The sequence below is a fragment of the Aphelocoma coerulescens genome, chromosome 1 (assembly GCF_041296385.1).
Source record: "Aphelocoma coerulescens isolate FSJ_1873_10779 chromosome 1, UR_Acoe_1.0, whole genome shotgun sequence".
In the NCBI taxonomy this organism is placed as follows: domain Eukaryota; kingdom Metazoa; phylum Chordata; class Aves; order Passeriformes; family Corvidae; genus Aphelocoma; species Aphelocoma coerulescens.
Window position 1 is genome coordinate 77,186,353 of NC_091013.1, and position 72,089 is coordinate 77,258,441.

A 72,089-nucleotide genomic window follows, 5' to 3' on the forward strand; every position below is an offset into this window, starting at 1 on the left:
ATTCCTGAAATTGGTAAAACATAAAATAAAATCCAGGTTTGTGCATGCCTGAAAGTTTTGTAGAGGTGGATGAAACCCAAAAATTCCTTCTCACAGGCAACCTGGCCAGACCCCAATTCAATTTTCCCCCTTTCAGGCCACTTCCCAAGGGTTGGAATGTTGGGTCACCCAAACCAGCACTGCAGCTCTGGTTCCAGGGGGCAATCGGGGATCTCTGTAAGATGAGCCTGGCTGCCATAAGGAACGGGCCTGGAGAGCATTGCCAGCTCCTTATCCCCCACAGTCCTCTTGCTTACACTTCACCCAGCTCATGTAAATTAATATCAGCGTTGAATTTCCGTCATACCTACCTGCTGCTCTTGGCAGTTCAGCTGGGAAAGAAAAAGCCCGACTGTTGCTATAGAGACCATCAGATGGAGCGGCACCAGAACATCTTCCCCACCACTGCCACCGAGTGCTCGCGTGTGTCCCAGCACCCTGCTGGCGGCCACGGTGGGACTGGGACACCCCTGCTCCTTGAGCCACCCCTGTCCTGCCCTGTGTGACTCCAGGGATGACTGAGCTCCTGGGTCTCCTACGAGCTGGATTTACGCAGGTCTTCCTCAGCCTGAAGCGTCTCCAGGCTCTGTGGGTTGGACACGCCCCCAGGGATGGGCAGGGAAACGCAGGGCAGCAGCTCCTTCCTGGTGCTTGTGGGACTCCGGGAGCCTGGTGGGAAGGCTCAGTGAAACAGGGTGCGTGACAAAGCCGGTCGGTGGAAGCAGTTTAAACCATTTTCAACACTTCTGCTGCTGGCTCTGCCACGCCAGGTGTGTCTCAGGAGCAGGTCCTGAGGTTGCTGAACACAGGTCCTCTCCTGTGACCCTGAAGAGCAGGATGATGGTGGCATTCAATGCATGTGCTCACAGTGTGCCCAATTCCATGCCAGATATTTGTCTACAGTCAGCAAAGGGGCAGTTTATGCACCAGGACACAAAATCTCTAAATGTCCCTTCATTTTGTCAGCATGGAATGATCTCAAAGATTCTGTGAGGCTGGAGGACGCTGCCCAGAGCAGCCCAAGTGACATTTTGTGCTGCTTGGAAACGGTCTCATAAGGAGCATCCCTGTGTGTTCATACAGCAGCCTCTCCTTAGCTTCTCCAAACAAGGTCATGCAGGTTGTCAAGTTCAGGTTTCAGCTCCAGGGTGAGTGACAGAGCCCTTTCATCTCCAGTGTCACAACACTTCAACCTGCATCAGAGGCTGCTGTGATGCCTGTCAGGCTCACAGGCATTTTGTTAAGGCTTATGCAAGAGAAATTTGTAAACAGGTGACAGGCTCTCCAGGCTTGCCCTGCAGGTGATGCAGGCAGATCTCATGGGATTTAGAGAATTGACTGAATTGGGGAAACTCACGGTGCTTGATCAGCCTAAGGGAGAAACCAGAACTATGGAGGAGAAGCCTCAGGTGCTGGTATGACCACTATCCAAAGAGACCAAACCAGATTATACAAACAGATACAAACACCAGCGGCTTGATGTTTTGAGAAAAAAAGAATGGCTGTATTTGGCATTCTTGAAGCAAGCTAAAAACTGAGATCCAACCTGTGCCAGCAACTCACCTATGAAGAAACCAGCATGTTTAGGGACATGGCAAATCACACTTACGGCTTTATAACTCTGAATGATCCAGCACACCAGTTTCTTCAAAGAAAGGACACTAGGTTCACTGGCACAATGTCTAAATCCAAAATTTGCTACTATAAATGACTGATGTGTCCTCTTAATCCCAGAGGCTTTTTTCTTGGTAAGCAAAATGAAGGGAAAGAGCCTATTAAATACAAATTACTACATTAAAAATGAACTGATAATCTATAATCATACATGCTTATGTATGGTCCCACATGATACCCTTCTCTCTCAACTAGAGAGATGTGTATTTGATGGCTGGATTATACAGTAGATAAGGAACTGGCTGGCTGGATGCAGACAGTGGTTTGTGGTCAATGCCTTAATGTCCAGGTGGAGGCAGGTGGTGTCCCTCATGGCTCTGTCCTGGGACTGGTGCTCTTTAACATCTTCATCAGTGACACAGAGGGACTGACAGCACCCTCAGAAAGTTTGTGTGCGGCACCATGTTGGGTGGTGCAGGTGCCATACTTGGAGGATGTCAGCCAGAGGGAAGTTCAACAAGTCCAGGTGCACAGTGCTGCACCTGGCTCAGGGCAATCCTAGACATGAGTACAGACCAGGAGAAGTTATTGAAAGAAGCCCTGTGGAAATCTGGGGATTCTAGTGGATGAAAAGCTGGACATGAGTCAACAGTGTGTGCTCACAGCCCATAAAGCCACTTGTATCCTGCTTGTGGCCAGCAGGGCAAGGTAGAGGATCCTGCCCTTGGTGAGACCCCACCTGGAATGCTGCTGCGTCCAGCTCCGGGATCCTCAGCTCAAGGAAGATGTTGACCTGTATGAGCAGGTCCAGAGGGTCACAGAGATGATCAGGGGGCTGGAGCACCTCCCCTATGAAGACAGGCTGAGAGAGTGGGGGTTGTTCAGCCTGGAGAAGGCTCCCAGGAGGCCTTCCAGCACCTTCCAGTACCTTAAGGGAGATTAGAAAAAGGAGGGAGAGGGACTCTTTCTATGGGCAGATAGGACAAGGGGCAATGGTTTTAAACTAAAATAGGTTTAGATTAGATGTTAGGAAGAAATTCTTCACTGTGACAGTGGTGAGGCACTGGAACAGGTTGCGCAGGGAAGCTGTGGATGCTCCATCCCTGGAGGTGTCCAAGGCCAGGCTGACCATGTCCAGTGAAAGGCGTCTCTGCCCATGCCAAGGGCATTGGGACTAGATATCTTTGAGGTCTCTTCTAAACCAAACCTTTCTATGATTCTATGTTTGAAACTGTTCCGATTTACTCAAAGTGAGCAGTTTTGTTATTCAGGTAGGAACACAAAGCTGTCTATAACTCACTAACTGCTCTAGAGATTTTTTTTTTTATGAAACAAAACCAGCCCATCAATGAGGAAAATGAATCTTTATTTTTTTTTCTCTAAAAGCAGAATCCATGTACATGTTCTTTTGTACGATTTAAAGGTAGTTTTAAGATGTGAATAGTCACATCACAGAAATAATACAGAACAACCAGTGAAGGAATGAAGAGCCAGTTTGACAACTGCTTTATCAAGTATCCCAAACATTATGTTTAACTAATGGTTTTCCCAGAGTGGACTTCTGGACAATATTAAAATCTCACCTACTCAACACAAATACAGAGATAATGACTGGGAAAATAACTACAAAATACAATTATTGCTGCTGTATCTGCATTGCTTCCTTGGAGGATACTCTACTGGATGCTGGGAGATCAGTTTTTAAATTTCAGCTTCATTAAGAATGTCATTTAGATAAATAAGAAGTAACCAACTAGCCGATCTCACATGGTTAATTTATCTGAGACCAGAATAAAATGGGTTGTTCTACAACAAAAGCAGAGAGGTTTTGTTTTAAAAGGTGAAGAGTAGATTGTTATACTTTGAAACACAGACGATGGCTGTGCTTAAGCATCTAAGAAAATTTGGTCTGTAGGTGTTCCCAATACCCGCAAAGGGCAATCCTGGCTGAATGACCTGTCAGCACCAGTGAGATCTCCCCTTTGTTTGGGAGGAGGTGGCTCTCCAGCTGTGCTCCTCAAGGCTTCAGCCCTGCTGCACTCACATACACGCCAGTCTGACTCAGGGCTTCTCTAACACCGGCCCATGCCTCTACTTCTGCTGATGTCAGGCGTACGTGTTGGTGTCTGGGAGACTGGGCCCTCCCAGGGCTACTGAGTGTGAGACAGAACGAGAACTATTGCAGTCATTTAGGTTAAAGGGTAGACAGAGTAATAAACACTGCAAGCACAAGTTATGACAACCCTTTAAGACCTGAAAATGGAAGCTGGAAAATGATTTCAAGCACTCTGGTAACTACGAACCGCACACGCTGTTCGGTAGTGCCTTTATAAACATCTCTGACAGAGCTGATGTGCACCAGCATGGCAAGGAAAACCCAGCAGGCTGCAGGGTGCTTCCCACGCAAATGCACATCTCCCGTGTGATTGGGTGCTTAGGTCACCAGCTTCTGCTGAAACCTTGAGAAATGTATTCTAGAACACCTAAAGGTGACATTTGAACATCTCTCACATTACCGAGCAAAAGGTAGATGGAAAAACCACTCAATACAGATGATTCCAGGTTTAGTTACATGATTAGCCTAAACAATGTGCCCAAACATACTTAATTGGAACAAGATTCTTAAACTATGCCTCTCTAAAATTTACAAAGTATATAAAATGTGATTTGACATTTATAAAACCTCAGCCCTTTTACAGAAAACAAAACAAGGCCATAGAATTTTGTTTTAAGTTTAAATCTATTGGTTTTCTTCTAAGCAGTCTTAGTTCCTGTGATAAAAAAACTTAAATGGCACTCCACCATGGCCTTATAATGCAAGGAATAAATTAGCAAGTCACACTGTAAATAAAAATAAATAATTTCTAAGTTATTTTTATTTTTTTTAAAATGGTCTCTTTAATTGCACAGTATTTTAAATTTTCAGTAGCAATGAAAAGTCAGCTGGGTATTTTTCTAAATGCTCCAGAGAGCAGGAAAGCATTGTGTCTCATTTTTCAAGCTTTACACACTGAAAATACCTTGGTCAAACCACCGACTGATGAAACTGATAAATGTTTTGGTAGTCTCTTACTGTGTCAAGATGCTGCAGTATCTCTCACCCAACGCATTTAGTCCTCTGGCGCTGACCCTGCTGGAGCAAACCTCTGCAGCGTCCCCTTCCAAGCGAGGTACTCTGGTTTACACCGACAGCTTTGATATTTTTGGAAAGGTGTTCACCCTTAGCTAAAACTTTCACAGCAGAAGTTCCTCAACAGCTCAGCACCAGTCCACATCTGCCAAGGCTGCAGGGGTCTCCTTCGAAGGCTTCCCCAGCCCGGCACGCCTTCTCTTTTTGGGGCATCACTTGAACACATCAGGCTTTTGGCCCTCCCCAGAGCTATTCTGCAGTGGAGGACCAAGCCAGAATTCAGACATATCAAAGAAAATGGGACACCTGGAAAAGTATGATCTTACCTCAGACCATTAGCAGTATCTTAAACCCACTTGCCAAATATATGTGTGTATATATACACAAATATATATATATATATTACACATATTTTAAGAAATAAAAGACAACGAAGTGATTAATACTGTCATACCCTGGGTATATTTAACTCGAAGTTAGTTATCTACAGGACATACTTAAAAACTCTAAATATGGTTGTTGCATTGAAAACAGTTGTGGGCAGATGCCTAATGTATGTGCATTAAAAATACTGTATATCTATATACTATTACTGATGCACTTATAACAGCTTGGGATTTTATCTAAAAATGCAGAGTTTCTGCTAGGTATCGAAACAACTCTCAAGTACTGAAGACAAAGGAAAAGTGTTGCCCTCTTCTTAGCTGAGGGACACCTCTAACTTGAAGGTACTAAATCGTTCATTGCATCTCTGGCACTCAGCTGGAGCCAAGACAGTATCACTGAATTACCTCTGCTATTTAAGTAACACGGGAGGTTACAGTTCAGTTATTTGCATCAATGCAATTACACAGACAAAGGTAGTATTTGACCAGAATCATTGCATCCACGTTTGTTACTGGTGTCCTCTTTAGAAGTTGTTAAATATACACACTGATCTCCTCATCATGGAGGAGTTCACACACAATTCCTCAATCTGTTAACACAGCAAAACAAAAGGAAGTATCAAGGCAAATGTTTTGTCCACAGTAAATTTCCTTTACCCAAAATAAGCGAGTCTAAGGGGAACTAGCACATCATTGCACAACATTGAAATCCACCAAGTTACTCCTGCTCTTGTATTTTTAAAGCATTTTCAGTGCTGGGGTGCAAAGCACAGAACCTATTACAAGAATCACCACCCTTCTGGGGATTCAATACTGCCCTGGATATGTGCAGAGGCAATGGACTGTGGGATCTCAGGCCTGAGCAGTGCAGCTCGCAGTCCCACACACCTCCTCGCACCGATATCCCAATGGCTGAGCCTGCTGAGCCCCTGCTCTAGGCCAGGCTGTGGCATGTGCATGGCAGGAGCATCCTGGTGCTCACATCACAGGGAAAAACACAAACCGCTTCTTTTACATATGCACGTTTCAGTTCATGCTTAAAGGAATTGAACTTTCGGCAGAAGTAAATACCTACATAAAAAATAAATGTAGAAACCCATTAAAAACACCAACATAATAATTGCATTATTAAAACAGCTGCATCTACACTATGGTGTAGTACTTCAGTGTAATTCAATTTAACCAAATCTTAGCATACAACTAAGATGAGACCCATTTCCCAGTCCAAACCTCAGCGTCAGCGCTGCATCATTCTCTACATTAAAACATGCTCTACGGATGGCCACCAACCAAATCCAGGGAAAAGCTGTTGCCACAGGTGAAGAGGTCTTCTCCCTAAACAGACAACACAGGACAGATGGTGTAGAGCCCCTCCGGCCTTGCCACGGGGACAGGCAGTGGCAGAACCTGCAGCGCTCCGGCAGTGGAAGCTGCAGGAGCACCACGTCCTGAGTTGGTTTGCTGAACATGGTTCAGATTATTGGATATGTCTATAGCACAATGCTCTTTAGAAGCATTTACTGTATACCCAAACCCTACTTGCTGCAACACATGGTGTCACACAAGTAGTGAAAACGTCTTCGTATTCAAAGGTGCTTGGACATCATTTTCAGGCAGCATTTTACCTTTATTTTAGTGAGTTCCCACTACAAAGATTTTAGAAGGAAGAAGATGCCAATAGTTTATTTTTTCCTTTTAGTATGTGAAATTGAGACAGACACCTAAATAAATACCTACTTTCACTTGCCTAAATCTATTCTATGTCTGAAATCTCTAATTTTTAAATAAGGGATAAAATGTTGCCCAAAAGACTAGTTATACATTTGTGTTTCTAATCTACAAATCAAAATAGTTCTCAGTTAAAAAGATACAATTTGTATCAACAGTAAAAGGTACTTTCTGGTTCTTCAGGGCCTTACTTAAAATTCCAGCAAGTGTACCAAAATTATCAGCTGTATTAGTGTAAACTAGTGACACTTTTTTAACACTGAACATTGTTACAATGGATGGAAACCTAAAACTGTCGGCAACTGATCACGTCATGGAAGTACATCTGACATCAATTGCAAAAACTATTTATATTTTTCATATATATATATAAAAGCTTATGAGGTGCTAGTAAAACCCATGACTTTAAACCAGAAATATCCCTTACTAATGCTAAAACAGACTTGGTTTGTCTGTTTCTAAAACTACACTATTTGTGGCAAGAATCAGGCCTACACAATGCAAAAAGCGAAAAACTAACTCCAGGACCACATATGGTATCTTCTCTCCCCACAACTCTCCCCTCCCCAGCCAAAAAAGAAAAAAAAGTTTAAGTTATTATTTTGAGCTACAATATCATTACCATAGTGCAGTTAATAAATGTTGCATATCCTGAACACACAAAAACCTTTTCAGGCCAGCCTTGATAAATAGCAAGAAAAATCAAACAGTATCTTAAATACAAAACTTGCATTGAGATAATTAAATTCATTTAAAAACAGGTAAATATTTTATGAAAAGCATATTTTATCCAGTACAGTTGTGCAGCAATACAAAGAAAAAACATATAAAACAACTAAACAGGGCCCTACGATTTCAGGTTCCCATCTACTGACCAGAAATACACAGAGCTGGGTAACAACACATGGGAACTGAAACAGGGTTTGGGGTGATCCTGAGCATTTGCAGCTTCTCTTAGCTTCCAAGGGGGCTGCAAATTCTCAGTACCTTTGAAAATCAGGCAATAAGGCTTTTACCATATCCATAGATTAGTAAAAAAAAAAAAAATTTTCCTCCTCTGTTTGCATCTGATCTTACTAATTGACTGCATCAACAAAAACATGTAACTATTTAAGCAAAACAAAGAAAGCAACGAAAAGTGCCATACTATAAATTACCAATACATTACCCATTTCACTGTTAACTGGTAACTTAATTACTTGTTTCAAAAAATGGTCAGTGCTGTAGTAAATCTTTGTTTTCTACAAACAGGTGATTACAGCACAAAAAGCTCACAAAAACAAACAAACATACATCAGACATACTTATGGTGTTGTAAAAAGTTCAGAAACTTGGCTTGAAAATTGGCTTGAAAATTGCCTGCCAGAAGTAGCAAAATCCTCTTTCTGCAGGTTAATATCTCACAGCCCAAGGATAAGCATCCAGCAAGTTAAAAAATGAAACAAAAAATTCCCAACAAAATGTAACAATGGTAAGAAAGTGCTGCATATAAACCCCTGATGCACCAAAGATTATAACCAGAGACCACAGATTATTTTTATATATATATATATATTAATTTAAACTGGAACATATTCCAGATGTGAAAATAGCCATTTAAAAATTTTCAAACTAGAACACAAAACATATCTGGTACTTCCAATGCATGGGGCTATACATACAGACTCCATGATACAGTATTTCACATAAATGGATTACTCTATAACCTCCTTGCTGAGAAGGAGATCCCAAATGCTATTGTAGCAAACCTCCCTCAGCGTTAGCGCTGAGCTGAAAACTACGAGACACCACAAAGATGCATCATGTCTCAATAACCTAGCTGAGATTTCTCCACTAAGATGGCTGCAGCGAGCTGCTGAGCGTCCGTCACGTGAGGGTTCTTCTTCATCACCATCCTCACGAGATCGGGGGGGAAGATGTTGCAGAGGTTAATGTAAACCTTCTCCCGGGTGTCTTGGTGCCTTGGGGGGTCTTGCGGGATTCCACAGTAAGGTACGCGCCAGGGCTGGTCCTGCTGCTCGGGAAGGCTTTGGAAGGCAAACTGCTCGTAGCACGGCTGCGTGGGGTTGCTGGGCAAGGAGTATGTCTGGCGGTAGCCGTAGGCATCCATCCCGTAACTCTGCCTGTCCCAACCTCCCAGACCTTCCTGGGCAGCGTAAGGCTTTCTGTGTCTTAACGGAGAGTTTTCATACAAACGGGAGTCCGAAATGCTGTCGATTCTCGTGGACACCAGCGCTCTCCCCAGATGCAGCGCCTTTGAATGGGACGAGCTCTGAGATGCGGAGTAGTCGTTCGGACAACTGGAACGAGCCCCGACTGCTGGGTGCTGCAGATGCACAGCCATGTATGGAATGGGAGATTTGTGGTGATGCTTTGGTTCTTCGTGACTGTAGCTCTGCACTCGGGTGAGAGGCTCGTGGTAGCTCTGCAGGAAGGGCTGGGTGTTAAGGCGGCCGTGGGGGTGCATATGTTGGCACTTCAAGTTCTCCTCTAGCTGTGGGTCAGGCGAGCTCATGTACGAGCGATCGCTGTAACCCACGTAGGAATCGCTACTGCCACAGCTGACGCTCCCCTCGCTGCTGCAGTCGGAAGCTACAGAGCTAATCCTATAATCCGTGTCCAAGGAGAAGCGCCTTTCTGGACTACGTGGGCCAGATACGCTGAGATTTGAATATGCACTCAGCATGGAGTAATAGCCTATATCCACCGGAGACTCACATTTTGGATACTGGTCATAAGGCATTGGTGTTCCATGATTTTTGGTTGCCATCATCACTGTAGGATACTGTCCCTGTGGTCTTTGATCCTGAGGTGGGAAGTGAACTCCGGATGGAAGGCCGTTAGTTAAAGGTGCAGTACTTTGGGGTTTTCCAGCAGAGGAACTTGGTATACTAACTAAAGAAGGTACAGACCTGGTTTCCAATTTGTTTTTGGTGGGAAGCTTTTCCTCCAAGTCTTGATAGACTTGAGTCCTTATACTAGGATCGGATTGCCTCTTTGGAGCAGCACGCTTCAGCTCTGAAGTGCCATCACTTTTAGTGCTACAGGGAACACTATTGCTTTTTACCAGTCCTCCTTCACTTGTAGTTTTGGCAGCTGTGCTTCTAGACATGGCACGAAGTTCATCAGCTACAGATCGCTGAGGCTGATTTCCTCTTTCTGGATGGTAGTATTTGCATTTGTGTCCATAGGTACATTTCTTCCCTGTTAATACAGACATAAGCAGATTTAAAAAACTTCAAACAAGATCTGTTAGCCATCAAATAACAGAAATGCCCCTCATTTAAAGTTTTACTGTTGATTTGAAAGATCTTGCAAACGAGATAGGTTTGGTGCAACACAGGGTATGCTCTAAGAGCTCCTCTCCTGTTTTGTGGGGAAAAAAGAGGCAGTGGTAGCGTTCTGCAGGTGATGCCCTGGGAATGCAGACCAACACTACCAGCCACATTTTGAACTGAATGTGGCACTGCCAGGGAGTCTACACACCTTGCTGTGTCGGGCCAAGGCAATATACAAGCAGAAAACTTAACAGGGAAGTCCTACAGCCATAAGGCCAGCAGGTTTCAGCTCAGTCAAGATGCCTGTAGGAATGCTCAGTAGCTAACCTTCAGACAGCTCAATTAATTTTCTGGAAGAAAAGCTCAATATCTCATGACATTAGAAAAGGGCTTCTGGAACCTGCAGAATGTAGGTGTTGATTTGGATCTATTCCAATGAATGATTAGTTAAATTGTTCTATTAGTTCAACTAGTAGACAGAAATGTTTTCTAAGTAGCACATGAAAAAATCTCTTATGGTTTCCACCATCAGCTCAGCATTTCAACCCATCTCAGGCTAAAAAAACAATGTTAAAACCAATGTTAAAGAGTTTTTAACAGTTCTGGCAATGTTAAAGTAAAGCAGGAGCTTGGTCCCCAGTCCCAGTACAAAAAAAATTGATGGGTTAAATCAAATTACCATACGGACACGGTTGCTTCTTATGTTCTGGCACAATAGGCTTCTTCCTAAGAAAATTGTCCAGACTTGGACCATGGCGACCAAGAGGATCATCAGGAGGCATAAATCTATAAAGAAAGAAAAAAGTATTATGGAAACAAACAAGCCTTTTCGCACTCCTCAAGCAATGACCAAGAACCTCATGACTATGCTACACCCTAACCTGCCATCCTGTCGTTTTTAAATCCGGGTACCCCGAGAGCAGTTTTGGAAGGTCAAATTGCAGGTACTGCAATTTGCAGGTACTGCCTGACAGGTAGGTCACAGGAACAGACTGTATGGACACCTCCAGGCTGCTACAGACATCTTTGGTCCAGCTCAGCTGATGCTTTGTAGCAAAGCAGGGCTGGAAATAACCCATCCCAAAATCAGAAGTAAGGGCAGCAATACAAGCAGCCATTTCTTAAAACACCCCTATTAGCTTTGCAAAACTGTGCTGACTGCCTAGGACCCTTGCATCAGCATTCAGGCACCTCAGTACAAGAGCCTGCTTGGTGGGGTACTGAGTCCCTCCCAGTACCAGAAGCCACTAGCTGCAACTGCAGTTGATCTGTAGGCTGGGGTACAGAGTTACTATAGATGGATCTAACCAGACAGTTGAACCACAGACCCTGTGAGGTTCATTCCAACATGGGTTTTTCTGTGACTCTAGGACTTAGGAGTCTAACCACAGGCACAGTATATCAACAGTTGGAATATGCTGGCTCAGTGTATCAACAGAGCTGGAATATTATACCATAGCATACACTGAATATACATTGGCATACACCAAAGAGGAAAAAACAGCATAAAAAGACACAAAAATGTTGCTAGAAAAACAGTTTTGAGTACTTTTAATCAGAAGACCAAATCTATGATTGGCTACTCCTCCTGTTTTCCTACATGTACCTAATAATTTGGGTGCAAACTAAAAAGTTCATACAAATCTTCAAACTGTCCTTTCTTCAATTATTTTAGTGGTACATATAAAGACAGAATGACTTACTTGTCATTAACAAATGAATACATCAACAAGCGTTCATCTATGAACTTCTTCCATTCTGGCTTTTCATTAGCTAGATCCCTGTAGTTATCATTAGAGACAATGATGCCATCTGACTCGAAGGCCAACTTCACTATAAATCGGTCATCGTAGCACACCACCCTTCTCCCTTGCACGCGCCGGGATGGTGTGAACACAAGAATCTTCTCCTTTTCTAATTTACGTAAGATTTCTTGATCTACAAGGAATAAGAATCAAAAATCAAACAATAAAGAAAAGAAAAAAAATTGTTTAATCTCTAAAAACATTAGACTTGAGGAAGAAAATCCAAGCACTTAGGACTAAAAATGTCTTAGGTGGTTATAGTCCAGCAGAAGGTGTCCCATATATGATATCTGAACTTACAGTCAGCAGTCAGCTGGCAATACTTTCAAAAAACCCTACAAACAAATCAAAACCTCCTGCTCCACACCATTTCTCTAAGACTAACACAAGGGATCTTGTTCATGTTCCTGTGGTTCAAAAAAACCCCATTTTATCAAAACATCTGTGCAGAACTCCTCTGGTTGAAGGGGTCATTTTAAACACCACTGAATAGGAGCACTATACCCAAGAACAGCCACGGCTTTCCCATAACTGAGCTCCTTGGTAAGGACAGACTTCATTTCTTTGTGGAACCCAGCAAGAAGCATCTTTTGAAAGAATTCCAGTAGGGGAATGGGACTTTCTCATCCAGTAGGGGAATGGGACTGTCTCACTGAATCCCTGCCCATCAAGAGAAGGGGTACCCAAAGGACTAGAAAACCCACATTCGGTACAAGCACTCAGGTTCTCCACAAATATTAACAGCATTCCCCAGAAAGACCTCTGCTGTCATCTTGTAACCAACAGCAAAAATGGTGGTGGTTTGTTTTGTTTGGTTTTTTTTGTTCACACCAGTAACAGTTTAGATTGTATCTTTCCTTGAATGGTTTACACGTTTATACGCAAGCTCTTATCAAAGCCAGATTTCTCTTCAGTCCTTCTAAATAATCATATTTAGCATTTCATGTACTTCCTTCTTGTTCTACACAATCTGTCACTCACATATCCCAAAAGTATTTTCCCTTTTCCTGTGCAGAACCCAGAGATCCCAAGGAGGTTTGAAAGATGGACCTCAGGCTACTAAGGACGTTGTACCTAGTACTGGGGCACCTACCCCTTCTGTTGATTCTCCTACCTATCACTCTCCTCAGAACAGATAAGCTATGAAAGAAAAATACACAAAAAAACTAGGCAACATCTAAAACAGCAGAAGATGCTTGCATAGTGAATATGAATCATGGCTCTTAGTAATGGGTAATAAATAACTCAACTGTTTTGTAGCATAAGAAACTTGACAGGGGACATATTCCATCTGGGAAAAAGAAATATTCCAACAGGAAGAAATACAGCATTAATATTACATATAAACAATATATTTGATACAAGCATTTGTCTGCTTAGTAGAAAAAGCACAAGATTTTAAATGAAATACAACCTTTTTGTATTCAATGCCCCACAATGTGGTAAATGATGAGTGAGAGTGTGATGGGAGGTGATTTTTTTTCCCTGCTAAGAAAGAATAAAAAGATCTGCCATGTGATGACTGGCAGGTACTGGTAAGAAAGATGTGGCTGTTGTTTAGTCCAAGAGACTCTCATGAATGCTGACAGTATAGAACCATCCCCATGTTACTCATCTAGGGCTTTTTCCAAACTCCAGCTGGCCGCGTATTTCAGGTGCTTATCTCTGGCAACAGAGTGCCAGCACCATGTATTTTACATGCCTGGTAGCACACAGGCTTTCTGCATCCTTAGAAGAAAACAGAAGATGCAGTACTTTCACAGAAGATACAACAACCTGCTCTGATGTTCCTCCCATTTTCAGGGTACATGATGACACATGGAAAACTGATTTCTCATTGCTAGACAATTGATCATTGCAAGGTCGATTCTAGCCTTGCTGCTTTCTTGAAATGCCTTTTGGGGCATTTAGCCCTACATACACTTCAAGCAGATGTCACTATTTATTTCTAAGTGGCCAAATGTTTATTACTTAGCCAATGCTCTTCTCATACCCCAAACACAGTACAGTGAAAGGGAAAGGCTTCAAGAGAAAGGCTCCACACTGCCAGTGCTGACAGGGTAACTGCGGCTTTCCAAATGTTTCCATGTGTTAACATGCTATATTCTAGTAGCAATCAAGCAAATGGGATGAAGTGCTGAGGGGATCTTTCCAGATATTTGAAAATGCTCATGGCAATCAAAACATGCTTCTGTATTCTTTTAGAAGCTACAGCTATTAGTCTCAAAAGCCTCCCCTTCTTTAATGGCAGTCATGTTGGGCCCCCCCCTCAGAAAACCCCCTTCCTCCTCTCTAAGTTCTAGGGTTTTTTTAACCCCTAATTCCTTTCTGTTTCAACTTTAGGGCAGTTGGAGGATGTCTCTCCAGCCTTCACACAGAACCTGTTAGTTTGATGAAGGAATCAATACTTCTACACCATATTTTTTTCTATATAAACGCATTCAAAATTAAAATTTTCAAAAGTTGTCTATTTGCTAATAGTAATGACAAAGAGGGGAACCAGTCCCTTTCTGTCTGGATAATTCCCATAACCCAGAGCATGGCCAGTGACAGGCCATCCTGGCAGAATCTGCTCACCACAAGAAATAATACCCACCAAATGACTGACTTCAAGCCTCTTTGGTACTAATGCTGCACAGACAGCATATTTTAACAAAGGCAATTACATCCTTCAAGAAGTAAGTAGCAATGTTAAGGGAAACTTGAGCAGATGAGCAGAACAGAACAGGAGGACGTGGAGAGGGCATTGCTTTGTCTTTTTCCATCCTGTAGGTCGCAAGGAAGTCACTACAGCAGAGATACTTTTTGTTACAGCCTTTCATTGCTAAAGGTTTGCTCATTTAAGCAGTAGCACTGTTCATTTGAGCAGCAGCACTCGTGCTGTGCAAAGCACTGAACAAACAAGCAAAGATGGAGCTTACCTGTTATAAGAGCATCTGGTCTCGACTGTTCTTTCCTCCACGCTGGCACAAACACAGTAACATCCTTGTGGCCTCTTTCCAAAAACCAGTCTACTGCCAATTTGATTCCTCGACAAGAAAATACTTCTTTGTTCCCGTGGCTGAAACACATATTATAATTCTTTATTAGATGACTTTGTTTTTCTATGACCATAAACGGAGCTCACTAAAATGCAGATGTCAAAGCCATGCTCTTCACTTGCTCCATGGTCTCTAAAGGCAGCTGGGAGTCTGTCTGAGCCTAGCCCAAACACAGCCATCATTTCCAAAACAGCGTGGGAGAGGTCTACTGAATCTGCCAAACACATTTATCACCTGTACAAAGATTTGACAAGTAAAGAAAAATATAAGTGTACTTTTAAAAATCCTCATAGCCCAACCAAAAGTATGGGGTATAACAGGCAGCTCAAAGACTTGAGGGAAAGCAGAAGGCCCGAAATACCAACATGAGAGTGAACTGTGTTTAGGAAATGTTAGCAGATGAGCACAGGTGCGCATGGAAGCAGGGGAAGGGACACCAGAACCTGCTACAGGAGCTCTGTGAGGTCCTGTGTGAACAGGGAGAGAGTAGAAGGCTCCAAGCCCAAGGGGATGGCAGGCACTCAGCAGGACAAATTAGGCAAACTGGGGAGACTGTCCAAAATCAACATGGCAACACTAAGAATGTGCTTAGTACATACTTCAGAAGGAGAAATTAATGTTATTTAAAAAGCTGTGAAGAGACAATTAAGCAGAAACTGATCAGACACAAGCAAAACAAAACGTGTGTCTGTTGTGCAATAACTGTCTGGGGTAAGGCAAGAGACTCAATTATGTCATTTTCTAAAGGCAGACAAGTCTTTGCCCAACTTCTACATCCAGTTTTAGGCATGACATTATAAAAGACATAGATGAAATGGAAGGAATCCAAAAGAAAGTGAAAGGAGACCTATGGGGAAAGGCTGAAGGAAGCACATTTAGATAATCTGGGAAAAAAAAGCAGCTTGTGAAAGAACAAACCAATCTTCCACGTATAGGAAGTAACTGAAATGGAGGACAGCAATCAACCAATGGGTGTCCACAGAGAGGTTCTGGGAGCAGGGAGCTGCTGTGAGAGGAGTGTGGGATTTCCCCATGATGGGCACACCCAGCTCTAGCCAGCTCCACAGCAGAGAAGGGAATGAGGGAACACCAAGGTTTGAGGAGGAGGAGGTGCTTCATGAGGAGCAGGTACACCCCCAGAGGGACTTGCACTCTTGAGAACAGGAAAAGGGCAAGAAGGAAGGAGCAGCAGAGAAAAACTGTGACACTCTGACCTCAGCCCCCTGCACTGCTCACAGCTGCTCTGGGAGGACTGACTGCCACCTGCAGCTATGACAAGGTGTAAGAGTGAGGCTGTGGGGAGGTAGTGGGGAGGACACAGATTTGGAATGAAGCAAGCCTGGAAAAGGAGAGACAGTCTTCCCCCTAAATATTTTAATGTTTTTCTTTTTTGTTTCCCAATATTTAATTTGGAATTAAATATTTGTATTAACTGGCTATAAATGAAATTGAATTCCCCAAGCTGAGTCTGCCTGACATAAAAAAATCACTTGATGAGTGATCTCCCTGTCATTCTTTTGAGCCATGGGTTTTCTTGCTTCTGTTCCTCCTGTTTTCTCCCCCGTTCTGTTGGGAGGGGGCAAGCCACAGCCAATCCACGATAGTCCCACTGGGTAAGGACAGAAAAGTCCTTAACTAGCGTAAGGAACAGTTAAGCACTGTGCTAGTAAAAGCTTTCTCCCTAGTCTGTGGGACCAGTCTGGCCATGGATTTTGGGATCTCCTCACTGGAGGCTTTGCAGAACAAGTTAGACAGCTCCTCTGAGGCCAGTCTGGGCTCTCCATGCACAAGAGGAGACAAGCAACTTTTGTGAGGTCTGTCCCAAACCTGCAGCTCTGTGTAGCAGAAGAAACTCAGGGGCATGGAAACAAGCCATCACCTTTCACTTGGCTTGTCATAGCAGGTATGCCACAATCTGCTTTCCAGAAGCGTAAAAGACTAGTCTTTGTCCATGATTTGTGAAGAGGACAACAGCAGGATAGATAGCCACAGGAATTTTAAAAGTTCCTTCTCCTTGCATGTTTTGAGGTAAACAGAACACCAGAAAGTTATTTAAAAACTTTTGTCCCCCTCAGTAGGGAAATTTTAAGTACCTACTATTTCCACCTTTCTAAAACACAGCACTGCTGGTTTATTTCTTGACACTGAGGGAGCTTGAGTAATTGTGCAATGGACAAGGTGCCAAAGTGAGAAAAAGTTTGCAAAAAGGATCCGATTTCAGAAGTCTGTGAAGGAGGTGGTGTACACTTCCACCTGTGTCAAGGGAGAATGAGTCATGGCTAACACCTCTTACAAAGCATCATTCTCAGCAGAGGCTGTGTTGAAGGCCACACATCCCAAACACAAGGGAAAAAAAAAAATAAAAGAAAAGGAAAAAGGCAAAGAAGAGCCCACTACCATTAACAGGATTTAAGTGAGGAAGTGTCCTACTTCCTCTTCTAATGATACTGGAGCCAGTACCTGCAGACATAAGCATTTACTCTGATACTGCAACTGTTGCCAAGCATAACAATCAAAGTTTGTAAATTTCAGCTGGCATGGGGTACTCGAAGGATAGTTTAAGCCCATCTTCTGTGCCTACAGGGCTATACTAGGAACGCTGTCAGGAACAATAGCTCTACTTAAATATCCTTTTTAGCTATGGTTATAGGCCTCTGCAGTAACGCATTCCCTGTTTTCTATGATCATATCACACGATATAGTATTACATCATAATAACACCGTAATTATAAAACACAGACCAGTATTTTTTCTAGGCATTGTTTTATACTATACAACTACTCTTGTGCTTGTTTGGCTGAAAGAGTAGTATCTTTGTGTATTTCAAAACTTACCAGGAATGGGAAAGCAAACCACACACAGATGTGACATACTTAAAGTGCACATGCACACAGTGCAGAGCAAAAATGGCCAACAGTACTTCATCCATGGTCTAACTCCATCTTCCCTCAATGACACAAGACTGGGACACTTGGTACACTTTCAGCACCCAGGGGGAAGCCATAAGGCCTCCTTTGCAAACGCTGAGAAAAGAGGTTACTGCTCATGCTATCAGCAGGCCGTGTACAACCATAAACATATTGTAACCCATTTTAAAACAGTCAGGAAGGGCTTGTTCCAGCTACTAAATTCCAGTGGAATCACTGTACTGTGACTGCTCTATACAATCTCCACGGTTTCAAGTGGATAAACCCACTTTTCACTCCTTACAGTGAACAAGTGGTGTGTTAAGACTACGTTTTAGCAACACTATGTTTCCTTCTGCAAGTCTGAGAAACAACTTCAGGAAAAAAAAAATGGACATTCTTGCCTATTGGTTGTAGTTCAGGCCACACCTTTAGAGGCACAGGGAGGACCAGGCAGTTCAGCTCCTTAGTTTTCTCTTGCCTAATACAGACTATTAAAATTCTTTCATCCAGAACAGAAATTTTAAATAAACTGCATGAAACAGAAGTGGGGAATGCATTACAATGCATACCAGCTACTCTGCACTGTGGAGCAAGTGAATTTATAACTGGTATAAATCTTCACTTTTTTCCACTCCTTTTCAGATACATGCCTAAGCTGGGATCTGAGTGGATACAAATTCCAAGGAATTTAAATCATTAGTGAGAAAGTCTGTGAAAGAGATGTGCAATTAAGATTTGTTCGTTTTGTTGTTATGCAGATTTGATGGTTTTCATTTTCTGATCTTTGCACTTCATCAGCTTTATGATACGTCATATGGTGAAAAGACTGAAATCGTGTTACTGCTTCTGACTTCTTTTCCTTCTTCTTAGTTGTAAAAAAGATGAGAAATGTTTGTACTTCTTTGTCAAGAAACTTTCTTTTAAAAATATCTTTCCAGTTATTAGGAATACGAGAAAGCTCAGAGCAGTCAGGTTGACAGCTGTAGCCCTGGGTGAGATACTGGTGTATAGTACACTGGTTCTGCTTGCTGACTATGTTTCATCTACCACTCTCAATAGCAAGATAAAGTATATTCCTTTAGAAGTTCCTATTTCTTTTTCATATCATGTGTGAATGATTCTTTTTACCACCACTTTTATATTTGGTCTGTTGATAGCTGTAGTTTTATTTTTAAATGAAAGAAAATAAAGTAGTATAATGTTTCCTAAGCAAAAAATCAATAAAGCATTTTCAAGGCTAGGAGAATTAGTAGAAAGTGTAAACTTCTGATAAGAACACTTTTCATTTTCTCCATTACCTTCCTAGACCCCAAATTAGATTTTCTAATGATTGTCTTGGAAAGACTTCTGGTACACACTCTTAAAAGACTGACTACTTAGAATATCTGCAAGATTTCTAGTGTTCTCTAATACAACATTCAAAGCAACACTCATATTCTAAGAGCTACAGAAAACACACACATTGATGACAAGAGGTCTAAAATAGTGTCTGTTGCATACAGGTTTTTATACAACTGAAGTCTGGACACATACACACACTTAGCATGTACAAGCATATTGACTAAAAGCAAGAACCAAACTAAAACACATACCTGCCCAGTACGAGTTATTACCGAGTTACCAAACTATTTTCTTCTATCATATCATGGGAGGAGAAAAGGGTTCAGTCCATAGCACAGAGAGAGAATAATTTCCACCCTGTATCATATCAGTGATTCATAACCCTGGCAGCCTGGTTTTGTAACTAGCCATCCCTTTTTAATTACCTTTTTTTTTAAGCTCTACTAATTCCCTGATCATAGAAATCATTTGTCCCAAAGCATTTCTCAGTAACCTGAGCCTTCTATCAGTCCTGCATATATTTTGGTGCCAACACAAAGCAGATAGAACAGTTGCCAAATGTTTTTTTTCCATCAGCCCAAATTACTTCAATGCTTTGAAGAGTTTCAAGGAAAAAAAGCCTTGGAAGCTGTCACGTATTTCAAAATACCTTTTGCCTGTAGGGCTTCCAATGCTGGAGCACTCTGCGAGTACAGCAGGTGCTGTCTCCAGCCAGAATTTCACGCAGGTCTCTGACCGAACAAGAGCCACACACTCAGCACTCAGAGGTCAAAACAGGCAAAAAGAAGCTACACTCAAACCTGCCAGTGACGAGCTCCTATCCATGTGATTGTTACTTGCTGGAAAAATACTTTTATCTATTCTTTAAACTGAATTCTCAAAATAACCTAAAAAACCAGACAGTGCTACTGAAAGATGAATGTCTGAATCAAGGTACCAAGACACAACCATGTCTATTAAACTCAGCAACACAATGTGAGGAGAAGCCAATGCAGCTAAACTGTTAGTTTGTTAAAATAAATTGCCACACAAAAACTTCATAAGGCATGGATAAGACAACTGAGCCATCCTTTGGCTGACACAATTTGCAGTTGTGGAGAAACTTCTGTGTAGGCAGGATATGAGTGAACCTTTTACTACAGCCAAATGACCTGCCTCAGGGTTAACACATGGACCAAGGCTCAGCTGCCCGAACAGAGATGTCTTAACTCTGGTTAGGCACCTCAGTGACACTTCCTCCAGCTGAATGCCACTCCTGAATGGCACTGGGGGCTCTGCCCATGATTTGTCAGGCCTGGGAGTATGTTTCTGGTGCCACCAAGCACCTACAGCATACACAGCTGGTGGGATGGCTGGGCATGAAAGCTGGAAGAAAATGGTAAAATACCTGTCTTAAATTGGAAATGTATTTAACTAAAAATCAACTCCCCAAATCAGCGTCTTCCTCTTCCCAAACAAAAATTAAGTACACTATTTATCTCATGGTGTGTTTTCCCTTGTGCAGTGATGTACAATCAAGGACCATTTAAATATACAGGCCAAGGTTTTCCAGAAAGGGAAGCTGAAATGCATCACCTCCATGGCCTGGGAAACCCAAGGGTGAAGTTTTCATAGGAATCTAATTGCCCAAAACAAGATCAATTGATTTTAATCTGCAAATCAAGGTGGCCCATGATCAAAATACTTCAGTTCCTTTGCCCATAAACTTCTTAAAGTTGTAGTCTAAAAATAATAATAAAGCAAGTAAAATAGTAACATAATTTTACATCAGTGTTATCTTCATGTTGTACTCTCTGTAGGCACAGCAGACTTCTGCCAGTATGTTTTCAGCATAAAGTTTTATATATATTTGAAACATTCTTTCCACAGTCAGTAAAGAAAAGTCTGAAGGCACCCAGGGTACCCAGGGAAAACTTACATGGAACAGAAGCAAATGAATAAAATGGTTATAATTTTCTCACTTTGTAACTAACAACTTTGTTTTTTACTCCTTACTTCTTGGTAGCAAAACCCTTACTTTGATTCCAGCAAAGGAAAGTATCACAGCAATAACCAACTTTAGTCCATTTTCAACATCCCAACCTTATCCGTGAAATTACAAGCGAGGGCAAAGGACTGTGCAAATTTGCTGCCATATATTTCTCTCTTCAGAAGGAACTCCTTTGTTCTCAACCCTAGCAGTAAAGGGAAGTCTTAAAGAGTCAAAAGAGAACCTTAAAACCTTGCCTCTGTTGCCTCATGGAGAAACAGGACCTTCCCCCCTTGATCCCAAACTAGGGCGCCTCAGCTGAGGAAACTGGGGATGCATGAAGAGCAGGTCCAAGAACTCACTGGAGAAGAGACAGATGTAGGGGTGACAGTGATGACAAAGAGCTGACAATATGCTGTTGTTAGATGGATGGAGATCACCTTCTTTTGCTTACCTCAATTATGTAAAAGGAAAACTTAGGGTAGCTAAAATCTTACCACACAGGGAGGGATACAGAACTAGTAGTGACTGAAATGTGTTACCAGGCTAGTATCAATGCTGTGCAACTTACACTAAATAAGGTCCTGAGTGCATTTTCATGGAGGAAAAGTGCCTCTCTCACTCACGTGGACCAAAGTTCTAAATGAATATTTTGCATTATAGTATTATCATCTACATGCAAAACACCCAACTCACCTTATGAAGCAGGGTTAGAACTACACAGCTCTCTGGAAACTGACATAGGTCACTGCTCAGGTATGGCACAACTGAATTCTGGGTCCTATCCCTTAGTTCAGCCTCACTCCCTGCTGTACGAAGGGTCTATAAGAAGGTCCACGATAGCTCCAGGGGATTATCTAATCTTCTGTTCAGCTCTCATTTTAAATTTATACACACAGAAAAATCATTCTCATCTCTAAGAGCATTCTAACAAAAAACAGGGTGTGTGTTTAAGGCCTAAACGCTGGGCATCTTTCCTCTTCTGGAAAAGGATTAAGTCAACGTCAAGAAAGGCAGAATAACAAAACAAGACCATATTTGATGTATCCTATAGAAGCTAAATAGCAATTCTTCAAGTCATAGCCTGCAAAAGCCTCCTTTCTGCTATTCAGCTGAAAGAGGGCGTTTTCTTTGTTTTTAAAACTTCAACCAATTCATATTCTTTACACCATACTGGATTTTTAAACTTGATATTCGTAAGATGCATTTGATCACTTATTTTCAGTTTAAGGCACTAATGACAAGCAATGCCATACGAAAGGTTATGGAAAGCTTTCCAAGTGTTACCAAAATGCAGAAAAATTGAGTGTTGGGTTTTTCTTAATCTACAGTTTGCTAAAGTAGTTTGTCTGTAACAGGAGTAGTCACCAGACTAGACTGGCATACATGGTGGCTCTGGCTTGCCAGAGCAAGCTGTTCTGACCCAAGCCTTTTTCTGCACTGCTCTTAAGGAATTCATGAATCCACCAGTTCATTAGATACAACCAGTAACACAAATATGAACATTCAGTCACATAATCAGACATATCCTTCCTCCTTTGTGTTGGACCGAGTTGTTCTCCCAATGACAAAAACATCAGGTTATATTTACATGTCTAATTGGAAAAGTAATCCTTTCTGATTACCCCCACTCTGAATCAGGAAGCTGAATGAACTCATTTTGCAGCCACCCAGTCACTAGATGAGATGCAGATAAGAAGGCATCCCTGGCAGTGGGATAGAAGCAAGCCTTAAAGGAAATCACTCTGTGTCACTCACTGGATGTTTTGTGAAACTACATCCTTAATTAGTCATGGAATGGAGACACAGGGCAGCACAGTCTTTGATCCTTTGACATCAGTCACCTCAGCCTTCTCCACAACACTTTCCCTCCCCATCAAATACATCCTTTAAAGGAAAATTAGTAGCTCTTATATAGAATAATTCTTACAGTAAATGGTATCATCAAGTATGTTCATTACAACAACACGGGAGTAAGAATATAGATCACAGTCTAACCATTCCTGTGATAGCATATGAGAAAGCTTCCAAGAACACCTCTCAAAAGACTATCTACAGTCTTGCTTAGGGCACAGGCCCATTTCCCTTTAGCAACTCCAGAGTGAACACATCAGCCACAGCTTGGAATAGCAAGGAGGAAAGACAAAACTGTGACAATTTGTAGTTACCCATAAGAGGATCCTGGACATTTAGATACAGAAGTCTGAAGAAGACTAACTGCAAGTGAACTCCTGTCCCTCCTGCATGTAAAAGCCAAAATCTTTCCAGTGTTTGAAGTGCTTAGTTACCAGTACCTATTTTCTTGAAGGGGGAAGGACAGATCCTGTCTGGTTGCACAACTGGTGTCAGCAGCTGAGACTCATCTTTTACATCATGGGACTGGCTTTCCTAACCAAGGACTGATTTCTGGAAAAAGGTGAGTGCACTGGACCAACCAGCCAATTGGCAAAGATGCTTTTGTTCTGACCTACACAGCACGGTGTCACCAATTCAGGAAGCTTCTGGAGTGCTTTTGTAGTAACTTCTTAAAATGTGTGACTGAGGACCTAACAAGTGAACCAGCTGGGCCTCATACTTAGAAACAAGGGAGAACAAGACTTGAGATAGGAAGGTCATGGGCCACCTTTGCTGCAGTGACCATGAGAGGCATACCCTGTGAAGAAGAGCAAGGCAAAAAGCATGATTACAAGACCAGAATTCAGGAGAGCAGTTTTGGCCTACTCAGGAGAATCCCATGCAGAGAAGAGTACACAGGACAGATGGCAGATTTTTAAAGGATCACCCGTGCCAAGCTCAAGACTGGCCCACAGCAATGTACGGGAAGTTGGGCAAAGGTAACAGGACAAGACTTTCCCTCAGCTGACTTTTGGGAACTCTGAAATGGGATATTGGCGAGGCTGCTGGGCCCTGATGGGTATTGAGGGAGCTGGCTAATGACATTGTAAGGCCTCTCTTGGCAATTTTTGAAAGGTTGTGGTGATAGGGGATATTCCTAAGGTCTAGAAAAGCGCAAATATACCTTCCATTTTAAAGGGGGGCAAGAAAGCAATCCAGGGACCTACAAAGCTGGTCAGCCTCACCTTGATCCCTACAAAAGTGATGGAGCAAATCATCCTGCAAACCCTTTCTGTATGTAGATTGGATGAAGGTGACTGGGAACAGTCAGCATGGATTTATGAAGGAGAAATATGCTTAACCAGCCTCATAGCCTTTTATGGTGAGATGACTTGTTCAGTGGATGAAGAGAGCAGTGGACACTTTATTGTGGCTTTAACAAAGCTTCTGACAGCTTTGTTCTTGTAACAGCCTTCTCTTATCACAACCTCACTGACAAACTAAGGAAGCTGGGGCAAGGTAAGAGGATAGAGAGCTGGACTGAAATCTGACTTGAACAGCTGCACTCAAAGGGTTATACTTAGTGGCATCAAGTCCAGTTGAAGGTAAGTCAGGATCTGTGTACTCCAGGGACTGAAATAGGGGAATGCACTGCTTAACATCTGCATAATGACCTGGATGACAGAACAGAGTCCATCCACCCTCAGCAAGTTTGTGGCGGATGCTCAGCTGGGAGGAAAACACCACATGGGTATACTCTCATTCTGAGGGATCCTGGTCAGGGTAGAGCAAGGGGCTAACAGGTACCTCAGCAAGTTCAACAGAGGGAAATGCCAATCCTGCAGCTGGGGAGGACTAACTCTAATCATCAGTACAGGCTGGGGGCTGACCATCTGGAAAGCAACTCTGAAGTGAGGAACACTGGGGTTCTGGTGAACACCAAGCTGATCAAGAGACACCAATCTGCATTTGCAGCAGAGAACACCAACAGCCTCCTGAGCTGCACTAGGAAAAGTGCTGCCAGCAGGTTTTGGGAGGGGATCCTTCTCTACGCACACATCTGGAGTGCTGGGTTCAGTTCTGGGCTCCCCCATTAAGACAGACATAGACAATACTGGAGAAAGGCCAGTGAAGCACAACAAAATTAATCAAGAGACTGGTGCTTTCAAAGAAAGAGGAAAGGCTGAGAGATCTGGGACTGTGTAGCCTAGAGAAGAGAAGGCTTGGGAAGATCTTATCCATGTGTCTAAATACCCAACGGGAAGAAATAAAGGCAACAGAAACCAACTTCTCACTGGTGTTCAGTGACAGAACAAGAGGCAATGGACACAAAACAGAATACAAGAAATGCTGCTTAAACATAAAATAAGGAAATTTTCTTACAATGAGGTCATTCAAACACTGGCCAAGGGAATATGTTGAGTCTCCATCTCCTTAGAGACATTTAAAACCCAACTTGATGTGGCCTTGAACTGACACGGCTCTGTGTAGGAATCTCCAAAGACCCCTTCCAAATGGAATGATTCTATGGTTACATTTGGTAGAAAACAAGTAAAGACCTGTTAATTTGATTATGGGATACAGAACAACCATTGTATTAATAGATTTTATCTGTTCTAAGGCCCTGCAGCATGCATCACATACATTCATATTTGGTTCATTTGATGCAGGTGGTCAAGAAAGTAAATTGAACATAGGAAGGCAGATCCTAAATATTTACGCTAATAGCTGAATAAACATTAAGGAAAACTGACAGATCTGGAGCTAATTCTGGAATGCATTCAGTTCAGTTTGTAGGAGAAGCTGAACCTAAGTCCACCCACCAAGTCTGAGCCATGCTAACTAGCTAACACACAACTGTTTTGGCTTTATGTGAAGTACAGTAAAAACCCATTTTAGAAGTCTCTGGATAACTTCTTGGTTAAGTGCCACAATTGTTTTTATTCAACTGGACATGCCTTCTCTACAGCTCAAGTTAACCCAAGAGATAAGGAATGATACATCCAGCAGAAAGAACTCACAGGAATACACCATATCAAAAAAGTAATATCCTTGCCTTATGGGCTAACTCCTCTACTTAAAAAAACAAAACCCATCATACTGGCATAAATAAGTGGTATATTTAAATTTTAATTTTAAAAGCTTCATTTAAAGGGAGCTGACTTGATTACAAGCTAAAAAAAATCCCCTGGAAATGCCAGGGTATTTTTTTAGGCCAGGAAAGTCTTGCACTAACTTTTATTCCTAAGATAATGAAAACCGTATTACGTTGTCAGAAAACTAAAACTGGCCTCCTAAACCTTGCTGTTAGTAATCAGATAATCCTTATGACTTACTGAAACAGTTACTAATCAATTTATCATTTAATGATTTATATTGCCATAAAACCCTAATCTCTCAGCATGTCTCTCTGCCATTTCCTTCTCTCTTTAATCATTGATGAAGCACGAGCCTCTCGCCTTCACAGGCAAGTTTGTTGTCATGCAACCAGATGACTGGGTCAGGATCAGCGAATGCTGAAGGTAAGTGTGCTATCTGTGGGCATATAAGTGAAAGTCATCTTTCACACACTAATTCCAACAATTAATGTCAATAAAACCTAACTCCAAAACTGATAACCAAGACCAGTGTTATGGGTAGATCAGTTCTCACAGATTAGCCGACCAAGAAGTATCCCTTAAGCTGCTTAATTTTACATCACTATTTTATAGTCTTGAGGAATCTTACATTTGCTGTAACTTTCGGTATGTAACTATCCAGCAATTCCCTGTAGCAATGGTGACTACCAAAAATTAAGGACTAGACTGGTAGTGAGAAGGAGAGATTTGATATCTGCCTACAAAGAGAGATTGGCACTAACCTCTGGTTTTTCTACCAGTGAGTAGTACACCACTGAAGTCTTTCAGACCTGTAGCCTGGTTACAAGATGGGCACACTGTGTGGTTAACAAAGACACTTACAAGAGACTCTGCATACAGTTTTAGGCACACCAAACAATAGTGCTTGAAAGGGGCAAGACCCTTCAGTTTCCATTTAAATAGAAAAGCAAAACCTTCATGGTCACATACCTCATTGCAACATTGCTGCCATCAATAACTATTGGCCTCAGGTTGTCTCCATCCTCTGTCACATCCTCCTGCAGTGGAGACTCTGACCTCTGAGACTCTATGGAAGATGCTTCACGCATTACACTAGTGTTAGCATTACTTACAGTCTGATCAGTCTCAGTTTTATTCCCAAGTTTGACAAGTTCTCCCAAAATATCATTTATTAAAGCATCAGTACCAAGTTTATTTAGTACAAGTTGAACCTGCTCTTCAGAGTAACCCAACTTAAGTGCAAACTCCAGTTTGGTTTGATATTCTTTCACCACATCAGGAGGCTTTTTGACTTCCTTAGGTACTATCTGAGCCTCTTCTATCCTAAAGTCTTGTAAGATTTCATTTCTTTTTAGTATATGAGGCTCTAAGCAAGGAGATCGGCACAGCTGTCGGTGAGTCTTAGGCAATAAATGTGACTCCGATGCAGAATTATTCAGTCTCTCTGAATCATTATCAGAATTTGTGCTTTCTTCAGAGTCACAGCTGGAGCTTCCAGAAGTCTCTTCAGACGCCTCCTTTTCTACGTCTTCTTTCCTAGAATTAACCTTATCCATCGTTGGCTTCTCTGCCATCGACCAAGGTACAATTGCATTTATTTGTGTGCCAGTGCTCCCCACATAAAGGTGGCCTAAGTCATGCCCCAGATGATCCTTCAAGCCCATGAAGCTGCTGCATGTACTTGACTCCACTTTGCTGTTTTTCTTGTATTCCTGAATATAAAGTGTTCCGTATTCCTAAAGAGAAAACAAAAACGTTGCAACTGGTTACATGCATTACTTGTTTTCTGTTCTCTTGCTGCTTCCTCAGAACTGCATTTATTCTCTTGCAGCAGAGAAATAGGACTTCTTTCTTTGTTTAAACATGGAGGGCTTTCTGTGGGAAAAACTCTTCCTAAGGAACATCTATAGCTAAGTGGATAAATACCTAATCATCTGTCTTTTGAATGTATCAAATGTTTTTACTTACACATTTCTAGAAATGGATTTATGAAAGAATATGAAACCAAAGACTCCAAGTTTACCTACTGTAATGCAGAAGCAGGAGTAGAGTCATTATTTAAAAACAATGAGATATTTCTTCTAGCATAAGATTGTGTTGTAACAACGAAAAAAAAAGTGACTATAAAATACAAACACTAGAAAAGGTTTTCAAACTAAATACCTTAGACTATGTTGAACAGAAGGAAATTAAGAGTAGTGCTAGATTCTCTGGCTTATTAGTAACAGAAAACACAACTAAATAAAAACTTATTGGCCCTGAAAGACACCATCAGTTCAACTGAATACACTCAAACTATTTCTGAATTCCCTTATAAAGTGATAATTAAGTCAAGAAAGACTAATTGCTCTCAACAGAGTGTTGTATTACTAACACATAGAGCATTTAGGGACATGGATTGATCTAATGGCCAATAAAGCCAATGGAAGTCTTTGCACTAATTCCAACAGACCATTCATCAAGCCAACAAGGCAACAAAATTAAAAGCTGATTTCAGCTCCTGCACTAGACTTGTGCAAGCCTTTTGATAAATCAAAACTATACATGTATAGATAGGAGCCACTTAGGAAGAATGGAAGAAAAAAAGTTGCAGTTTTCTGGACTTCATACACTTGCCATGCTGGATTTCCCGGAGGAATTTTGTGTAACAGCAGTTATACAAAAGTTTCATCGCAAATATTACTTCAACAACCTACATTTATAGGCAGATTGCTACCTCTTTCCCTTACTTTGTTCTTTTCAACAGGAATCTTTGCTAACTGATTCAATAAAGAAAATAAAACATAAATTATTTCTCATAAATAAAAATGGACCATATGGACCAATTGTACTGCAAGGTTACCATGAAAAAGAAGAATTTAAATTAAGGAAAGACTATGAAACAAAGAGTTCTTTCACACTTCCATCTTGTAAGGCAGAATATAAAGCAAGATATAGAGACAAAGGACTTCACTTGAACTTGACAGATACATTACAGACACAAATTTCATCAAGGAGGATATACTGAGAAAAAAACACTGTGTCAAACAGTCTCTTGATCTATACTAATAGAAATTACAGGTATGTTTCATGAACAGTTAAAATTTCTGTCAGCAAATACATTAACTCTCCCATCCCCTTACAGGTGAGCATTTAAGATTGACCCAGTATCTTTAAAATACAGTGTATTTTCCTCTTCTTGGGATAAAGATTTGAGAGTGTGCACCAGAGAAATTCATCCAGGCTTAAGATTAGAGAGAATCAAACAAACAATCCAATCCACGGTTCAGTAAAAGTAGATTCTATAGGCAGGGAGTGCCAAGACATCACCATTGTGGTGGAGCGTCCCGGTTATGGGGCACATAAACTTAATTTACCTAAACATGTCTAGTTAAAATAAATAAATCTTATCGATCATCAGTGCTTTCATCTCCAACACCTTAATCCAGGCAATACTGATAGGGAAGAAAACAAAGTTTTATTTAGATATTATATTGTTAGAAGGCAATAGGGCTGTAATTCTCAGGCAGTGTATTAATGAATGTTACCTTCTCTTAACTCAAAGCTTTAGGATTTCAAGCAACCCACAGATTAAACACAACAAGAATTTAGGAAATGGACCTTTTCACATGGTGATTTATTAACTAAGATAATACACTTGATAGCACAGAGCTAGTAACAAATCACAGTATTCCAATAAAAGGATACAGTTAAAAAACCAACACTGTGGCCTTCACAGAACTGACACACACACACACACACACACACACACACACACACACACACACAAATTAAAACAAATCGCAAACAAGCAGCCCCTATTGGAAGCCAGGCTGCTTAGCAACCGGCCTCTAGTTGCTAGGATGCACTCCTTTAACATACCATCATGAATACTAGCACAGCCAAAGAATAATTTGGTATGAACAAAAGCCCATGAAAGAGAGCGGGACTTAAGTGCGTCTGGTTTCCCCTCAGAGAACAATGCAGCTGCCAAACCAATCTGGAAGCCCCGACATCATTGTTCCACCAACCCCACAATCTGCTCTGACTCGAGGAAGTCTAGTTAATGGGCAACACTTTTAAGCTGGACTGAAAAGTTGAGCTGGCTCATGTACCGCTGCTGCAGAATACAGAGAGATAATGGGTCACTGCCTAAATCCGTGTACTGTGAAATGTCATTTTAGTATTGAACTAAAAGTGAAGGGAGGGGTTTTTTTGGAAATGGGGGGGGTGGGGGAGGAAGAAGAGGTTGCATATTAACAGCATCAAATACTAAAAGCCTGCAGTGCATAGATTAGAAAGAGAATTTTTTTTTTTTTTTAGTGTTAGTTAAAATAATACTTAAGTCATTCTCCAATCACTTCTTTCTTGAGGTTTAAGTGATTTACAGCAACTAGAATCATAACACCCTCCACTGGGATTCAAAGAAGTCACTAGCATATGAATGTGTCTGAAGACCAGGCATTATATGAAACGTACTTCAGATGATTTGCACATCAACTGCATATGAAAAATGACCATAGCCTGAGCTTGGTCCATTGTTAGGAATATATACATAGTCAGCCTCACATCTATCTGCTTTAATTCTCCTGTCAATCTCCATCGTGCTCCAATATATAACTACTTGTTTTGCAAAGAACTCTACTGTTTTTCAGAAACTATTTGAAGAATAGAATAATAAAAGCAGCAGCTTTAACATCTCCCACAGATAATATGCAGTCATTATACTACGGCTTTAAAAGGATTGTTAAAATTGTATTTGTACTGTAAATCCAAAGTTAAATATTTCTGAAATAGTTTTGCATAAGCAGTACACTATTCTTGGCATTTGGCCTAAACCCTGCATGCAAACTGCATTTATTTTCAGACAACTTTTTACAGTGCCTGTGAACTTTGTACATCGTATTTGTGGTCAGTAGCATGTCTTAGAAACACTACACTTTGGAGCTCCCATCATTATGTCCTTTATGAGATTCATTGACTAGAACCATGAAAATCAGATGTCACTGTTGAATGCTGCTGATTATTTTGTCTTGGTTTGGTTAGTGAAGAGCAACATGCCAGGCAATCAATTTGAATGAATCTGTATTCCAAATAAACCCTAGTGTACCTATATACAGGACAATGAAGCTCATGAAAACCAGAAAAGGTCACATTTATCTAAGGAGTAACATCAGCTAAGAACTCCTTTATTTACAAGGAGCTTTTATTACACACATATTGTTCGAAAGTATGCTGACTGACACAAATGCAATACAGCTAAGAAAAGTATCTATTAAAAATTCTGTCTCAAATGAGAGATGAACAAAAATCATCCAAAAAATTCCAGTCAAGAAAGTCTTCACCTTTTGGTTATGCTCACCACAGCTCAGTAAAAGAATTTGTATTTATGAAAAAGTTACTAAAATGGCTAACTCCCAATTTAGACATACTTATGGATAAGTTTTAAACTGTAGCCTGTTCGAAACTACAGCATCTCACACCGTGATCACTCTTAAAGGCTTAAAATACTGTATGTACATTTATCAAATATAAATGTAATAATCCAGATGAGCACTTAATTGCAGAAGTATAATCTTTTCCCATTTTTTAGAAGTTGCCACTATTTCACACTAACCATTAACAACAATCAACCCATTGATTCACCTCCACACAAAACAGAAATATTTTTCAAAGGGATGTGGGCAAGTAGATCACCTAATCTTTTACTGTGTATTCAGAATATTTTCCACTTACAGTTGAGCATAAAAGAAGTAATTTAATGCAAATTTAGTTCACAGAGAAAAATAGTAAAGTAGTGTCATGTGGCACAGTGTAACAGAAAAATGTGTATTCTCAAAAGACCATCAATAAGATTCTGAAGATACACTCTACAAGGAAATAGTTCAACATGTTTTCACACAGGTAGACTTTTTCTTAAGTCTTCTAAACACAAAATGGAAAGTATTTAAATCAGTTTGTTGAAACACTCATTACTTGTCACAAACAGAAGTGCAGAGCTGATCAGAAAAGCAAAAAAAGATAATGTATCCGTTACCCAAATGATAAAGATACTGCAACAATGCAAATAAAATAATGAATATGTAATAAATACCTACTGCTGTAGTTTCTATGTATTTAATTACCATTGTATTTCAGTGAGTGCTGTTGTCTGCATCATTCTATCCAACAAAGGAGGGATGTCCCATTGAACAGATTGGTTAATGCTCTAGGGCAACAGATGTCTACTGGAACTGCAGGAGACCAGCAACTGGTGGCCTGCCCATCTTCTGAAAACTTTCAATAGACTCATGCATATGTTCACACAATAGGGCATGTGGTAGAAATGCAAACCTCTTTTTAACCCTTTTATATGCTCTCTTTCCCTCTCAACTGATATATGAAGGTCTTTGTTTTGGACTTTTTTTTTTACAGGATCCTTGGAACACAGGCTCATGGAGTACACAGTGTTTGTTCTTCAGCCTAACATCCGAACTCAAAACATACAACAAAATAGATTAGAAGCTTTATAAAAACAGACGGGCTAGATCTGACACACTGATAACTGGTTTTCAAAGCTCAAAACCTTTGACTGTAACACATTCCTATTTGAGAGCACCCTAATGCTCAATCTTACACTATGGGTATCTTCAGATAGCCCATAATGGAGCTCCTCCTATTTCTACAAACACGGGAAATTTCACCCATTGTATGGTATAATGGGAAGGTGTCTAATTTTGTTTTTCCTTGAAAGCTTTTTCTACTAGTCACAATGATAGCTTATTTGCAAAAAAAAGGTAAATACCTGTAACTTAAAAGTTGAAACCTCTCCTTCTAGCCAGCGGGCTAGAGAGAATTTGTTCTGTTGATGGCTACTGCCTACCATTTTCAAATTGAAAGCACCATTACTGATGCTTTCAAAAGTTCCTTAGTAGAACGCACTGTGTGAGATCAATGCTCTTTAATATACTTAGTCTTAGCACATAACTGTTTTTCTTTCCCTCTTTTTCCAAGAGACACCCAAAGTGTGCAAATCTCAGCCGACACACAGGCCAGCTCGTTGTCCAAACGCAAGCTGACAACGCTGCAAACACCAGAAAGGTGAACCATCCCGTTTGTGCAGAGAGAAGCCCCTATACTTACGTTGGCTGGAAAACACACAGACATTGGTTTCTCGTAGCTGTTCCAGAAGCAACTCCTTAACACGATTTCAGCTGCAGACTTCAGGCAAGCAAGCAGAACAATGAATGGACGAACAGATGGACCCGCGATGTCTTTGCTTAACCTATTACTGAGCGGCCGCGGAGCCAATCACGGCCCGCAGAGCTCACAATTAGTTGGCTGGGCAGATGCAAGGCAACCTCCCCACCCTGCACCAGGTTCGGAGGTTTCTAAGATAAGCAAGTTGATGTCATTCTCAGGGTCTGCCCCGGGCAGCATGTGTATTAACGAGGGGTGTGCAGCAACAATAGGCCATACAAAAGAGACTAGCAGGCAGCTGCTGTATGAGAGCCAGAGTCATTAGGGAGCAGGCTGCCAACAAGAAACACCTGGCTTGGGCAGACTTCAGCTTCTCCTCATTGTTTCTAATTCATGAAACAAAGAAAAGAATTATTTTTTAAGTAGTAAAAATTGTGAGTTTATACTAAAATGTATCAGTCTGAAGGAATATAACCCCTTCTATTACAGAAACAGAAAGTTCTTTGTCAGGAAAAATATTAAAGAGAAATAAATCTATGAGTAGCTATTGTAGTCCTCTTTTCTTGTTAGCAAAATTAATCATAGTGGTATGAAGCACAAGGAGGTATGAAAGGAGCCCACACTAAACACTGAAATGTATTCAGGAACTGCTTTCTGAATTTTCTGACAGTTTTCTACATTAGTCAATAATTGCAACAAACTTGCATTTACACACAACTCGAAGAGTACTTGGGGGTAATTTCAAAGGAGGGGGTGAAAGTGTTTAAAACGACATAATATTAATATATGGAATAATGGATATTTTTAAGCGGTTGAAACATTAGAGCACTTGATAGAAAGGAACTAAGAACCACTCTTTTGTTCTGGAGTCACTTATATTTCTTTGCAACAGAACATCTTTCCTTTTTTTTTTTTTTTTTTTCATAGATCTGTTCTAGATGCCAAGATCTTTCCATCTCTTCTCAATGACAGAATATTTGAACAGAAGTCTGGAGCTAGGTTATAGCTAACTCTTTATTGTTTTATTTTCAATTGAAGTAATCCACATAGAAACACAAACTCCAGTCCACATCTCCCCTCACTGCCCAACATTTCCAGTGCACAACACAGACATTTAGCAACATAACCCTAGCAAGGTTTGATGCTTGATAAAAAAAGGTGGTGTCCTGTGGACTTTCAAATAAGAATTTGCCACTGCTGATAACTTCAATGAAGATAGGTCAACACACAGAGGGAAGGGATTCTGCATTTGCAAATGTTCATCTGAATGACTACTAGAAAAGCGTATTTACTGAACTTCAGCATCATTACATGACTAAAAGCAATAATGAGAGCCACAGAGGCAGCTGTCCTCTTCTGCTTGTGAGGACAGGCAAACTGCTGGGAAATATCTACTGTGATTAAACAGAAGAATGAGAATAGGTTTGTTAGAACTGTTTCTAGAAACTTCTCAAGCTTTATATGGATATTAAAGCAATTCAACACAGTAAATGAAATCACATACCATCATGCTATTACACTGATGCATTTATCAGGTGCCCAGATATTAAACTTCAAAGAAGAAACCCCAACTATAGTTTCTCTGCGCTGTCCATTAAACACTCCCAAAACCAACTACTAACACCACAATTTTGGATCTTTTAAGTCAGAGGCAGGAGGAGACTCCACACTAATTTCTGCCACTGTGAATACAAAGACTGAGAGAAAGCTACCCACGAGCACAGTGGGATGCCTGATCCCCAGCACTGGATTAAGCCTCTTTGCAAACAGCGAATAAAAGCAGTGATCTGAAAAAGCTAATCAGTCCCTGCTGTGGTATTTAGACTACCTCAGTTGCCGGTATTGGATAATGTTAAGCATATTAAAACTTCTGTAGGCAAAATTGGAAGCCAGTCCAGTTCATCTATGTCCAAGAACTGCACTTAAATGCAAGCAGGATCACTTGGCTAGTCATTTGTTATCTCCCTGATTAGAGCCAGGCATTTCTTTTGCAATAGCAGAGATGCTTGCTTTGCAGAGACACATATGATACCCTTTATATACATCTGTAACAGAGAACTCTGTGGCAGAGAAGGGCTGTACTTAGGGCTCTACAAGCACATCTAGTAAAAGTGTATGAACTGGCTTAGAAATCTGCCTTAAAAATAATGTTGTAAGAAGTTCACTTGCAAATATCTGCCCCCTCTATATCTTCTACAGTAACAACAAGAATACCATCCTGTTCTGTGTACCACTCCAACTCTCCCCATACCAAGTACATGTCTTCAGGGAACCAGGGATAAACTTTAGTTGCAGATTAATGTTCATGCAAACACCATGCTGCAGCACTACGAGCAAAGTGAGAATGGATGCAATCTGAAGACTTACATTATATTGTCAAATTTACAGTATTTTAGCAAGCTAAAGTTGTGTGAATTAAGAAGACATTTTCTAATTATCTTGTGCACAATATCGGTTACTTAAACCAGCTGCCTCCTCTGGAAGCATCTTCTCAGCTCCTCCCTAAAAGAAGTTGGGTTGTTGAAGGTTTACAAGGTGTCAGATTGTCCTATTAAATCATGCCTGTGATGACAGAAAAGCATTCATATCAAGGTTTAACCAGTACATGAGGCTTCCTTGTGGGAATGATGAGCTCACCAAAGACACTTTAGTATGAAACACTGTGGCTCTGTCATCATATCCGTGAAAGGCTGTAAGAACAGAACCAGAAGGTACACAGCACAAAAGGACAAAGCAAGTTCTACTTCTTGAGCTAAAAGCTCCAAATCCAAAAACTAGTTCAACAGCTTCCTATTACACAAAACACAAAGAGGAAGTAAATTAAAGCCAAACACAGCAAATGTAATAGCTCCTTCAAATTTCTGGTCTTGCAAGATGAGTAAACTATAAAAACCTCTTTTTGTGGCTGCTAGGTATGGGACATTTTGCACAGTGCTTGTCAGGTCCCTAGTGCCACTTTAGATTAAATGGCAGGCCAGCACAAAATCCTGAATTGCCTGGAGGTCATAGGCTCGGAGACTCCATGGGGGAAGGAGATTTCAGAATGGCACAGAGGAAGGGGATGAGATGCTGCAGAGAGACACAGACCAGGGTGTTTCTTGGTTTGGTTGAGGGGTGGGAAGGAGAGCATCCCCTTTACCCCCCCACACTGCCCAGTTTGGTGTGAAAAGCATGCATGGAAGGATCAGAGAGACCAAAGGGGGGAGAGCTGGAGCAGCTGGGAAATTCAGACAGCAGAAGCTGAAGATACTAGGGAAGCACTGCTATAAGGCAGAAAAAAAAAACCTAAAAAAACTAAAAAACCTCAAAACCCCAAAAAACTAAAAAAAAAAAAAAAAGCTGCTAGTTCCAGCCAAATCTTGCTGTTTCAAGTATATTGAAAACAAAACCTTATTTAAAAAGAAATTATTTTATGCAAGCATATGAAGTGGTCATTCTGTCATTCTGTAACTCCAGTGGTATTACTGCAGCAATTAGAAAGACAATTTGTCCCATTAAAGTATTTAATTATCTTTTATTGTAGAACTTTATGCTAAGCCTCCTCTAATAAATGATGCCTTTGTAAGAACACACTGCAAAAGTTAAATCAACCATGTACCATTGCATTTATGAAATAGAAATTAAGGTTATAGGCTACAGACAAAACTCAGCCAAAAAAATATAAAAAATGTACATTTACTGTTGTACTTGGGAGCTGCAAAGGAAATGCTTATCTCTAAACTTACAAGGGGACAATACAAAAAGAATATTCCTTTCAAGTTATGTGAAGAGATGTAAACTTAAGTATCTTAAGTAGAACGCTTGAAAGAAGTTCACCTAGTTTTGAGGAGTGGTAAGCGGTGCTCTAGACTGGATCTACACACAGTCAAAACCAGACAAAAACCTACCACCACTCCACAGCCATACAAAGGAGTGAATTAAATGACCCATAAAGAGTGCCCAGAATTCAGAAAAAGAACTGATATTATGATAAAGATGACCTAGAGAATAACTAAGCTTTAAAAACCCCCATATTTTAAAATAAGGTTCAACTGTATTTTCAAATGCAGTGCAATTGCTCTGTAGAAAAATACACACTTTCAAATGCATTAAAACAAAGTGGGGAAGAGTTCTTTCACTCTTAGAAAAAAGACTATCTCTCTCTAGTTATACTTAAAATTTAAAAAAGCAGAGATGCATTTTCCAGCATGGCATTATTTAAAAGAAGGTCAGAATGTCTAGAGTTTCTGGAATAATCCCGTTAGATCATCAGTACATTGGCTGCATGCAAGACTCGAGCAAACCACTGCAACATATATCAGGATGTGCTCTGAGGTTTTGAAGAGAAGTGGAAAACCCCAAGCTTTATCACAAGTAGCGATTACCTTTTTGCTAACCACAGGTAAACAGATCCAGTCTTTGCTTGTCTGCCAGTAGACAAAGGCAGTGACTGTGAGCTGTTCATCACAACATGACAAGGCACCCGCCTGCAGCTGCAGTTTGCCTACATTAGGAGCCCAACAGGCTTGAGCCCCACCAGCCAACTACACAGAAAGCATAAAGCAGCATTCTGCAATACCAAAAAACACTGGTGTCACCCCTCACTACCACAATGAGATGTAGCACCTGAAGTGAAATGTATTTTCTGAAGCAGATTTTAATTTTAAAAGTCAATAGTTTTGATCATGTAGCAAAACTCCACTATTTACCTAAGAGGATGATGAAAAAGTCATTGCCTCAGTACCATAACTTACAGATATCCATTGCAGGCATGGATACCTAAGCAATGCTCCTTTCACAGTATCACAGAATCGCTGAAGTTGGAAGAGACCTCTGTAGGACATCAGCTCCAACTCCCCTGCTCCAGCACAGCCACCAAGAGCCAGCTGCTGGACCCTGTCCAGACAGCACCTGAACATCTCCAAGAATGGACACTCCACAACCTCCCTAGGCGGCCTGCACCAGTACTTGGTCATCCTCACAGTAAAAACGCATTTCCTGATGTTCAGATGGAATAGTCTGTGCCCACTGCTTCCGGTCCTGTCCATGGGCACCACTAAAAAGAGGCTTGCTCTGTCTGCTTTGCACACACTGATATTTACACACATTGGTAAGAAACCCACAAGCCTTCCCTTCTCCAGGCCAAACAATTCCAGGTCTCTCAGCCTTTTCTCCTAGAGGAGATGCTCCAGTTCCTTCATCATCTTTCTGGCCCTTTATTAGACTCACTCCAGTAACTCCACGTCTCTCTTGTACTGGGGAGCCCAGATTTATCTCACCAGTGCCAAGCAGAGGGAAAGGATCGCCTCCCTTGACCTGCCACACCACCCCTCCTAACACAACCAGGCCACTGCTGGCTGGCTCCAGCATGGCGACATACAGCAGGCTCAAGGACTGCCCCATCTTTAAGTGGATGCTCCAACTCAAATGTGGTTAAACCCCAGCACAAACATACAAGCCACTATAACCACATCTGCACAGGCACACCAGGGCATGCACACAGAAGGATGATCACAGAAGTCTTGTTTCCAACAGCAGTAAGTCACATGTCTAGAAATTCTTGGGGTTTTTTTTTGGTAATACACACAAAGCTCTACCAGAAAGTATTCATGGGTTTGCAAGCCAGAAAGCACTGAAACCTCCTTCTATGTGCTAAAGTGGCTGTTGGGCAACCACTCTCATCAACACCATCTCATCAACTGTGAAATGCACTGTCCATTTCTGCAACAAAGGGGGAAACAGTGCTTACTTTAAGATTGTAACTGTTTAATTTATTTTTAAATTGTATTATTTATGAATTGAAGCAGACACTGAAATACAAAGCATTCCAGGGGAAAAAAAAAGTTTCCACCAATACATACATGTTAGATTTGATCTCCTCTCACTTCCAGAAAGAGTCACGTTGCCTGCATGCTTTCTGAGCATGAAAATTTGAACTGTCTAATTAACTTTCCCTGTGACAATACTGGGAGGCCAGACAATGCCTACAACTGTACGAAGTGTATACCATCATGCTTAGCAAAGTACTTTTATTCAAATTTGTTCTGTCAGAAGAAAATCCTCTAACAAAACTAACACGGTTACATGAAAAAAAAAGTATTCTCTTCATTTAAATACACTTAGCTAGTCAACCTAATATCTTTTATCTGTGCCACAGACTATTGTTAAGAGTTTGAAAGGTTCGTCAGAAGAAAATAGGCCTCTCAAACTGTCTACAGACATGGCCAGGTTGTGTTTCAGGCCATGCTGCTGGCAAAAGAGCTCCATAATCTCCAGGGTTCCTGGACAGAGTTCAAGGTGTTGGTTGGACTCTGTGTCGCCCTAAATGGCTTCACAGCGTTATGCTTATCTGAGAGACAATTCCTATGCCTGTACCACACGGCTGCAGTTGTCCTTTTGGCCTGGAGCCTTCTGCGAGAGAGCTGCCAGCAGTGGATTTTCTGCACGACTTTCAGCCTTGCCATTTACTCTCTATTGGGATGAAAGAGTCAGAGGACATGTTACAGTTCAATTTTTTACCTGGATTTAGTAAGCTGAGAATCAGGGAGGGCAGAGATGATCATGTGGTTTGTCAGACACACTTAGTACATAACTGTTTTTTACCTTCTGGGGTAGCTTTTAATAGACCTGACAACAGCCAGATCTTACACAAAGTGGGTTACTGTAGCTGCAAATCAAAGTTCCAAATGAACTTGGATTTTTGGAATGAAAGAAAATAGCTGCACAGAAGTCTTACTACGTAAGTATAGCTTTTCTTCAGATTTACTGTATTCCTGAATCCAGGAAAGACCATCAGAATGTCTCCACACCAAGCTACATACAGGCTTTGAAATTCTAGTATTTTACATGTTAATAAAACAGCTTGCTCATGTTTAATAACCTAATACATCACAAAGAGACAAACTGTGTTAGTGATTTCACATAATTTTCCCGGCTATTTGCAGTCTCATAGTCATTCTGAGTTCCAAAGTCTGCAACTTTTAAAGTAGTAATTAATATTGCTGATCAAATTTTCTTATAGTTAGTTGAAAAGCACTAGATTTTAGACCTGTGAGTCCATGCACAGATTTCTTTATTAAGGCTAGCCTTTCGAGCCCCCTGTTCTTCAGAGTCCTTGTCATGAAGACAGATCTGATAACGACACATGCAAATGGAAATACTTCATTCAGAACTGGTGATGCTATTAACATTTAGTATTAAATACTTTAGTTTGGAAGGAATCTCTGGAGCTCAACTAGTCCAACAACCCCCATTTAATACAGGGTCAGCTAGAGTAGGTTGCTCTGTGCCTTTTCCAAGTCAACTTTTGAGCATTTCCAAGGCTGGAGATTCTACAACTTCCCCAAACACCTACCCCAGTGTGTAAGTGTTCTCATGGTGACATTTTTCTTCATCTTCAGCCAGAATTTCTCCACTATACCTTGCCAACTGCTGTCTCTTGTCCTTTTGCTATGTGCCTCCAAATAGAGTACTTTGTCTTCTCCAAACCCTCAAATTACAGAGCTGAAGACAGCAATAAGATCCCTGTTAGTCTTCTCTTAAATAAGGCTGAACAAACTCAGCTCTCCCAGTGTCTCTCCTTGTTACATGATGTACTTCAGCCCCCTAATCAGCCTGGTAGCCATCCACTAACCTTGTCCCTGTAAGGCAGTGTCTTGTCCTGTCCTTTAGAGACCAAAACTGGACTCAGTGCTCCAAATACAATCTCATCAGGGCCAAAAAGAGGTAAATGATCACTCCACTTGACCCTAGGGCAATGCTCTTGATAATATGGCCAATTCATAAATAATATTTAGCCTTATTATCTGTTTCTGCAACATCATCTTACATTTATCAAGGACTGAGGCTTTACTTTCCACAATAGGATCCCATGTCAGCAGATGAACTAAATCCTATTTACAATACCCACTGGAGGCATCTGTTTTCAGTCTGTCCGCTACAAACATTTTCTCGTCAGAGCTCTCTCACAGGCATAATGAAGAGTGCATTCAAGCTGCAGATGAACAATTCAAACTGCTCACAGAAGCAGCGACAAAGATCAACTTTCAGATGATGATGCTTATTTCACACTAATGAAATACCTGAGGTCTCTCTTGCAACATACGTATATATCAAAAGCAAAGTGATTTGTAACACACTAATGTCCAAAATTTATCAAGGTGTCCCATTATAGAGTGCTACCACAGCCTTATAAAATTTTGGAGCTGCCAGTTTCATGAACAAATCAGACTGCAGACTATCAGCAAATACTGAACAAAACCTTAGGAACAGACCATGCACAGTACCAACACCATTAAAACTTACCAAAGAACAATTATTCTTGGTCCTGAAAAAAACTGGCTGCATAATTTCACAATGCAAACACAAACTAAATCTCTGTGAGATCTGCAGTTTAGTTTCTCCTAAATTATCAGGCAAGGGTGGTTTACCAAATTTCACTTATAAGCAATGGTCAATTCAGAGAAGAGAGCAAAGAGCTCACACTAAAGTCGTGACTTTGAATGAGTCCTGGCAGTAAGATCAAGCTCCAGGAATTGGGCACTACCTAAACGCATTTAGCCACACAGTCTTTTGCTGGAACCAGATGAAAGTCCCATCAATGTATGCATGATACTATGCATAGCAGATGCTATTTTCTTCCACACAACAGCTACAGTAAAAAACTATGAAAAGACAAGTGAACAAGTGGCTGGGGAAACAGCAGCTGAAGCAAAAAACTCTGATTTCCATCTTGCACCAGAAAGCATGGGCTGTAGCTCAGCAACAACTTCAAGAAACTCAGACTGTAATCCCAATAGTGACAGTTCCAGAAACTCTAATCCAACTCACAGCTCAGCAAGAACAGCAAAAGCCTAGTTGGCAGCCCAGCAAGAATCCCAGAAGCAGCTGCTACAGAGAGTTGTGAACCCAGGTACACAGCCCTGGGCACTTGTACATCACAGTCCTTCCCAAGCCAGAACAAACCATTTCCAGAGGTGTATCTGGCATTACAAATAGTATGTATTAGAATTATTGCTGAAGGAAAAATCATCTGAAGTTTCCAAATTAGTTGAATGTTTTAAGGTGGAATAGCCTTAGGGGATGTTGCTGCAAGCTATGAGGCTCTAAGGCTCTCCACTAAGATAAAGTTGAGATCTCCATGAGAGTGTTTATGGCACTTCTTAGAGGACTGTCTCTCATCAAGAATGAGGTCATGCATCAAATCTGGAAAGATCAGATAACTCAGCAACTCAAATATTAGCTTTACAGATGACAAAGGACTGAAGAGACCTGTTGAGAGTCAAGGCACCAACTATAATGGCAACTCTGAGAGCAGAGATGAATAATGAGATACCAGCTACTTACGCGAACAGTTTCAAGAACAAAAGTAGACTAGGAAAGTAGCTTCTGTTAAAGGAAATGCAATCTGTCCCTTTTCCAGACAATCTCTGCCAAACCACCAAATTTCATTAATTGTAAGATAAAAGGTCTAAGTCACAGCAACACTGAAATTTTCAGTTCATCACAAAACTTCAAAGCTTCATGGGCCCGATTCACTGATTTCACAACTTAGCACATTACTTTTTACAGTTCATAAGGGAGCGTGGCTCACACAAATAGTCATTTAGGAATTATCATGTGAATTTCTGTCAAGTAGCAAATGGCTCAAGGATTTTACTCCTTATGATGCTCCCTAGACTCTGAGCTTTACCTACTCACAACAAGCAAAATGCTTTTCAGGTATTTGCAATAACCTGTGTCACATTAACTGAACACCTCCAGCTTCACTGACTCTTCAATCTCTGGCACTCCTCTGCAACTTTCAACCACCTCCCAAGACATTCCTTTCATACCAAAAGAAATTACTCTATTTCTTCCATTGGGAGGATTAATAACATCCATTAAACTTTTCTGTACTCCCAATCACTGAATGTCTTGCCCCTCCCTCCTTTCTACCCACTCTTTTCTCAAAATACCAACTTCTCATAAAGTAAAATCCCTCCTCCTGAATAAAGCTCTAGTTTCCTCATTATCACCTGAAGAAAACTGTAATTTTAAGACAGAATACATTTTAAATACTTTGTAATGCAGAAATTTTATGCAAAGAACATCTTTATCCTGAAAGAATTTAGAATCAAATAACTTTGGTCTAAAACAGAGGTACTGGGAGCTACATTTATGAACACATAGGCGGTTTCAACATTTAAAGGACAGCAGAACCTGGGATGGTCTAGCATTCTGCTCTGTATCCATCTACCCATACACACACACATACATATAAATATATAAATAGACAACCACCCTTCCAGGGAGGAGGATGACGTATGTCAAATTTTAAAGTGTTACACTGGTATCATAAATCAAGCAAATACAACCTCAAAATGGCCAAGCCATCAGGAGAAGTAGTCTGGTGCACGCTGTGACATAAGCCTGGAAGAATGATGAATCTCACAGTTGCAGAGGGTGAGCTACGTTAGTCCCGAGGGCAAACTTTGAAAATGTCTCATCTGGACCTTTCGAGTCAGGAGAGCAGAGCTGCAAGTCTTAAAATTGAGGTATGCTTTCAAAACATTCTCATTATGCAGCTATGACTCAAGAATGAATGGAGCTTGAGTTTTCCAAAGAGCTAAAATAATTCTTTAACTGGTTAGTACAACATCCTAGCAGAGTGCGAAAGTCAGAGCCAAATGTCAAGCCCAGCACTTTGTGCTAAGCAAAACACAATTTGGATTTTTGGTAGTGCACGCTAAGCTTTTTACATAAGGAATGTGATCTAACCTGAAGTAATCAATCCTGATAGGTAAAAGAGAAATGCCTGGTTCATCTAAGCAGAAACCCCCAAGGTTATGAAAACCTCCGTCAATTTCTACTCACCACTAAATAACTTGGTAAGGAACATGTTTTTGACAGAGCCCCAAGCTGTTACACAAAAACATTTAAAGATGAAGGGCTTTTCAATGAAAAATCTCCTTTAGCTCTGGAGATCTGCCTAGTCCACAAGACACAGAAGAAAAAATACAGACAGTGAGAAAAAAAATTAAAAAAAAAAAAAAAAAAAAAAAAAAAGGATGAAGAAAAAGGAGTGGGGTGGGGGATGGAAGAGGGAGTGAAATGCCTCATAACTCTACCAGGAAGGCAATTATGAGCAGATTACAATTGATTTTCTATCTATTTTCTAACTGAAAATAACTACAGTTTGAGGCCAGGAAGTAAGAAAAATGACTCTGATTCTCATTACACCATTTCACCTCTGCTTTTTTTATACTGTACTTTTAACATATAATTTAGCAATTAAAATGAAATGCCAATTCTCTCAAGCATAAAAATATGGGCTTGTTCAGTTAATAGGTTTCTTGATTCAAACATATGGTAGAAGTAGTACATTTATTGTAAATATTTAGCAAGCTTGGAGACATGAGGCATTTTAAACATAACTATACATGATAAGAGATATAAAGCATCACCATACAACAACTTCAGTCCGAGGGCAGAAACGCTTCAGTCTCTTCATAGAAACAACTCTCTGTAGTCTTTGTACATCATCTGTTTCTTACACTAGCTCAGACAGAGTTTTCACTACTCCAAGTCAAAAAACAAAGTGTAATCACGTCTATCACTAATCAGGCCGCTGGCTAGCTCCCATGGCAACAAACACTATGGAAATGACTGAACGATGAAATATCTCTTGAATAACTTAGAAATACTCTTATCTATGACTACCTAGCTACATGTGGTACACTGCTTCACAGAACAGCAAAAGCTGCAGAATAATACTTACAGAAGAGGAAAAGCGGGAGTTTTACATCACACGTTTTCTACCCTTCCTCCTAGTTACTATAAAGCACTCTCCCCCTTTTTCACTACTGTTACTCTCTCTGAAGCATTTCAGCTTTTAAGAATTATTTAAAAAACAAATTATGAAGAGATTGATCATTGGAGGCTGAGACTAGAAAAATCCATTGATTTGCTAAGATCTGTTTTAATTAAAAAACAAAGGGCATCCAGGGAAAAAAAATGAAACCGACTCTTTAGTTCTCAAGGGCAGATTTTTTTTTTAATAACTGGTTCAAGGCAGAAGTTAGAGAGATGATGCAGAAAATACCAAACAAGATTTTATGACTCCTGTAATGAAAGAAGTCAAACTAAGTCACACATCTCTTTTCTACCAAATGGAGTTGCTTAGCTGTAGCCATTTCTGAGTACAACAAAACTGACCTGAGTCAAACAAGTTCCTCATTTTACTTCACACTGACTTTGAACTGCTTTTTCTCCAGCTTGCTTAAAGAATATTTTCAATTGCACATAGGATGTATAAGATATCACAAAATAAAATCACATAAGGTTTTTGACTTACCTATGTAAAACTGAACAGTAAATACATAGTAAATAGGTTTCATCAAATATCTAACTGAATCTCCAATCTTTACAAGTCCCACCAACTGCAAGCCTAGTTTTCTTCAAAAATACCAACAGCTCTGTAACACCAGTAATGTTTTTAAAGGTTGGTACAACCCAGAGAAGAAGGCAGTGAAATCACTGCAGCAGCGTTGTTCAGCACAGCAGTCAGCATGAAATGCACAATCTGCACAGATGAGTCAAGTCTGGATAATCCCTTCATGCTCTGTCAGGTTGAGAGTATGGGGTTTGTTTTTAAATTGCATGCCTTCAATAAACTCCACTTTTCTGCATTTACATTTTAACACAGTATTTTTTAAAGCACGTTTTGATTTGCCCATGTGTAAAAATACTGTTAGAGGAATTCCATCTATCAGGACCTCATAAATAATAACTGCCTTTTTAAAAGGACTGCGAATGGTAATGGTAATTGTAGCTCCATTGGGTGGCTGCTGCCCAGAAGTCTGGTGTACTAATAAAGGTGTAATAACCATGGTAAGATTTGTAGAGAGATGAAATACTTCCAATTGGTTCAACTACCTCCATTAGGAAAAACCAAAAAGGAATTTTTTGAATTCTTAAGAGTAATTAATAAAGGCTAATTAATAAATAAAGAAGGGGGAGCAGGGAGAGAGAAAACACAAAACTTTCCCCCTAGTTCCCTGAAATAGCTGTAAACGTGTTTTATACTGACATAACACATTCTCTTTAAAATGCCAACGTTCTTGAGTTCAGATTCATTCATGACAGATTACACTCTGTTCAAGTGTAGTATCACCCTGGAGCATTGCCAGTTAGAAAATTCAGTTCACTAAGATATATCTAATACAATCCTTGAAGAAGTCTTACCGTCAGCTCACTGGCTTGCTATATGGGCAAATGTTATGTGGTAAGGAGACAGTGGAAGAGAAAGAACCCTGCTAGTTTGAAAACCCAGACATACTCGAATGGTTTATTTTCCTTCCAGATCAAAAGACTGTGCTACTGCTATCTTAAGTATGTTGTTAATTGCATAACCCTAAGAGCCGCAATTATGAGTTATGTCTCCACTTTGCAAAAACAGATCAAGAGGACAAGACACAGTAAACAAGACATTTCAATACATCTGTTGTTCAAAAACTGAGGTCTGCTGTTCAGTGGGATGGATTTACTTAACCCAACTTTCAGCAACACCATCGCTTAAGGGCTGTTTGGCCCTGTCAGAGGTACCAAACCAGAGCCAGGCACGGGAGTGTCAGACAGGGCCAGGTCCGGCTGCAGAATGTGCTGCACAAGCACAGCCCGGCGGAGTTTCCTCCCCCGGGGGCATTATAAAATAACGTCACCGCTCCACAAATACAACCGTACATGCCCGGCGCTACTCAGACATGCCTGCAGAATTAGGTCCAAAACACACAGGTGATTGAAAATTAATTTTTACGAGAAATTACAATTTAGAAGCCACAGCCAGATCTGAGAATGGTGAAACCAACACTTATTACGGTTCGGTTAAACAGAGCAAGCCAAATATGCAGCCGGTTCTCTCACACAAAGCGGAGGGAATAAAGCTACACTTTCTCACACAATTATTAAAAACAAAACACCCACAAAAACAACCCCGAAAGTCAGAAACAGGGGAACGGCAGGGTAGGTAAAGTACCTGAAACAAGTTTTAAATTCCTTGTCAGGCTCCCGATGTGCCAGGTACGCGTGTCCCTCGGGACAGCCGCAGCTCCGGCACGGCCGCGGGCGGGGCGCGGCGCAGCGGGCGGGCCAGACCGGCGCTGGGCAAGGGGGCACGGCTGCCTCGGCCCGCGGCTCCCGCCAGGGTGGGCAGCGAACAGGTCGGGGAAAACTTTCCGGAGGGACAGGGCCTGCCGAGGCGCGGGGCGATCCTGCCAGCCCCTCGGGGCAGAGGGCCGGGGCTGTCTCCTCCCGAAGCGCCACCGCCTCCGCCGCCCGGGCGACCTCCACCCGGCGACCTCGGGGAGGCGCCGGGGGCAGGGCCGGCGCGTGTGTCAACACGGGGCCGCGACGCGGGCCCAGCCCCGGCAATGGGCGGCGCCGGGGCGGGAGTGCGGAGCGCGGCGGCCGCGGCCCGGCTCTCCTCTGCCGCCATCGCCAGGGCCCGCCCGGGGCCGCCGAGTCCCCGCGGCCTCGCAGCCACCCACCTGCAGCACGCCGGCAGCCGCGAGCTCGCCTTCACCTCGCCTTCACCTCGCCCGCCGCGGCGCCGCCGCCCGCATCCCCTCCGTGCTGCGGGAGGCGCTCCGCGGGGCCCCGCCGGCCGCCGCCGGGCCGCCCCTCGCCGCCTCCCGCCGGGCACGGCCGGGGCGGGCGGACGGGGGGCACCTGGTGCGGGGGCGCCACGAAACCCGGCGGGGGAACCGCCCGGCCCAGCCTCGGCAGCGGCCGTGAGTGGTGGGCAGCCGAGGGACACGGGTCGCCCCCCGCGCCGTGGGCTCCCGAAGGTTGCCGCGGTGCCCCCCTCCCAGAACGCCGCTACGTTACCGGCTGGGGCCAGCGGGGAGGGCCTGGGCGGCGCGGCCTGGGCAGCTGGTCCTCCGGCCCGGCAAAGGTCCTGCCGCCATCGGAGAAAAGCTCCGGGTGCTCACGGGCGCTCGCTGTGCAAGTGTCCTTGTGCCCACCGCCCCGGCTGTGCAGGTGGAGAGAGGGCGGTCGGAAAGCTTTTCGCCAAGGATCACGAACTCCCTCTGTGACAGAATTGGTAGAGACCTTAATTTCCGTCCCGTGTTCTAATTACGAGGTGTTTCCTCCCACCCCGCAGTTACTTTTATGCAGTTGAAGTAATCTACCTCTCACCATCCCACCCAGCCTTCTGTGCTTCTGCCGAGGCGGCTGAGCGCCAGGAGCTGCTTAGAAGATATGAATGAAAGTCTGGTGGTGTGATTACGACTTGTAGCTGATGGAGCATATCGTATATAAAGATAAGACATACAGCTATTGCTACTCACAGACTGCAAATGTGTATATCTATCTATCTATCTATCTATCTATCTATAACTGTTACCCTCCCCTATTCTACTATTGCAATTTATAAAAACCTCTTCTGGTACCCAGCAGAAAATGGGCTAAATTCTAAAAATTTTGCATCCAGTTTACACAAATTCTGCACAGAAATACGAGCTTAAAGGACCACTTTGCAGGGGTTATTTTTTCAATAAAACGTGATAGATTTGCCTGGACAAAAGATTGTGGCGGCACAGGGCTACATTGCTTTCCTATGTAAGTTTCCATAAACCCTCCCTCTTAGACCTGACATAGCCTGTAGAGTGATGGCATGATTTTGTTCGTTTGACTCATTCATTACAAAGTCTGATGAATTTTTCAGTGGATCTCATCCCCATCCTAGGTACAAGTTCAGAGGGTTCAGTTCATGATGTAAAAGGCCTCCTCTCTTCCCTGGTTAGCTACTTAGCTGTACAGAAGGAATTTGAGGCCTCTACTTAAAAAATTAAAATGCTCGTACCCTCTGTCCCATATGCTGATGCTGTTTCAGAGCCAGAGTGGTGTCCAAATGTGACTATGAATATTAATTTAATGGGGGAAATTGGTGAAAGCAAGATGAAAGAATTAGACACTTGCAGTGCTACTTTGCTGCTTATTACGGAAGCCTTTGCCGGTGATTGAGGAGCATATGAGTCAGTTAAAAGCACTGCAGTGCTGGAGAAAATGATTCTCAATTATCAGAATAAGAGAGAACAGAGCAATATGGAATTGATTTTGAAACTACTTAAAATCACAAGAGTTTCACATTAACTTTTTTTTCTTAGTATACTATGGCTCCTCCTGAGTTTGTCGAATGGATCCTTTTGATCTCATCTCCTGTTGATCTTGTGATTCTGTAAACCTACAGTACGTTGCGAGTGATTAAAACATACCACTCATAGGCATGAGTTACGTCTGCTCAAATGGGAGGGCTACTCAAAATGAAGCGAGCTGCTTGATGTCACTGCACTGCTCACTGGTAAAGCCTCATGTCCTCCTCATTGCCTTAGGAAACAACTTGCTTCTCAATTAAAATGGGAATAGGATTCTGACTTGGGAGTCAGAAACCAGGATTTTTCTGTTCTGTGACCACACACCCACAATATAGTAATAGTACCTTTGAAAGAGGGATTGTAAGTGTTAAAAGACTTTCTCAGGGTAGGACAGTCAGAGGCTGGGGATTTATATGCCATGCCTTCAGAACTTCCCACATCTCTTTCTTCCTTCCCCATTGTATGTCCCCAGTCATTCCTACATCACTGTTCTTCAGGTTTTGTTGAAACTCAGGATTTCCATGGCTTCTTTGGGACTTTCACATGTTTCACAACACTTTCCTGGTCAGCTAATGAAAGAAAAAGTTTTTGATAAATGAGAAAACACTCACAGGATTAATCAGGGAAAAATGGACCAGCTGCCCTCTTTGGAAACCAGAACCTCCTTTGTTTCCAGGATCTGTATTGGCATAACTACAACATAATATAGAATAGCAAAAGTTTATAAACAATACTTTTTCTGTAAAACGGATCTCCTATATGTGTTAACTCAGATTTCCCTTCTGTCTTCTTTATCAATCTCTGTCAAGTCAAACTTCTGTTAACAGCTCTACATCAGTTATCTCTCTTTTTAGTATAAGAAATGCACATTCATAGTTTCACAATTTCTTTACCTTTTCAATTATGTTGTGCATTTCAGCTGTTTTCCATTGCTTGAATCTGCCTCAGACAGGGAATGGCTCTTTTATTCCTTCAGTTTTCCAATGCACTGGCCAGTCCCTGTAATTGAACCTACTCCTCAGCTTCTCAGCCTGGGAAACCTCTGAGGTTTATGCTTCTGTCCTCAACAACCTGCTTCTGAGGTAACCCCCCAAAATCTCTTGATCCACCTTGTGCTTATCAGATATGCCAGAGCAGATAACTGATTTCAGCATAATGGAATCAGTATTAGTGCCTGTTGCTTTTGTCTTCTTAAATAACCGCTGCTTTACTTGAAGATCCTGAACATTAAGTGCATTTCTTGCCGGCTTTCTGTTTTGGTTGTTTGAGTATCTTTGGCAGGTAGACATTTATCCTTTCCTTCCACTTAACCACAGTTATGGTCCCTGATTCCAAACTGACATCCTTGAAATATCTAGATGGTTTGTCAGCTCTTTGTTTAGCCTTCACCTGGCATTATTTTACCTTTTCAGCCATCACATTTTGTCCAGATACTTTTCCATCTGAGAATCTTGTGCTGCTTCTGCCATTATTTGCGTGGAAAAGCCTATGTACTTAGACGACAAAGCTGCTACAACAATGTACATTTTGTTAATTTATGTTGCCACAGCAACTGAGTCATGCAAAAATGTAGTGTTTCATTGTTTGGTATTGCACTTTGGCATTCTGATAAAAAGCTAGGGAGATGTAGTCTGTGTGCAGCTGCTGTGGAGCTGGGTCTTAACTAGGTAGATAACCATGCCTATCGAGTAGGTATCAATAGCTGCTGTCAAAATGGGTTTACCAGATAGGATCCTGTAGGAATCTAAATACAGTTCTGTTTGGTTATTTGAGGAATTGTAAGGAGGCTGGAAGAGGGGATTAGAATCCTGACATATAGAAAACTGGTCTAGAAAACATAAGACACATGTTGGGGGGACAAAAGCAATGAGCTTAGGCCGGTATAAAAAATTGCACAAATTCAGGAAATGAACAATGGGTGAAGAAGTAATCTTCCAGAAAGGAATCGAGTCTACAGTAAGTCACAAGCTGAGTGTGAGTCAGCGATGTGTTTTCCTGGCAAAAACAGTAAACATTCCAGGAAGATATAGATGTGGAAGATATAATCTGTAGGCTCTGTGCAGTATTGGTAGGACATCAGTGGAAGGGCTAATTTTGTGCATTATTTTGTGCATCAAGAACTATGTGAACCACAGGAGTCAGTGCAGGTGGCAACAAGGATGGACAGAGGACTGGGAAGACTGAGGGAGCTGGAGTTGTTCAGGCTAGAGAAAAGAAGGCAGAAGACAGACATGCTAAGACTCCTCATATACTTAAAAGGCCATTGCAAAGAGAAGGGGAATCATCTATTCTTGGTAGGTAGGGTAAGATGTAATGGACTTAAATTGCATCAAGGAGAAAAAGCTTTTCTAATGGTAACATTAGTGAGGCACAGCTTTATATCACAGGGTGTAATGGTGTCTCTGTTACTGGATGTCTTTAAGTATGTACTGGACAAATATTAAGTACTATTGATCTGGCATTAGAATTGGAGGATGGACCAAGTGACTAATCAAGGTCTGTTACAGACCTATTTTTCTGTGATTACATATAATCTGAGGCTTCTCATTGATCATCATTTCTTTATCCAGTCCCATTGTACATTCTGTTTTCTTTTCAAGTCAGATCCCTGGTCATCTCTCTGTTCTCTGAAGGACAAAGAGGGTTTTGTCCCATTTTTTTCTTCCTGTGTAGTTAAAGACCGAAGTTTTTCTCATTTTTTGGTAGCCCACAACAGACACAAACTGATGAATTGTATTGCATTTTACAGCTGAGATAACTATTATAATTACACGTGAGTTAAACATTCAGTAAAGATTGTTTAGATGACTGTTGTCAGTCTATTCAGACATGTTCTACATAAACTGTAAAAAAATGTTAACATAAATCTGAGATTCTCTACTCGTATACTAGACAAAATAATTCATAAAATGTTACTGTATTCCAGACCAAGCTAATGCACATAATCCCAAATTCTCTGATCTTCACTGACAGGAACCCATAAACCCAAAAGTTTTTTAATGTAAACTGTACTATGTTACTTATTTTTTAGGCATGATTTGGTTTCAAAAAGTCTTGTATATTTTAAAAAAACCCTATTCACTTCTACATTTCAGCTTAAAACAAATGGGTTATACCAAGAAAAATTGGCATTTGTTTACTTGGCAGATCTGATCAACAGACAACATTCTTGATAGGTTTTCTGTGTTTTTTATCCAAGCATGTTTGCTGTTGTAAGTCGGTGTTACTTCTTTCTACAAACTTTTGTGTTTATAGCCTTAAATCAGCATGTCTGTCAGAGCAGACCCATGCACATTTTGGGCACCCTAGAATAAAAAAACCTACTGCAATAATTGCCAATGCTGAATATTTCTTTTGCTGAGCTTTTAAAGAGAATGCCCATCAGAAGTTTAAACCCACTCTTTTTCTTCTTAAGGATAACTTTGGCAAACTGTACAGTCATTTTATCCTGTCAGAGAATGAGGATTTTCTTTCTGTAATGATTTCTTGTTACAGATTAGTAGTGTGCTTTTCTACACAGAACATGTATTGCCCCATGTACCTGTGCTGATCCACATATTCATAGGCGATGGAGAGGAAGAGGTGGGGAACAAAGTGACAAAATTTCTCTATAATACTGGATTTCTCAGAGTCATAAAAAACTAAAATCTAACAATGAAGAACCATTGACTTCATGTAAGGCCAAGGATATTGGAATTGTAATGAAAATGTCCTGAAATATAATGAAAAGCGTGGCTGAAAGAAACACATATTAAGAAAAGAATAGGAAACATGAAGTATCATTATGCCCCTGTTTATGGTGCTCCAGTTTTTTTAACGCCACAAGCAGCTCTTGCCTTCATATCTCAGATGAGATATAGTAGAACTAGAAAAAAATAATATGGATAATCAGGGATATGGGACATCTTTTTCATGAGGTGTGGCTGAATAGACAGAATCTTTAGCCCAAAAAGGACACAGCCCAGAGAGGGTATGAGAGGGATCTGTAAATCATGGATGGCACAAATCCCATGAACTGAGTATCTGTCTTTATACTGGAGCTAGGGAGTTATCTAGTCAGATAAAATTGTCAGATGTCGGTTTTCAGAGACACAAAAGGAGAAATTCCCTGAAACTATCAAAGCTATCAGAAAGCAAGTGGATATGCCCATAGAATAAAAATCCGTCTGGAGCTGCTAAAAGCTGAAGTGTAGAGATCTCTATTTCAGCATGTCCCTAAGGCAGCCCCAACTTCCAGCCTTGCTGGAGCCTTTACCCATTTGTTTAATTCTTTTGTTTGGCAAAAGGCATCTTCAGCTGGCCACTGTCATAGAGAGATCCTGGGCTGGACTGAGACGTGTGCCCCAGTGTGAGCATTCTTACTTTGTTGTTAATTCGCCTGCTGACTGAGAAGGCTCTGACACCCTTTGACTTGTGTGGGTCTGTGCTTCTGCAACCCTACAGCACTGCAGGAGACACAGCCTGGGAAGTGATATAATAATAATAAGCAGGAGGCAGGAATCTGCCTTTGATATGTAATTTTTCTTTTTTTAAGTTAACTAAAAAAAAAGGAAAAAAGAAAAGGAAAAAAGATTGCCCCTCACATCCTTGGACACAGTCAAGCATGGACAGATGCCTGACTCCATTATCATTATCTCCTGCATCCTGATAAAGCCAAGCAAATTCCTAAGGCACTTTAAGGCCACAAAAAGGGTCAATAATGCTGGGGGTGGAGGAAAGAGTAAAGAAATTCCCTTGCTGTGTCTGCCAGAGAGTGAATCAAGTGGATGCAAAACTACTTTCTGTATCTGGGAGACATCACTTGGGGCATCCCTGAAGTGGGTCAGGGTAGGGGTTGTGCTCACTGTTATCAAAATTTCCAGAGCATCAGCAAGGAGAAGTATCCATTGTCAGCATATACAGAGGTATGATTGAAAACTAGCATGGGAATCTTCTTCACTGCAGAACACAGGAAAGTATGAATTTGATGCTTAAAGGTCTGACTGACAGGAATATTAAACAGGCTTTCAATTAGCAGGATGCATACGTGTTGGCTTCTGGAGACCGGGAAGGGCATAATTCACCTCGAGCAGCAGCTTACTGGAAAACCATGAGACTGTACCGGCAGGGGAAGAAAGCCAGTGCTGAGGGATTCTTCATACCTGTGATCCCCTCTGGGCTGTGGAGAACACTGGTAGAGGATGATGGAGTAACCCAGCAGTAAAACAACGGTTTGAGGAGGTCTTTATTTACCCCATATATTCATTCATTGTGGCTGTCATGCTGTGGTTTAGTGAGTAAGGAGAGAAGGATATGGGAGTGTAAAATACCCTCATACCATATATTTACTATTGGTTATTGGTATTTTGAAGCAATGAAAATTCAAACAAAAAATTAGTTGCTACAGCATTTCAAATTTCGAATCAAAAACCGTAAAACATTGAGCAGTTTTGCATTCATATATTTGACAGAATTTTTGTTAGGTAAAATAGTTTGTGCTTCCATCTTTAGCTGGGGTTTTGACTCTTGATTAGGAAGAAATATTCATTGAAATTTCCTTTTGTTTATCTGAAAATATTTTAAATGCTAAAAATTTGAATGAAAGAGCACTTAGGTGATAACTTTCAGATACTCAAATGTTTTATTTTCTTCACAGCTGGAAAAAGTTGGCAGAGCATTACAGAGGAACAAGCTTTTCTCTGTTCTTCTGCAACCAGTATGACTCTCAGTCATATTCTGCGGTTTCACCAGATAGTATTTTTATTATAAGTTTTATACCTCAATACTGTGGGAAGTTGGTGTTTTTTTAAGGTGAAGTGATAGCATTTTGTTTCCTTCATTCTGGTGAAACCTGATCTTACTGATGCTACCCCCCCCCCCCAAACACTAATGCTTGTGCTGTTTTTTTCCTGGAGGAGGGTTAGTATTATTTCCTATAGAGTTCTGTTTCATGATGGCTCAGAAATGAACATAACAATTACCACAAATGAACAAAATGGCTTTTGGTTGCAGTGAAAATTGGTTTTTTTCAGGAACTGTGCAATTTACCCAAAAGCTGCTAACAAGATGCTACCATTTTCTTAGTGGTTTTGCATATCATTAATGAGAGAGCAGTAATATCTTCTCTCCTAATGATTGCTGTTCTTTATACCTCATCTCCTTGGAGATGAGAATCTCTACTTTCTTTATTCCTTCCATTTATATAATTTCTGCCCTCTTCTTTTGAACAAAGACCTGAAAGCAAGCAAGTATTGAATTGTCTCAGTATTTATTTATTCATTATATTTGATATAGAAATGCTATGATAGTTGGGACTGAGCATCCATGTTGTTAGACTTTGTTTCCCTTTGATTTCTTTACCAATTTTTTGAACCAACAGACTAGTTTCCAGTGTCTGTATTTTAGCTGGGGGGCAATATTGACTTTAGACACTTACCTTCACTCTGCTCCATTCTTTAAGTCTCTTGGAGCCTATTTCCCCCATTCCTGGCCACCTTTGTTTGTCCTTTACTGTGATGGTGATGAGGCACTGTCACCAGTTGCCCAGAGAAATTGTGGATGCCCCATCCCTGAAAGTGTGCAAGGCCAGGTTTGATGGAACCAGGTCTGGTGGAAGGCGTCCTTCCCACAGCAGAGGAGTCTGAAGTAGATGATGTTTAAGGTCCCTTCCCACCCAAACCATTCTATGATTTTATGGTTATAAGCAGAATCATAGAAATCGTAAAAAATAGTATGAGAATAGACATTATTTGGCCCATCATTATACTCCACACCAGGATCATCTCCATGTAAATTAGTGCTGAAGGTTTTTGTCCTACTTCTAGATTCTGTGTGTTGATGGAGACACCATATACTCTGTAGGTAAAATTCTCCAGTGCTGACTGGTCTGTACTGTTTTAATAGTTTCCCTGGGAAATGCCTTTCAAATAATCATCATGGGATTAATTCTCTAATTGTACATGTCTACAGGTATATATCTACAACTACTGTAGGCTTCTAAGTTTCTGCTAGAAGAAGTGGAGGTATGGATTGTTCTTCATTTGTCTACAGATGGGTCTTTAGATCTGAGATGGAAAGAACACCCCTAATATCTAACCTATATTGAAAAACATTTCTCTCTGTCTCATACGTAAGACAAGGATGGAGTGCAATTTATTCCTTTCCTCTTTGTTGTACCCTTTACCCTTATTTTACATATTGCTTTTCATCTTCATCTAAACCACTTGCTACTTCTTTAAACACTGTTTATTTTCAACTCATCCTTTTTGTTCCTCTTTTAATCCTTTCCGCTGGTTCACACAATTCTCATAATAAGGAACTTGAAACTACGCACGTGGTGGATGAGAGACTGCATGGCATTAAATGTCCTCTGTGAGAACCTCAGCCTATCTTTTAGGAGGGCGGGTGGGGAACTTGATCAGAGGAAAAGCCCTCTCCCATTACATCACCACTGAGGCAAAAGCAGTGCATACAGCTCTGCGTTGCTCACGTCAGGCTGTAATTGCTGTGAAGCTGAGCATTGCATACCAGTGAGCCACAAGGCCTGGTAGAAGAGTATCAAAATCAGCAGCCACCACATCAGCAAAAGAGTGCTGGGTCTTTCTTGATGTTTTTATATCTACAATGCTTTAAAAAAGATGCTTGCAGAAGCAAGATGCCAGAAGTGTTATTTTATTGTCTCTATTGCAGGTTTAAGAAGGTATCGCCTTCATTCTTGAAGCTGTGGAGTAAATTTTCAAATTAACATGTGAGGGAGGAATACTGAGAGGATTTTTTGCATATATCTGAAAAGCAAGTTGATCTAAAAATATGATCCATTGTAGTTCAGTGTTCAGAAATATTACTCTTTTCAGTTCTATTTTTGTAAACAGATTAAATAATAGTTCCTTAAAAAAATTCCTTATTACTATAGTACATCCTATGATGGAGGATAATTGTTTCTGAATCTTCTACTTGTTCATCTGTCAATCATTCTATAAGAAACTCAGAACAGTTTTGTGAGAATTACAGAACAAACTTCAAGTAGAGTGAATTGTCTGTGGTCAAATGAAATACAAAGGAAAATGAAATACAAGTAACCAGACTGATGTTAGGACTGTGGGAGAATGCATTAGTATCCACAAAGAGCATTTGGGGTAAATCCATGGTACTTTGATCATACCCTAATTTTAATAACATTATGATACCAATAATGACCATAAGGCATATGTAACCTGGGATTCTGAATTTCACATGATTATCATTGGTTTAGAGGAATCATCAAAATTTCAAGGATAGAAACTAAGACTGAAGATAGAAAATTTATTTAATGCACTGTTGCCAGTGTTTATTCATCTAGAAACATCATATTTAGCTCTTGCTACTTTCATATTCTGGGTACAAAGTCATCTGAGAGGAAAGATAGGACATACTTATCTTTGTGAAGACAGAGATGAATTTATTTTTCAAGTGTATACTGTCCTTGCACCTCCAGATCCCTTGGGCAGAGCCTACTGGAATGAGATTTTTTGATACGTTGTTTTGATGCAGACCCTGAATGGGTCCCAGCTATGTGACCTGACAGATGGACTGAACACTCTTATGTTAAAAACCTGAGAATTCTTTGGTTTTGTGATTCTGAAATTCAAGATGAATCAACATCTTGATAGAATACCTTCTGCTTAGTGGTATTATCTAATAATATTTAAGGTTTTCCACTGGCACCATAGTGCTTTGAATTCATATTGCTATTCATTAACAAATCTCTCCTGCACTGTTCTCTTACTATTGTTACTGCTGCTTGATATAATTTTAAAATTAAGTTATTGTCAAATCAGAATCAGTTTATTCATAGAATCACAGAATCACAGAATATTCTAAGTTGGAAGGGATCCATAAGGATCACTGAGTCCAGCTCCTGGCCCTGCACAGCACCATCCCCAACAGTCACACCATGTGCCTGAGAACATTGTCCAAATATGCTTCTTGAACTCTGTCAGGCTGGTGCTGTGACCACTTCCCTGGGGAGCCTGTTCCAGTGCCCAACCACCCTCTGGGTGAAGAACCTTTTTCTAATACCCAGCCTAAACCTCCCCTGACACAGCTTCAGGCCATTCCCTCAGGTCCTGTCACTGGGCACCACAGACAAGAGATCAATGCCTGCCCCTCCTCTTCCCCTCACAAGGAAGTTGTAACTGCAATGAGGTCTCCCCTCACTCTGCTCCTCTCCAGGCTGAACACACCAAGTGACCTCAGCCACTCCTTGTATGGCTTCCCCTCAAGGCCCTTCACCATCTTCGTTGCCCTCCTTTGGACACTCTCCAATAGTTTAATGTCTTTCTTACATTGTGGCACCCAAATCTGCCCCCAGCACTCGAGGTGAGGCCGCCCCAGTGCAGAGCAGAGTGGGACAATCCCCTTCCTTGCCCGGCTGGTGATGCTGTGCCTGGTGCCCCCAGGACAGGGTTGGCCCTCCTGGCTGCCAGGGCACTGCTGACTGGTTGTGATGTACAACTGCTTCTACGTTTCTCCCTGGCGTTTGGGGTATGGGTTTTGTCTTTATTAGGCTTTACATTGTTTAGGACTTGCTGACATAAAAGACAACCTGTTTCTTCCAGTTATTATTTATTGTTTGTATTATTTTTACCCTTATTAGTAGTAGTACATTGAGGACTTGTTCTGGATGTTGTATGGAGAATGAAAAGAGGATCTCTGTCCCCTTCATAGCCCACCTAATTTAGAACAAGAGAAGATAGATGGTGCTGCAGTCAGAGGCATGTGATCTGAACAACCATTGCTTTTGGAGATGTGACATGAGAGGTTTCAAGATTTACATGTAGACAGTTTCATTTTTCTCATTTGAAAGTGACTTTTCTACTGAAACTATGTGATGAAAAAGCCCAAATCACCAAAACTGAACTGAAATCTCTTTTTAAACTCTGGTCTTTTTTTTTTTTTTAATTGATACAAACATTTCTTATCCTGATTAGGGGTGGAGAATTTTTTTCAGTTCCTGAAAATTTTCTTCAGGTGGGAAAATCATTTGCCATTTGCTTCTTCCCCAGAGGACAATGGGATGAGGGAAGGCCCTTTGGGACTTGTAGCACAGACCTCATAAACACAAGGTTGTATATTGTAAACTCTACAGCTTTGGATCAATATTGAGAAACTTTATAGTCAATCTCCATGATTTTGACTTCTTCCAAGTAATATATAATAGTAATTACAAAGCATGTCACTGGTACTTCTCAAAATTTAGAGTTCACTGTGCTGTAGGTCACCTGTGTGAAAGGACATTTTCTCTTTAGAAGCACCATGAGAAGCAAACTGAAACCATGGCTCACCACTTAGCATTTGAGAGGTAGGATGTGGAAAAGGCCCTGACCCTGGTTCTCTTTTTTTTTTCTTGTCAAATGTCAGGATAATTTTAGTTACCACTATTGCTTTTACTTGATGTTTATTCTATCTGTGGTTGGTCTGAATTTGTTTGAGCACTGTAGGCTATTGAACTTAAGGCAGAGTGACACTAAGTGGGGTTGGTTCTGTGTTAGCAGAAGATTTATTATTGTTTGGGCACACTGTTTTGGGGTGAAATCTCACCATCTATTTAAAAAGGGTGATGTGAAAAGATTAACATCTTAGAGAGGCATAATCATTTCCAGTTTGATGCTTCAGTATGTCCTACCGCAGAATTTGCTGGCTTGATTGCTCTGCATGCAATTTGTCAAAATTACTTATGCAAAACATGATTTGAAAGGGTGACATCTTAGGCAGAGGTGAAAAAACAGCTCAGAAATCCTTTCCTAACCCAAATATACTTGCCCCATGCTAGGTCTGCCCTAAAAAGGGATGATTAATCTTTCAAATGTCTTTGAGTCCCCAAAAGTATTCCTGCATTTCACTGTGTATAGAACACATTAGCTACAATATATTGTGATTGCCTTCATGGTTCATGTAAAAATAATACTGCAATTGTTTATTAAAACCCAGGATTAATTTAGCACAGGTCTAGAGGAATGTACATAATGCTGGATGGAAAGCTGCTTCTCTGAAATCCCCCAGCATGTGGGTTTTCAGTAAATGAGGACATTTGGTGAAGTTTCAGTTTTCACAGATGAAAGGTAAGAAAGATTTACATTTATACATAAACATGCACAGCAGGGGGAAGGCTCGTCTGCCTCACAGCTTGCGGCAACTGTTCAAATGAAAATGAACACTTCTGAGGAGTTCTATTCTGGGAAGAGCTATGAGTCCGTGCTGCTCACTGTGCCAATGGCTCCAAGAGCAGTACACCTTCGATGTATCCCACAACATGGGCTGGCTAACGAGCATATCCTCATCTTCAGGGGGTTATGGAGTTCAACGATTGTTTATTGATCATACATGAAAGAGCTCAGCAGCTTGTGGCGAAGGTTGCATCATGTACCAGGAATATCCAGACTGTGTCCTAGGGAGAGACACAGGTTGGTAATGAAACAACGTTAGTACAATTACTGAAGCAGCAGGAGCTGGGGAGGCAGGAAGAGTCTGGGCTGTGTATCTACCTTGGCATCAGAGCACTTGTATTTCTGATTTTAATGAAGTACTGCCAGTTTGGGACAGGCTGCTGTTGCAAAATCCTCAGTGGATTTGTCGTACTGGAGGTAAACCTGCCTTGATGTTTTTTGAAAGGATGAGTGCAAAGTTACTCTGTTCCTGGGATAGATGGGAGAAATGGTGTTCCAGATTCATGTGGTGCTGGAGGATCCTCTTGTTGGGCATGGGAGGAGTTGCTTGATGGCAACATTAAACAGCTTGGATTTTAGCTCATGTTGGTTGGTGGGTTTTGCCCCAGCTAACAGTTCTGCTTCATGTGTGTGTTCATGGAGCTGCTACCTAGGTGTCCTGCATGAGATTTATGTTCACATTGAATACTTGGGTGGGTTTTGATTGGCAATCAAACTGTCCCTGTTTATTGAGCAGAGAAATTAATCCCTACCATAGAGGAAACAAATCCCGAGGCTGCTTCTTAGAGCCATAACCTATTAGAGATAGAGCTGGGTGTTCCTGGAACAATCTCATGTCATGTGAGAGGCAACCAAGAGAGTACTAGAAAGAAATCACAAGGTCTTCCCCTCGTCTAGGTCTAACTCAAAAGGGAATAACTTGGTCTCATATTTGCTGCTTTTTAGTAGGTAGCAGTGAGACTTTAAAGTGAGAGATAGTTGCCTGACATCAGCCAGGCCTTGAATTTAGTCTTACCTCCTTCTGCAAGAAGCACTGCTAACCAAAGATTAGATGCTTGTAGCCCAGGCTCAGCTTAGCCATCTTTATAACAGTTTATAGGTGTCTTTCCAAAAAATTAGCATAATATGTATTAGGACTGGCTCTAGGCATATTGCTACATGAAGGAAACTTCTTTTGCTTCTCCAAATGTGTTGCTGAAGGCTACAGTAGCAGGAGGATGATACTCCAATAATGGTTTGCATAAAGTTAAGTTTGTATCCTGTTATCCAAGAAGAGCTTGCAGCAAGCCTGAAGAAAACTTGCTGTTCTTGCCTCACTTTCTTTAAAACATTTTCAGATCATCTTCTAGTATTACTGCACGTGTATTTGCATCATACTTTATCAGTATGATCAATCTGCCATTTTTGCACAGGTGACAATCTCTGTATTAAGAAAATGCCAGGTCCTTGCCTTAGATATCACAGCAACTCTTCCCATATCAATCCTTATTTTGAGGATTAATTAAATTTGATTGAAATGATGTCATACCTTGGGATTAACAATTTTTATTTGAGAGTATATAAATGTTTCCTTCTTTAATGTGATTTATTGTTTGCCTGAGTGAGAGTTATGTGTTTGGAAGAAGGCTAATGTGTGTCTCTCATCCCACTCCTGAACTATCTACTAGGCTTCTAAGGAGTCTGAAAGGGAATCTGTTGTCTTCAGGACCACCCCTAATTCTGGTGTATTTTAGTCTCTACTTTTCCAGATACCCTAAAATCACAGAGAAATATGTGAGGTTCTTTTTGTTCACCTACAAAGGTCTCAGGTTGCTCACTGAATCCAGTTCTTCAATGACCCTCACCCTCACGTTTGCTTGTCTTGAAATGGATTTTGATTATTCTGGTTCAAACTTATATCACTGCTTTTCTCCAGAAAATTCTTCAATGAAGAATTCAAGGAAGCCCTCAAGTGAACCTCTGTAAAGCTATTTGTGGACTTTTGGAGTTTATACAGTTTATAATTGTAAAATGTCGCCACTGAAAATGAAATTTTATGTGAGCATATTATTTGAGCATTTCATCTGAGACAGAATGTTTATGCTTATAAAAAGGTGAAAAATATAAGTGATTACTGGTGCTCTGTAGATAATACCTATGACGATACCAAAATTAATCTGGGAACAATAACATTGGTGGCAAATAACTCCTCTCTTTCCCTGTGGTCCCCCAGGTCTGGCTTTCTGACACTGGGGTACCATGATGTGTACTAAAAAGCTGATAAAACCTCTGACAGTTCTGTGCTGGTCATTGCACATGAAATAACATTTTACACTGAGCAGATGTTGTCACAAAGTCTTTACTCTGGCGGCGCCTGGTTCAGCTGAAGGAGCAGATCTATAGTGCAGTTTCTCACTGCTCATTCCTGGCCTGAATGCACTCATACTTCACTGCTCTGTTGAGGTGATGTGGAGGAAATGGAGCCTTTTGGGAGTTTTGTCTTTTTAAAAAAATTTATTTCCATTATTGCAAACTGCAGTAACTCCAGCTGGTGCTCATGTGTTTTTAAGAACTCCAGCTATTGCTTGCGGCAGGCTTTATATATATATACTTACACATATAAAAATAAAAGATTAAATACTTTGTGCATAATCATCTTTGAACTCCTAATTTATTCACTGAGTAGCGATCAAATGAGGTATATTTTAAAATGACTTTTTTTTTTTCACTGTGCCCTGATATCTATGAAGTATCAGAAAGGGTGGCATTACTAACCCATACCATGTGATGTTTGCACCTGTTGATTGTGCTATTTTTTACTTTTCATTCTCAAGAAGTGCAGTACTTAACGGATACCTTGAAAAATTGTCATATCTTGCCATATTTTTCTCCATATCTGATGAATGTGGTTTCACCACAAAAGATTTTGATAGGGGGTTATTTTTCCCCTCTGCCTGGTGATTTTGTGCCAGGCTTTATGAAATGCTGATGTGTTTTTCTGTCCAGAGAAAGTATTGAATGATGATATTAACATTTAAGGGGAAAATGACTGATCACAGAGGATTTGCACTAGTGGCTATGGGAAGAGCCCTGTTCTTTTCAAATACTAATGGGTTTTGCATCAAACTAAAACAAAGTTATCACAGGCTTATTGCAGTTACTTGCAAGCCAGCTGGGGTCATGTTTCTGTTAATTCTGCATCCACACTCTCTGCAGAAAACTGTTGCTGTAACCTGTTAGATGGTGTTGATCATGGGAGCTCTCGTGTGTGCCACTTTAGGAGAAAGTGTCCTCAACTGCTATCAGTTTTGGTGGCATTGCTGCCTGTGAGTGACCACTCCAAACAGTCCCTGTGCAGAACTACTGCTACCTGGCTCCATTTGCAGCCCTAGTCGGGAAGCAGATGGTCCCAAAGGGCAGCTCAGGGTGCTCAGTGACTGTCCCACCACCAACTCAGTTTGTGCCAAGTTCGTAGCACACTTCCCACATTGTCTTGACCCAGGCCAGCTGTTGCTCTGTCGGACAGATTTAGCACAGTCCTGTGACTATTAGGGACATGACTTAATGGTGTACTTGGCAGTGCTTGTTTAATGGTTGGGCTTTATGATCTTAAGTATCTTTTCCAACCCAAATGATTCTATGATTCTGTAATTCTGTTCCCTGCAGGCAGTTTGGATGAAGCAACTGTTGCAGTGGATGGATGAAGGAGGATATCTGCATGGATGTAGCCTGTGCTGAGGCAGTTGGTCAGATAAGAGTCTCTGAGCTGTTCTATTTAACTACACAGGTGTGCTGTAACAGATAGTCAAATGAGCCTCATTGTCTGTATTTATTTATTGTCTATAATTATTCTCTGTCATGTGAGTTTAGAAAGTATTACAGAAGTGCTTTGAGGTAAAGCGTATGTTGAGGAAAGGCTGTGAGATCCTCAGAAAACCTGGCTCAGGACTGCTTAAGTACTATTGATTAAGTGGAGTACAGTGTTTAATGAATCTCTGTCATTTCTTTTCCTATTTTTTTGTTCTTCCATGCTCAGCAAAAGTAACACCCAAAAAACATGGAGAAGTAAGTGGATGGTACATAAGCCCTCTTCCCCAAAATAAATGATAGGAGAAAAATAGCCTTGTCATCAAAGGCACATATTACTCTATTGCAAAGCATGTGAAAGTTTCAATTCAATTCAAAATTTTCAGTTCAAAAGGAGTGAGTTGTTGTCACCCATTGTAACTCTTTGTTCCTCTCTTTGACACAAGGTAAAGCATTTTTAAGGCCCTCAGCAGTGTGCTACATCCTACCATCTAAAAAGGCAGCTCTTTTTGCATCTAAGGAATCCTTTTGGTCTCTCCTGCAGTACTTTTAACACACAGCCTGACTAGAAGAATACAGCGTGCTGCTCCATCCCTGCTGTCCCCAAGGCTGTCCCTGATCACAGAGCACAGCCCCAGCTGTGATCTGCCCAATGCCAGAGCCCTTACATGGGTCTCAGTCAGCTTAAAGACAACACCACTTGATTGTGCCAAGTGACAGTGTGTTTGCTTTGTGACTGTGCTCTACCCTGTGTTGTCTGCCCTCCCAGTACAGTGTCTGGTCCATGGACAACATCCCCTGAAAGCCCTTTATAGCCCTGGAATGAGCCTCCTGGGTCCCTGCTCCTGCTGCTTCTGGGGTGGTGTGTGATGGAAGATGATGTCCTCTTCTGAGGGGCATTCTGGACTTGTCCCATAGTCAGGCATACCCCAGCTTCCTCAAGGTCAAAGGCAGTGCCATGCTCTGAGAGAGGTATATTTAAAGGCCTGAATGTGCTGGTGCTTGTTTAATGTCAGAGGAACTCACACATACTAGCAGCTAAATAAATACCGAACTAACTGCAGACTCACAAACATGGAAATCCCTTTCCAGCTGAGCTTTTAATTAGGAATCACCATTCCCAAAATATCCATCTAGCTTGTCCCATGGGTCACCCCAGCTATCTACCATATTGATGAGACCAGGAATCACTCTGTCTTCAAAGTGAAAATATGTAGCAGGTGTCAGCATCCTTTCCAAGGTAGAAGGCCAGGCTGAATGGTACCTTTCCAAATTAAAGGTCAGATGTGCCAGCAGAGAATTGCAGGAGCCAGAACAAGATGCCACTAATCAGATATTTGAAGCATCTTGGCTCAGGGTGAAGCATGGGATGGAGGAACAGGGATCTGAAGTCCTTATCTCTCCTGTCCTACCAGATATCACAGCTCTGAGCTCCAGCTCTCTGTGTTCCTTGTGGACTCTGCCCATCAGGTTCCTTGGTCTCTGAGCAGCAGGTGGCCCATCCCTCATACTCAGCAGGGACTAGCTGATAGTAGCTCTTGTAAAGTGATTATTTTGAAGGGCAGCAGCCCAGGGGAGGCAGGGTAGGGTTAAGGACTGGAAAGATGTTCACAAAATTACCAAAATCAGTTTTTGAAAAACTGTGACTTAGATATCTACATCCCCCCTCTCCTTCCCCCTTCCGCACTCAAATTGCTGTTTCTTTCTTTAAAACACTGACTTATTTTTTCTTCTGGCCCTCCCTTCCCACTGCCTGCTCATGTCTCCATACTTTATTCCTCCATGGTAAGAGTTAGAAATGGGATTAATTTGTGCTAAAGGCCAAGCTCCTCGCATAACCGCTGGCGCCAGGCTTAGAGCTGGAAATGGACAAGAGTTCAGATAACAGGCTGGCAGGTGAAAACATGGACTTCAGCCACAACTGAGGATGGACCAGACCTCAGGCAAATTCAAAGGATAGAGGGTAAAGGCAAAAACATGCAGGAAAATGTATTTTAACAGGGTCAGAAGAGCAGAGACAAGGATGAGGAACTCAAGGAACAGTTTCGTAGTTCTGTGCAAAAAAAGGCATTAAGGAGCAGCATCAAGGTGTTTCTGATATCTCTGCCTTCCTGGCTCACTAGTGGGATTGCCTATGGCAAGTGCTTACCTTACTTTAAAATTGATCCAGGACTGGGATTTTCTTTCCTGAGAGTAATTAAAATGCACAGAAAAATATGTTTTTCCTCACGTCTTTGCTGATTACTGCTGTCAGTCTGTTGCAGACATTTTGGCTTGGGTATGTCAAGATTAGGTCTGCTGTTAGTTGGTGTCCTGCATGGACTTGCTCTGAGTCCATTTTATACTGCATCCTGCTATCTAGACCTGAAAGACCATTAGGATAAACTCAAAAAGAATTTAGGAGGGTTCTGTGCTTTGAAGGAGACACTGGTAGTTGGAGCCAAAGATGTCAGGATGTTTCTTTTCCTCTTACTGTAAGTCATCACTCATCTTCTGCAAAATATATCCCTTAGAGATGCCAAAAATTAGTACATAAAATAAATTTTTTAAAAATCAGACTATCATTCATTATGCATTTAGGTTTTTTGGCTAAGAGAATTGGAAAAAAGGCATGTAAAATGGGTGAGCCCTAAAAGCAGAATACAAATAATTTTTGTCCCTGTTATGAAACATAGCTTCTGATTAGCTGAACTCCTCTCCTGGTGCATCAGTTTCAGCAGCAGGGCTGAACTCTCCTTTAACACTTCTGCATTTAACACTTCTGAATGCCCCTGTGGTCATTACTTGCAGTGATACCCAGAACTAATTTGCAGAAACAATAGGCAAGAGAGGGGAACTGAACATTTTGTCCTTGAAATTATAGGAAAAAGTTAACAACATAGCTAAAACCCTAATTAATATCTTCTCTCTGAACCAGAACTACTGACATCTCTGGTGTAATCTCCTGGATGAAAATGTCTAACAGTCTTAGCCCACATACCCCATATTGTAGGAACCAGAGCACCTGAACACATCCTTGTTTCTTGTCCCATTCAATCACCCTTATATACCAGCAGCTTTTCCTCAGCAGCAATGCCTTGGGCATGATTCCTCATTCTCTGTGCCCTGACTCAGTACCTTGCACTTTACCCTGAATGTAGACTTCCTTTTCTTTCTTCAAAGCCCTTGAGGGCAAAAAACAATTTTCTGGTAATAGTTCTGCTTTTATATGGATGGAGAAAATATTCTATTTGTGGAAATGTACATTTGCCTTTCATGTCCTTTTCCTTTTCCTGTTAGCTAAAAAGGTATTGCAAGAGTTTCTTTTTCCCTCGGTGGATTTTTCCACATAATTAGTGAGAAATGGCAATTTCAGTGTTCACCATGTACTTGTGCTGTGACCAAATCACATTCAAGCACTGTGAAAAATGTAGTGTCATTTCCCACCAAACTTAATGAACAATGCTGTATCACCTACTGAGTGGCAATCTGTAAAGCACTGTCTGCTCAGGAGTTGATGCAGAATCATAATTTAGTGGCTGATATTATCTGTTTAGTTACAAAGCCTAAATAATATAAACTTGTAGTCCAAAAGATTATGTATAGGATATAATTTTTATTTCACAGAGTCCCTTCTGGAGGGGCTGTCATGGTTTTGGCCTGCCTGAAACCCTGTCTATCAAACAGCCTCAGGGGTAAGGGCCATACAGGGCTAAATATGGGCTAGCTTTAGCGAGCTGTCTCAGGTGCTGGTAGCAGGATAATGGTGATGCTTGGCTTGTGTTGCCCATTTGCCCTTTGTCCCAGTCTGCTGATTGAAGCTGGCAGCTTTGGGGATGCAGATAAATTCCCATTAATAGTGGAACTGGGATCAGAAACCTAGTCATTTCTAAAATTACTTCAGCCTGAGAGGACTGAGATAAATGGGCTATCTTGGAGGATAAAAAGTCCTCAACCCCTTCAGTGAAGCCTTCCAGCAAATCCACTTAGGTTTTTGTTGAGATGAAGCAAAGAAACACTCACTGCTTTGTTCACTGTCTTGCCAAGCCAATCAGGAAAATCTGAGGACTTAAAGGAAGGTCATTAAGTACCATACACAACCCTGGTCACTCCATGGAGTATAGGGTTCCTTAAACAAAGCAACACTTCACTGCAGCTCCACCATGCAACTGTTCCTCATCCAGTTGGTATGCAAGGGCACATGCTGCATAGCTGGAATGAAATAGGATGCAAAGGTGAAAAAACAATTCTCAGTCATTTACTGTTATCTGTTTGACAACCCTAATAACAGCAATTTAATGAATGATTCTTTTTTTGGTTTTTTTTACAGGAGGCAGTAAAAGGTCAGTTTTTCACTGTTAAGAGAACAAGATTTGTATTCCAGGTGTCCGGGGTGCTGTACATATACTGTGTGCAACATTCTGAGCATAAAATCTGAGTTTAACTCTCCTGGCCAGATTCTGACTCTGGAAGAGTACAGAGGCCTGATCCCATGGTCCTTCAAAAACAAGGAAATTACTAAAGTGGACTTCCATCCAATACAGAAAATGCTCTATCATGGGTTATTTAGGTTAACTTCAACCTCTGTTGAACTCAGTGCAATTGCTAAATATTTACCTGGGTACAGCAGAACAGGAAATCCAGCAGGTTATTTCTGCAGTGAACCTTAGTTCTCAAGGCTGCAAACTCTCAGCCTGGTCAGAGGACACGCACCTTACTATGTGCTTAGAAAGCAGTTCATTAGAGCTTGCTTTCTATTCATGCCTTTCATTGTAAATCAGCTGTAGTATTTAACAGCTTTCAGCCAAAGAAATCTTTCCCACTTTATTGAAGAAGCCACTTTAACAATTACTAGTTAGGTTACATGGAAGAGCATAGGAAACCAGCTGCTATTTCTTCTAAATGGAGTCAGAATCAGTACCCCTTTAAACAGATGTTTTTCCTAGAAGTGTCAAAGCTGGGGATGTTGTGGGACATGCTATGCTCCTAATTACCATATGGGAACCCAGGTGTGATATTGGACACCCTGGCCCCTTTTCTTGTGCCAGTTTCCTATGTGACTGAGAATTATAGCTGGAAAAAAAACCAGGGCTGAATGGCTCCTTAGAGGTCACCTACTTGTCCTTTTACCTAAGGGAAAATGAACTGTAACTATGCCATCCCTGAAACACTTTTATCCAATAAGTTCTTAAGGATGATGGGGATGAGCAGGCCTCAGCAGAGACCTCACCTGCTCTGAGCTGGTTGTGAATATCTTCCCCAGGTTTCCTGCTGGCTCACCTTCAGTGTATTCACCCATGAGATGATTTGTGTTTCTTTGAAAGAATTTGACTTCTCTTCATCCTGTGCTTCTCTCTAGCTTTAACCTTTCCTGAGCAGTTCTTTGTCTTTCTGCCTGTATATTGCATCTGTAAATGGGAATTATGGAAGTATAAATATTATGCTAAGGAAAAACAGGAATATTTTTTCTCTTGTTTTTCAGCACAGGAGGTTGGGGAAAAAAGGCAGCACTTTTTGTCTTGGTTTAACTAATTCATAGCAAAGTTCCCAGCTGTACTTATTCGAAGCCATTATTGTGCCTCTTGGTTGCCTGTAATACAAATCAGCTGGATGGGTTGTGCCTGGACACATCAACTATCACATCCCCCAAGGCAGGAGGAACATGGAAAGTGACTTAGCTTTTTACTCAGGTATAAGCCTGGTCCAGCCACCCCAAGTTTGAAATAATAAGAGAGAGTGGCACTTGGGGCTGGTTCAGTAGATGAATAAAGAATTTTAACATTTGTAGCTGAAGTTTGACACGGTCAGCTTGTACCAGATTTATGAAGACATGCGCACCCAGAGAGAACAGTATTATTTATAGGAGAGTGTCACAGATGGAACAGATTAACCAAGATCATGGCCACATCTTTTTAAAATTCAGTAGCAGATCTACATTTCTGTTTCCTCTCAGCTTAATTTCAGCATTGCTGAATTCCTGTTTTGAGGCTGGTTTGCACAGACAGATTACCTGGCAAAACATAATACAGATACTTGAAGAATTAGATTTCTGTAGCTTGTTGCCATAATTCACAGCATATTTGAGCCTGTAAAATTTTGCAGCAGAAGGAAAATAGAGAAGAAAAAATGGGAAGCAGAAGAAATCATGCCAAGGTCATTTGAAGATCATTAAAGTCATGGAGAGGAGATCCATTGATTTCCATAGCCTTTGGTTTGGGCCCATAGAAGACGATTTATGAGAGCACAAGGGCTTTGGAGTGAGTTTGTCTCTGCAGTTTATTACAGGTTGTGGGATTACAGCCCTAGTGAATTTAGTGGAGTTACCAATCACTCAAACAACTCCAACATGCTTCCCCTTTCTCTCCTTCTATTTTACTGTTCCTCCTTGGCAGCTGAATTTTGCAGCACGTGGAGTGAGAGGCAGATGCCTTTCAGGTGAAACTGGGTTGGGGTATTGAAGACTCATCTGATAAATATGCTATGGGAAAGGAGGGTAGGTCAGGGGAGAAGAGGTGACATCAGGGAAAGTTTACCTAAGAGTCCTCTGCTTGAGAGCTGTAGGCACTATCCACTTCTCCTAGAGTTCCCTGCACCTGTGAAAAGAGTGGAAAAGAGAATTTCTTCTGACTTTTTGGATCCATGAGTATTGCTAAACCCCTGAGAAATAAAAATCTCTAGAGGCCACTCCAGCTTCTTTGGCAAGAAAGTAAAAGGGAAGACACAATTGTCCAACATTCAGGGTAGGAGTCAGTTTGAGATTATGAAACCTCAGTGTGGGGGAATGAGAGCTGTAGTGCCAAGGATCCCATCACAGGTAATGACATCCCAGCTGAGACTTCGCTGGGGTGGAGGGAGCTGCTCAATGGCCAGGCACCAGAGACAAGCACGCCTGGTTGGGTACCAGTACACAGTGCCTTGCCTCCAGCAGGCCATGGTCTTTTGTAGGTCATGGGTGGTGTCTGCCAGCCACGTCTTGGGTGTCCCATGGCATCCCAAAGAGCACTAAATCCTTGGGTGTGCAGAACTTAGTCAAGCAGTAGGCAAATATGCCAGGGTGAACTGAAATATTTTCTGGGGTCTGCTGGCTGTACTTCCACAGGATTCAATCCAGTTGTCTGCGTAAAGGTGCCTAGCACTGATTAAGATGTGCTTGAGCATCCAAGACGTCCATGTGGGCTAGTACACGTGGCATAGGAACCCATAGGAGACTGATGCCTTATGTCACTGCAGGTGGGGACCAGACATGTCAGATGGCACTGAACACCTAATATGAATTGAGCTCTGTATCTCCACTGACCATAGTGGGCCCGTGGTGCCTAATTCATATGTAGACTTCCCTAAGTATATTCCTAAGAGTACAAGGATACCCTGCAGCTGCTGGCTACTCTGGGCTAGCTACCCTTACCTCCTTCACCGTACCTTGAGACAAGGGGATCATCTGATAAACTCAGAAGGCACTTTCACTAACTAAACATGATTGAGACTGTAGAGTACATCCTTATATTTGAACAAATGAGGCAAAAATAGCTGAATATGGACCAGAACTTTTATTCTTTACTTAGGCAAAACAATGTTCAGAGTTGTTGGCAGTGCTGGTGAAGAGCATTACTTCACACTGAATAATTATTTAATACTGTGTAATCATGCTAAGATATTGCAGTCACTTCCCAGAAACTAAGCTCTAACCACAGAGA

General features: G+C 41.3%; 1 protein-coding gene across 3 annotated transcripts; it reads right to left on the bottom strand.

Annotated features, from left to right (window-relative positions):
• Positions 1-3,002: 3,002 nt before the first annotated feature.
• On the bottom strand, positions 3,003-47,615 carry ZC3H12C (zinc finger CCCH-type containing 12C). 3 transcript variants are annotated; one of them, XM_069014252.1, is made up of 6 exons: positions 47,326-47,615; positions 27,144-27,910; positions 14,902-15,041; positions 11,879-12,113; positions 10,855-10,961; positions 3,003-10,101 (listed from the first exon to the last, which is right to left on the bottom strand). In XM_069014252.1, exons 2-6 carry the CDS (start codon positions 27,836-27,838, stop codon positions 8,705-8,707), a joined length of 2,574 nt encoding a protein of 857 aa, XP_068870353.1. In that variant the 5' UTR covers positions 27,839-27,910; positions 47,326-47,615; the 3' UTR covers positions 3,003-8,704. The 3 variants fall into 3 exon arrangements, with proteins under 3 accessions (XP_068870353.1, XP_068870346.1, XP_068870362.1); XM_069014245.1 differs by lacking the exon at positions 47,326-47,615 and adding an exon at positions 33,276-33,577; XM_069014261.1 differs by lacking the exon at positions 27,144-27,910.
• Between the last annotated feature and the right edge of the window lie 24,474 nt (positions 47,616-72,089).

Coding starts and splice junctions, on each gene's coding strand:
- ZC3H12C (XM_069014245.1), bottom strand. CDS start 33,299: ATGTCTGTGTGTTTTCCAGCCAAC. Junction 10,962..11,878: donor TATTCATTTGTTAATGACAA/GTAAGTCATTCT, acceptor CTTTCTTTATAG/ATTTATGCCTCCTGATGATC. Junction 10,102..10,854: donor GAAGCAACCGTGTCCGTATG/GTAATTTGATTT, acceptor CTGTATTAACAG/GGAAGAAATGTACCTATGGA.